Below are 72,089 nucleotides of genomic sequence, written 5' to 3' on the forward strand. Positions count from 1 at the left end.
TTCTGCTTTTGATGCATATTCGAAATATATAAAAAGGGCTTCATAATTTTGAAAGAAATTCTGACTTCTGACAATTATTGGCGAAGATACATCCGTTTGAATTTGGGAAAAGAAACTTAAAACGTCAATTTCTCGAAATGACTTCGAGACTACATATTTTCAGCTTTTGATGCAGAATCAAAATATATAAAAAGGGCTTCATAATGTTGAAAGAAATTCTAACTTCTGACAATTATTGGCGAAGATACATCCGATTGAATTTGGAAACAGAAACTTAAAACGTCAATTTCTCGAAATGACTTCGAGACTACATATTTTCAGCTTTTGATGCAGAATCAAAATATATAAAAAGGGCTTCATAATGTTGAAAGAAATTCTAACTTCTGACAATTATTGGCGAAGATATATCCGTTTGAATTTGGAAACAGAGACTTAAAACGTCGATTTCTCGAAATGACTTCGAGACTACATATTTTCAGCTTTTGATGCAGAATCAAAATATATAAAAAGGGCTTCATAATGTTGAAAGAAACTCTAACTTCTGACAATTATTGGCTAAGATACATCCGTTTGAATTTGGAAACAGAAACTTAAAACGTCAATTTCTCGAAATGACTTCGCGACTACATATTTTCAGCTTTTGATGCAGAGTCAAAATATATAAAAAGGGCTTCATAATGTTGAAAGAAATTCTGACTTCTAACAATTATTGGCGAAGATACATCCGTTTGAATTTGGGAAAATAAACTTAAAACGCCAATATCTCGAAATGAAATCAAAATATATAAAAAGGGGTTCATAATGTTGAAAGAAATTCTAACTTCTGACAACTATTGGCGAAGATACATCCGTTTGAATTTGGAAACAGAAACTTAAAACGTCAATTTCTCGAAATGACTTCGAGACTACATATTTTCAGCTTTTGATGCAGGGTCAAAATATATAAAAAGGGCTTCATAATGTTGAAAGAAATTCTAATTTCTGACAATTATTGGCGAAGATACATCCGATTGAATTTGGAAACAGAAACTTAAAACGTCAATTTCGCGAAATTACTTCGAGACTACATATTTTCAGCTTTTGATGCAGAGTCAAAATATATAAAAAGGGCTTCATAATGTTGAAAGAAATTCTGACTTCTGACAATTATTGGCGAAGATACATCCGTTTGAATTTGGGAAAATAAACTTAAAACGCCAATATCTCGAAAGGACTTCGAGATCTCATATTTTCAGCTTTTGATGCACAATCAAACTATATAAAAAGGGGTTCATAATGTTGCAAGAAATTCTAACTTCTGACAATTATTGGCGAAGATACATCCGTTTGAATTTGGAAACAGAAACTTAAAACGTCAATTTCTCGAAATGACTTCGAGACTACATATTTTTCAGCTTTTGATGCAGGGTCAAAATATATAAAAAGGGCTTCATAATGTTGAAAGAATACTAACTTCTGACAATTATTGGCGAAGATACATCCGTTTGAATTGGAAACAGAAACTTAAAACGTCAATTTCTCGAAATGACTTCAAGACTACATATTTTCAGCTTTTGATGCAGAATCAAAATATATAAAAAGGGCTTCATAATGTTAAAAGAAATTCTAACTTCTGACAATTATTGGCGAAGATACATCCGTTTGAATTTGGAAACAGAAACTTAAAACGTCAATTTCTCGAAATGACTTCGAGACTACATATTTTCAGCTTTTGATGCAGGGTCAAAATATATAAAAAGGGCTTCATAATGTTGAAAGAATTTCTAACTTCTGACAATTATTGGCGAAGATACATCCGTTTGAATTTGGAAACAGAAACTTAAAACGTCAATTTCGCGAAATGACTTCGAGACTACATATTTTCAGCTTTTGATGCAGGGTCAAAATATATAAAAAGGGCTTCATAATGTTGAAAGAAATTCTAACTTCTGACAATTATTGGCGAAGATACATCCGTTTGAATTTGGAAACAGAAACTTAAAACGTCGATTTCTTGAAATGACTTCGAGACTACATATTTTCAGTTTTTGATGCAGAATCAAAATATATAAAAAGGGGTTCATAATGTGGCAAGAAATTCTAACTTCTGACAATTATTGGCGAAGATACATCCGTTTGAATTTGGAAACAGAAACTTAAAACGTCAATTTCTCGAAATGACTTCGAGACTACATATTTTCAGCTTTTGATGCAGAATCAAAATATATAAAAAGGGCTTCATAATGTTGAAAGAAATTCTAACTTCTGACAATTATTGGCGAAGATACATCCGTTTGAATTTGGAAACAGAAACTTAAAACGTCAATTTCTCGAAATGACTTCGAGACTACATATTTTCAGCTTTTGATGCAGGGTCAAAATATATAAAAAGGGCTTCATAATGTTGAAAGAATTTCTAACTTCTGACAATTATTGGCGAAGATACATCCGTTTGAATTTGGAAACAGAAACTTAAAACGTCAATTTCGCGAAATGACTTCGAGACTACATATTTTCAGCTTTTGATGCAGAATCAAAATATATAAAAAGGGCTTCATAATGTTAAAAGAAATTCTAACTTCTGACAATTATTGGCGAAGATACATCCGTTTGAATTTGGAAACAGAAACTTAAAACGTCAATTTCGCGAAATGACTTCGAGACTACATATTTTCAGTTTTTGATGCAGAATCAAAATATATAAAAAGGGGTTCATAATGTGGCAAGAAATTCTAACTTCTGACAATTATTGGCGAAGATACATCCGTTTGAATTTGGAAACAGAAACTTAAAACGTCAATTTCTCGAAATGACTTCGAGACTACATATTTTCAGCTTTTGATGCAGAATCAAAATATATAAAAAGGGCTTCATAATGTTGAAAGAAATTCTAACTTCTGACAATTATTGGCGAAGATACATCCGTTTGAATTTGGAAACAGAAACTTAAAACTGTTAGATCGACGATTAGCAGGAACCAGACTTTATTGATTTAATGACGCGACGCATTCGGCAGTCAAAAACGGAGTGTGTACAGAAGTATTGAGAGATTAATTTTTTAGTATATGCGAATAAACGGACAATGCAAAACTTAGGATAAGCTAAACGAGGGTTGCCAGATTGTTACATTGCAATCATTTGAATCTTATTTGCAACACGCCCTCTCAAAGTAACAATTCTGTTAACCTTAAATACTAGTGACGCCCAACGAAGAGATGCAACCATGATGCTTGGCACTGCTTAGACCCTTCGTTAGTACATCTGCTGGCATTTGCTCCGTCTGCATGTAGCCAACCTGGATGTCGCCACTCTGGTGCTTCTGCTGGATGAAATGGTGGCGCACATCGATGTGTTTTGTGCGTGGATGAAAACCAAAGCCTTTAACCAATTTTTGAGCGCTTTGGTTGTCGTTAAGGAGCAAAACCGAATCACATCTTCTGCCAATCCCGTTGAGTATGGCCTTCAAGTATAAGGCCTCCTTTGTTGCTTCGCTCATTGCCAAGTATTCGGACTCTGTGCTTGACAAAGCGACGGTGCGTTGTTTTCGTGCCTCCCAACTTATAGCAGCACCTGCTAATATAAACGCCTGTCCAGAATATGACCGTCTGTCGGTCAAATTTGCGCCCCAGTCAGCATCGACGACTCCGTACAGATCTTCGCCTGTTCGCTTGAATAACAGGCCGAGTTTTTTGGTACCGCTTAGGTACCGAAGGATGCGCTTCGCCGTCTTCCAGTGTTCAGCGTTATAACATGAGTTAAACTGACTCATGAAATTTACGGCGTACGCTATATCTGGACGGGCTTCATCGGCTGCTTCTGTTCGCTTCAAAGTACATTTCGCTTCTATGTGTGTTAATGCCGACTTGCATTCAGTCATCCCGAATCTTTTCAATATAGCGTCGATGTACTTTTCCTGTGCAAGGAATATGCAATGCTCTTTCAGATCCTGCATGAATTCTATGCCCAGACAGGTTGTCACTGTCCGAGATTTTTCATCTCAAATGCGTCTCCGAGGATTTCTTTGGTCTGATGCAACCAATCCGGATGATTTGATGCCAATAGCAAATCGTCTACGTAAATGGATACTAGGAGAATCTTCTTCCCCTGCCGTTTGACGGACAAACATGGATCCTGCTTCGTGGGCTCTAATCCAACTTCTTGTAGCTTCGTCGTGAGTCTACAATACCAACGCAAACCAGACTGGCGTAATCCGTATAACGCCTTCTTCAACAAACACACAGGGCTTCTCATTGATGACAGCGACGCACGCCATTCCGCTGTTGTCTTCATGTACTCTGTTCGAAGTGAATCATGCTTTGTTCCAATTGATTTGCCCGATTCCAACTTTTCCATGAAATCATTGAAGCTCTCTGGCACCTCCATATAAACGCTCTCTTCGAGCTCGCCGTTTAGGTAGGCTGTGACCACGTCCATTTGATGTATCTCCATATCAAGTTCCGCTGCCATGGCCACCAAAAGTCGGACTGATGTGAATCGTGCTACAGGTGAATATGTTTCATGAAAATCCTCTCCAGGCCTTTGTGCATATCCTTTAGCGACCAATCGAACTTTCTTTTTTCCTGAAACGGTACCATTGTCTTTTGTCCGAAACACCATTTTGCAACCTATAATCTTTCGATCCTTAGGGCGTTCCACTATCTCCCATGTTCCGTTGTGTACCTGTGCCAGAAACTCATCTTCAATTGCTCTTGTCCAACTGACGCTGTCCTTGTGGCTTTTCTCCTCTTTCAGTGTAGTTGGATCATCTGTCGCAGCCATGTATGCAATTTCGCATTCCTCGAATGTGTCGCTTGAGCTGCTCTGCTCGTCGTTGCTGGTCACCTGAGCTTGTGGTTGATATATTTTCCGTGGCCTACCACGCTGGCCTGTCCTTTCGATCTTGGGACGCCCTCTGCCACGCTGCTGCTCAACTAGCTTCTGCTTGGGTCGCTCAACTGAACTGTTATCGTCGCTGGTAGACTCATCACAAGGTTTACTCGTGATATTGATGTCGAAACCTCCGTTTGAGTTTCAATCACGTTTGTAGAACTCAGCGTACTCACTTTTAAAACCTGGGACATTCAAGAACTTGACATCTTTGCTTATTATTACCTTACGCTTCTCAGGTAAATATAATCGATATGCCTTCGATGTATTTGAGTAGCCGACCAGTATGCATTCTTCCGATCTTGATTCAAATTTACCCTTATTTGAACCCTTTATTAATGTATATGCCTTCGTACCAAATATACGTAAATGCGACACTGTAGGAATTTTCTTCGTCCAGTAAGTATAGGGAATCTCGCCGGATAGGCCCCGCGTTACACATCTGTTTCTGATGTAACATGCTGCATTTACTGCTTCTGCCCAAAAGGATGGCGGCACACCGGATTGCTTCATCATACAGCGTGCCATCTCGACCAGGGTACGATTCTTTCTCTCAGCTAAGCCATTCTGCTGTGGCGTGTGTGGTGTTGTTATGCGTCTCTGGATTCCGTTCACCTTCATATACTTGTCGAACTCTTTGTTGCAATACTCAGTCCCATTATCTGACTGAAGTATTTTTATCTTCTTTCCCGTGAAGTTTTCTGCTGTAGCTTTATACTTTAAAAGCTTCAAATAGCTCTGATTTCTGTTTAAGAAAGTGAACTTCACAATAGCGCGAATAGTCATCTATAAAAGTAGCGAAGTATTTACATCCTCCCAGGGATTGCGTTCTCATTGGGCCGCATACATCGCTGTGAACTATTTCCAATAGTTCCGTCGTACGTTTTTCGTTACCACTTTTATAAATGCTTGCAGTTTGCTTTTCGCTTATGCAGATTTCGCATTTCGACATTTTTCCATTCTGGCACATTGTCATGCCGTAGGCTTTACCACTTTTAGCCATATTTTTCAAATCGCTTTCATTCAGATGTCCCATTCTATAATGCCATAAATCAAGGTCGTTTTGACCACCATATATTGCACTATTCACTTGATGCTCTCCGCCATTCAAGTAATACAAGTTACCGTATCTTTGCGCACGTAGCCAAACTTCGTTATTTTTCATAACAAGTGCTTCATTTTTCCGAAAATGAACTTCAAAACCATTGTCTGTGATTTTGGAAACCGACATCAAATTTTGACGCAAATCCGATACGTAGAAAACATCTTTCAACGTTAAGTCAACACGCTGTTGTTGTTTCTTAACTGCGATTTTAGCATTACCAATGCCACTAATCCGTGTGGTCTTATTGTTGGCCAAATGTAAAATCTTTTCGACTTTTGCAATATCGGTGAACATGCTCTTATTTGAACTCATGTGTGCCGTGCAACCACTATCGAGGCACCACAGGCCATTTTTCTCATCGGCAGAAAAGGCCATCTCTAACGCGTTTAGCGAAAGTTCCCCGTTTTCTGCTGTACCCGCACTGTTTTGTTCTTTCGTATTGTGTTTCATATTCTTCTTTGGGTTGCTTCGACAATTTCGCGCGAAATGTCCAACCTTGCCGCAGCTGAAACATTTTCTGTCTTCACGCTGCACTTTATCGCTTTTTCTTTCTTTGCTATTTCTTTCTACATCTTTCCGATGATTAGCGAACATTGCGTTTTGTTCTTCGCGATTCTCTTTATTTTCACGCGCTTCTGACTCTTCAAGAATTTTAACGCGAAGCACATCGGGATGGGGCAAGTCATCTCGTGCTTCCATCGCACATCTGAACATTTCATAAGAGTCAGGCAAACTATATAGCAATAAGATTACTAACAAATAATTTCCAATCGCGACACCTATTTCTTTCAATTTTTTCACTGCGTCGAAAAATTCATTTACATGCTGGCGCGCACTAGCGCCCTCGTTCATTCGCGACAATGCCACTCGTTTCAGCAGGCTTGCTTTTCGCACAGGCCCCTTTGATTGAAATGTCTCCTGCAATTTCAACCAGTATTCTTTTGCCGAATTACAATCTTCAATTATAGCCAATTCCGATGGGCTAATCGATAATAATATGTCCGCGCGCGCCTTTTCATCGTATGTTTTCCATACTGCTTGATCTGTCACATTTTCTGGGCAAATTTTCGCTCCATCAACATATTGCCATAGTTCGTTTTTCACTAATATAGCACGCACCTGCAGTTTCCACGTGCCATAGTTCTCCGCACACAGTGGCTCAATTTTAATAAATGCACCAGCCATTTTTCACAGCTACACTATTTATTATCAACGTTTTCTTATTTGTTTATCACTGGGCCCATAACCTGTTAGATCGACGATTAGCAGGAACCAGACTTTATTGATTTAATGACGCGACGCATTCGGCAGTCAAAAACGGAGTGTGTACAGAAGTATTGAGAGATTAATTTTTTAGTATATGCGAATAAACGGACAATGCAAAACTTAGGATAAGCTAAACGAGGGTTGCCAGATTGTTACATTGCAATCATTTGAATCTTATTTGCAACACGCCCTCTCAAAGTAACAATTCTGTTAACCTTAAATACTAGTGACGCCCAACGAAGAGATGCAACCATGATGCTTGGCACTGCTTAGACCCTTCGTTAGTACATCTGCTGGCATTTGCTCCGTCTGCATGTAGCCAACCTGGATGTCGCCACTCTGGTGCTTCTGCTGGATGAAATGGTGGCGCACATCGATGTGTTTTGTGCGTGGATGAAAACCAAAGCCTTTAACCAATTTTTGAGCGCTTTGGTTGTCGTTAAGGAGCAAAACCGAATCACATCTTCTGCCAATCCCGTTGAGTATGGCCTTCAAGTATAAGGCCTCCTTTGTTGCTTCGCTCATTGCCAAGTATTCGGACTCTGTGCTTGACAAAGCGACGGTGCGTTGTTTTCGTGCCTCCCAACTTATAGCAGCACCTGCTAATATAAACGCCTGTCCAGAATATGACCGTCTGTCGGTCAAATTTGCGCCCCAGTCAGCATCGACGACTCCGTACAGATCTTCGCCTGTTCGCTTGAATAACAGGCCGAGTTTTTTGGTACCGCTTAGGTACCGAAGGATGCGCTTCGCCGTCTTCCAGTGTTCAGCGTTATAACATGAGTTAAACTGACTCATGAAATTTACGGCGTACGCTATATCTGGACGGGCTTCATCGGCTGCTTCTGTTCGCTTCAAAGTACATTTCGCTTCTATGTGTGTTAATGCCGACTTGCATTCAGTCATCCCGAATCTTTTCAATATAGCGTCGATGTACTTTTCCTGTGCAAGGAATATGCAATGCTCTTTCAGATCCTGCTTGAATTCTATGCCCAGACAGGTTGTCACTGGGCCGAGATTTTTCATCTCAAATGCGTCTCCGAGGATTTCTTTAGTCTGAGCAAACCAATCCGGATGATTTGACGCCAACAGCAAATCATCTACGTAAATGGATACCAGGAGAATCTTCTTCCCCTGCCGTTTGACGAACAAACATGGATCCTGCTTCGTGGGCTCTAATCCAACTTCTTGTAGCTTCGTCGTGAGTTTACCATACCAACGCAAACCAGACTGGCGTAATCCGAATAACGCCTTCTTCAACAAACACACAGGGCTTCTCATTGATGACAGTGACGCACGCCATTCCGCTGTTGTCTTTATGTACTCTGTTCGAAGTGAAACATGCTTCGTTCCAATTGATTTGCCCGATTCCAACTTTTCCATGAAATCATTGAAGCTGTCTGGCACCTCCATATAAACGCTCTCTTCGAGCTCGCCGTTTAGGTAGGCTGTGACCACGTCCATTTGATGTATCTCCATATCAAGTTCCGCTGCCATGGCCACCAAAAGTCGGACTGATGTGAATCGTGCTACAGGTGAATATGTTTCATGAAAATCCTCTCCAGGCCTTTGTGCATATCCTTTAGCGACCAATCGAACTTTCTTTTTTCCTGAAACGGTACCATTGTCTTTTGTCCGAAACACCATTTTGCAACCTATAATCTTTCGATCCTTAGGGCGTTCCACTATCTCCCATGTTCCGTTGTGTACCTGTGCCAGAAACTCATCTTCAATTGCTCTTGTCCAACTGACGCTGTCCTTGTGGCTTTTCTCCTCTTTCAGTGTAGTTGGATCATCTGTCGCAGCCATGCATGCAATTTCGCATTCCTCGAATGTGTCGCTTGAGCTGCTCTGCTCGTCGTTGCTGGTCACCTGAGCTTGTGGTTGATATATTTTCCGTGGCCTTCCACGCTGGCCTGTCCTTTCGATCTTGGGACGCCCTTCTGCTTCTGCTTGGTCGCTTCTGCTTGGGTCGCTCAACTGAACTGTTATCGTCGCTGGTAGACTCATCACAAGGTTTACTCGTGATATTGATGTCGAAACCTCCGTTTGAGTTTCAATCACGTTCGTAGAACTCAGCGTACTCACTTTTAAAACCTGGGACATTCAAGAACTTGACATCTTTGCTTATTATTACCTTACGCTTCTCAGGTAAATATAATCGATATGCCTTCGATGTATCTGAGTAGCCGACCAGTATGCATTCTTCCGATCTTGATTCAAATTTACCCTTATTTGAACCCTTTATTAATGTATATGCCTTCGTACCAAATATACGTAAATGCGACACTGTAGGAATTTTCTTCGTCCAGTAAGTATAGGGAATCTCGCCGGATAGGCCCCGCGTTACACATCTGTTTCTGATGTAACATGCTGCATTTACTGCTTCTGCCCAAAAGGATGGCGGCACACCGGATTGCTTCATCATACAGCGTGCCATCTCGACCAGGGTACGATTCTTTCTCTCAGCTAAGCCATTCTGCTGTGGCGTGTGTGGTGTTGTTATGCGTCTCTGGATTCCGTTCACCTTCATATACTTGTCGAACTCTTTGTTGCAATACTCAGTCCCATTATCTGACTGAAGTATTTTTATCTTCTTTCCCGTGAAGTTTTCTGCTGTAGCTTTATACTTTAAAAGCTTCAAATAGCTCTGATTTCTGTTTAAGAAAGTGAACTTCACAATAGCGCGAATAGTCATCTATAAAAGTAGCGAAGTATTTACATCCTCCCAGGGATTGCGTTCTCATTGGGCCGCATACATCGCTGTGAACTATTTCCAATAGTTCCGTCGTACGTTTTTCGTTACCACTTTTATAAATGCTTGCAGTTTGCTTTTCGCTTATGCAGATTTCGCATTTCGACATTTTTCCATTCTGGCACATTGTCATGCCGTAGGCTTTACCACTTTTAGCCATATTTTTCAAATCGCTTTCATTCAGATGTCCCATTCTATAATGCCATAAATCAAGGTCGTTTTGACCACCATATATTGCACTATTCACTTGATGCTCTCCGCCATTCAAGTAATACAAGTTACCGTATCTTTGCGCACGTAGCCAAACTTCGTTATTTTTCATAACAAGTGTTTCATTTTTCCGAAAATGAACTTCAAAACCATTGTCTGTGATTTTGGAAACCGACATCAAATTTTGACGCAAATCCGATACGTAGAAAACATCTTTCAACGTTAAGTCAACTCGCTGTTGTTGTTTCTTAACTGCGATTTTAGCATTACCAATGCCACTAATCCGTGTGGTCTTATTGTTGGCCAAATGTAAAGTCTTTTCGACTTTTGCAATATCGGTGAACATGCTCTTATTTGAACTCATGTGTGCCGTGCAACCACTATCGAGGCACCACAGGCCATTTTTCTCATCGGCAGAAAAGGCCATCTCTAACGCGTTTAGCGAAAGTTCCCCGTTTTCTGCTGTACCCGCACTGTTCTGTTCTTTCGTATTGTGTTTCATATTCTTCTTTGGGTTGCTTCGACAATTTCGCGCGAAATGTCCAACCTTGCCGCAGCTGAAACATTTTCTGTCTTCACGCTGCACTTTATCGCTTTTTCTTTCTTTGCTATTTCTTTCTACATCTTTCCGATGATTAGCGAACATTGCGTTTTGTTCTTCGCGATTCTCTTTATTTTCACGCGCTTCTGACTCTTCAAGAATTTTAACGCGAAGCACATCGGGATGGGGCAAGTCATCTAGTGCTTCCATCGCACATCTGAACATTTCATAAGAGTCAGGCAAACTATATAGCAATAAGATTACTAACAAATCATTTCCAATCGCGACACCTATTTCTTTCAATTTTTTCACTGCGTCGAAAAATTCATTTACATGCTGGCGCGCACTAGCGCCCTCGTTCATTCGCGACAATGCCACTCGTTTCAGCAGGCTTGCTTTTCGCACAGGCCCCTTTGATTGAAATGTCTCCTGCAATTTCAACCAGTATTCTTTTGCCGAATTACAATCTTCAATTATAGCCAATTCCGATGGGCTAATCGATAATAATATGTCCGCGCGCGCCTTTTCATCGTATGTTTTCCATACTGCTTGATCTGTCACATTTTCTGGGCAAATTTTCGCTCCATCAACATATTGCCATAGTTCGTTTTTCACTAATATAGCACGCACCTGCAGTTTCCACGTGCCATAGTTCTCCGCACACAGTGGCTCAATTTTAATAAATGCACCAGCCATTTTTCACAGCTACACTATTTATTATCAACGTTTTCTTATTTGTTTATCACTGGGCCCATAACCTGTTAGATCGACGATTAGCAGGAACCAGACTTTATTGATTTAATGACGCGACGCATTCGGCAGTCAAAAACGGAGTGTGTACAGAAGTATTGAGAGATTAATTTTTTAGTATATGCGAATAAACGGACAATGCAAAACTTAGGATAAGCTAAACGAGGGTTGCCAGATTGTTACATTGCAATCATTTGAGTCTTATTTGCAACACGCCCTCTCAAAGTAACAATTCTGTTAACCTTAAATACTAGTGACGCACAACGAAGAGATGCAACCATGATGCTTGGCACTGCTTAGACCCTTCGTTAGTACATCTGCTGGCATTTGCTCCGTCTGCATGTAGCCAACCTGGATGTCGCCACTCTGGTGCTTCTGCTGGATGAAAACCAAAGCCTTTAACCAATTTTTGAGCGCTTTGGTTGTCGTTTAGGAGCAGAACCGAATCACATCTTCTGCCAATCCTGTTGAGTATGGCCTTCAAGTATAAGGCCTCCTTTGTTGCTTCGCGCATTGCCAAGTATTCGGACTCTGTGCTTGACAAAGCGACGGTGCGTTGTTTTCGTGCCTCCCACTTATAGCAGCACCTGCTAATATAAACACCAGTCCAGAATATGACCGTCTGTCGGTCAAATTTGCGCCCCAGTCAGCATCGACGACTCCGTACAGATCTTCGCCTGTTTGCTTGAATAACAGGCCGAGTTGTTTGGTACCGCTTAGGCACCGAAGGATGCGCTTCGCCGACTTCCAGGGTTCAGCGTTATATCATGAGTTAAACTGACTCATGAAATTTACGGCGTACGCAATATCTGGACGGGTTGCAACTGAAAGAGACATAAGAGAGCCAATTAAGTTCTGATAGGGGTACTTCCTCATTTCGGCTTCATCGGCTGCTTCTGTTCGCTTCAAAGTACATTTCGCTTCTATGGTGTTAATGCCGGCTTGCATTCAGTCATCCCGAATCTTTTCAATATAGCGTCGATGTACTTTTCCTGTGCAAGGAATATGCGATGCTCATTCGGATTCGGCTTGAATTCTATGCCCAGACAGGTTGTCACTGGGCCGAGATTTTTCATCTCAAATGCGTCTCCAAGGATTTCTTTAGTCTGATGCAATGAATCCGGATGATTTGACGTCAACAGCAAATCATCTACGTAAATGGATACTAGGAGAATCTTCTTCCCCTGCCGTTTGACGAACAAAAATGGATCTTGCTTCGTGGGCTCTAATCCAACTTCTTGTAGCTTCGTCGTGAGTCTACAATACCAACGCATGCCAGACTGCCGTAATCCGTATAACGCCTTCTTCAACAAACATATAGGGCTTCTCATTGATGACAGCGCCGCACGCCATTCCGCTGTTGTCTTCATGTACTCTGCTCGAAGTGAATCATGCTTCGTTCCAATTGATTTGCCCGATTCCAATTTTTCCATGAAATCCTTTAAGCTCTCTAGCACCTCCATATAAACGCTCTCTTGGGTGGTGTTGTAAGGCGTCTCTGGATTCCGTTCACCTTCATGTACTTGTCGAACCCTTTGTTGCAGTACTCAGTCCCGTTATCTGACTGAAGTACTTTTATCTTCTTTCCCGTGAAGTTTTCTGCTGTAGCTTTATATACTTTAAAAGCTTCAAATAACTCTGATTTCTGTTTAAGAAAGTAAGCTTCATAATAGTGCGAATAGTCATCTATAAATGTAGTGAAGTATTTACATCCTCCCAGGGATGGCGATCTCATTGGGCCGCATACATCGCTGTGAACTATTTCCAATAGTTCTGTCGTACGTTTTTCGTTTCCACTTTTATAAATGCTTGCAGTTTGCTTTTCGCTTATGCAGATTTCGCATTTCGACATTTTTCCATTCTGGCACATTGTCATGCCGTAGGCTTTACCACTTTTAGCCATATTTTTCAAATCGCTTTCATTCAGATGTCCCATTCTATAATGCCATAAATCAAGGTCGTTTTGACCACCATATATTGCACTATTCACTTGATGCTCTCCGCCATTCAAGTAATACAAGTTACCGTATCTTTGCGCACGTAGCCAAACTTCGTTATTTTTCATAACAAGTGCTTCATTTTTCCGAAAATGAACTTCAAAACCATTGTCTGTGATTTTGGAAACCGACATCAAATTTTGACGCAAATCCGATACGTAGAAAACATCTTTCAACGTTAAGTCAACACGCTGTTGTTGTTTCTTAACTGCGATTTTAGCATTACCAATGCCACTAATCCGTGTGGTCTTATTGTTGGCCAAATGTAAAATCTTTTCGACTTTTGCAATATCGGTGAACATGCTCTTATTTGAACTCATGTGTGCCGTGCAACCACTATCGAGGCACCACAGGCCATTTTTCTCATCGGCAGAAAAGGCCATCTCTAACGCGTTTAGCGAAAGTTCCCCGTTTTCTGCTGTACCCGCACTGTTTTGTTCTTTCGTATTGTGTTTCATATTCTTCTTTGGGTTGCTTCGACAATTTCGCGCGAAATGTCCAACCTTGCCGCAGCTGAAACATTTTCTGTCTTCACGCTGCACTTTATCGCTTTTTCTTTCTTTGCTATTTCTTTCTACATCTTTCCGATGATTAGCGAACATTGCGTTTTGTTCTTCGCGATTCTCTTTATTTTCACGCGCTTCTGACTCTTCAAGAATTTTAACGCGAAGCACATCGGGATGGGGCAAGTCATCTCGTGCTTCCATCGCACATCTGAACATTTCATAAGAGTCAGGCAAACTATATAGCAATAAGATTACTAACAAATAATTTCCAATCGCGACACCTATTTCTTTCAATTTTTTCACTGCGTCGAAAAATTCATTTACATGCTGGCGCGCACTAGCGCCCTCGTTCATTCGCGACAATGCCACTCGTTTCAGCAGGCTTGCTTTTCGCACAGGCCCCTTTGATTGAAATGTCTCCTGCAATTTCAACCAGTATTCTTTTGCCGAATTACAATCTTCAATTATAGCCAATTCCGATGGGCTAATCGATAATAATATGTCCGCGCGCGCCTTTTCATCGTATGTTTTCCATACTGCTTGATCTGTCACATTTTCTGGGCAAATTTTCGCTCCATCAACATATTGCCATAGTTCGTTTTTCACTAATATAGGACGCACCTGCAGTTTCCACGTGCCATAGTTCTCCGCACACAGTGGCTCAATTTTAATAAATGCACCAGCCATTTTTCACAGCTACACTATTTATTATCAACGTTTTCTTATTTGTTTATCACTGGGCCCATAACCTGTTAGATCGACGATTAGCAGGAACCAGACTTTATTGATTTAATGACGCGACGCATTCGGCAGTCAAAAACGGAGTGTGTACAGAAGTATTGAGAGATTAATTTTTTAGTATATGCGAATAAACGGACAATGCAAAACTTAGGATAAGCTAAACGAGGGTTGCCAGATTGTTACATTGCAATCATTTGAATCTTATTTGCAACACGCCCTCTCAAAGTAACAATTCTGTTAACCTTAAATACTAGTGACGCCCAACGAAGAGATGCAACCATGATGCTTGGCACTGCTTAGACCCTTCGTTAGTACATCTGCCGGCATTTGCTCCGTCTGCATGTAGCCAACCTGGATGTCACCACTCTGGTGCTTCTGCTGGATGAAATGGTGGCGCACATCGATGTATTTTGTGCTTGGATGAAAACCAAAGCCTTTAACCAATTTTTGAGCGCTTTGGTTGTCGCTTAAGAGCAGAACCGAATCACATCTTCTGCCAATCCTGTTGAGTATGGCCTTCGAGTATAAGGCCTCCTTTGTTGCTTCGCTCATTGCCAAGTATTCGGACTCAATGCTTGACAAAGCGACGGTGCGTTGTTTTCGTGCCTCCCAACTTATAGCAGCACCTGCTAATATAAACGCCTGTCCAGAATATGACCGTCTGTCGGTCAAATTTGCGCCCCAGTCAGCATCGACGACTCCGTACAGATCTTCGCCTGTTCGCTTGAATAACAGGCCGAGTTTTTTGGTACCGCTTAGGTACCGAAGGATGCGCTTCGCCGTCTTCCAGTGTTCAGCGTTATAACATGAGTTAAACTGACTCATGAAATTTACGGCGTACGTAATATCTGGACGGGTTGTAACTGAAAGAAACATAAGAGATCCAATTTAGTTCTGATAGGGGTACTTCCTCATTTCGGCTTCATCGGCTGCTTCTGTTCGCTTCAAAGTACATTTCGCTTGTATGGGTGTTAATGCCGATTTGCATTCAGTCATCCCGTATCTTTTCAATATAGCGTCGATGTACTTTTCCTGTGCAAGGAATATGCAATGCTCTTTCAGATCCTGCTTGAATTCTATGCCCAGACAGGTTGTCACTGGGCCGAGATTTTTCATCTCAAATGCGTCTCCGAGGATTTCTTTAGTCTGAGCAAACCAATCCGGATGATTTGACGCCAACAGCAAATCATCTACGTAAATGGATACCAGGAGAATCTTCTTCCCCTGCCGTTTGACGAACAAACATGGATCCTGCTTCGTGGGCTCTAATCCAACTTCTTGTAGCTTCGTCGTGAGTTTACCATACCAACGCAAACCAGACTGGCGTAATCCGAATAACGCCTTCTTCAACAAACACACAGGGCTTCTCATTGATGACAGTGACGCACGCCATTCCGCTGTTGTCTTTATGTACTCTGTTCGAAGTGAAACATGCTTCGTTCCAATTGATTTGCCCGATTCCAACTTTTCCATGAAATCATTGAAGCTGTCTGGCACCTCCATATAAACGCTCTCTTCGAGCTCGCCGTTTAGGTAGGCTGTGACCACGTCCATTTGATGTATCTCCATATCAAGTTCCGCTGCCATGGCCACCAAAAGTCGGACTGATGTGAATCGTGCTACAGGTGAATATGTTTCATGAAAATCCTCTCCAGGCCTTTGTGCATATCCTTTAGCGACCAATCGAACTTTCTTTTTTCCTGAAACGGTACCATTGTCTTTTGTCCGAAACACCATTTTGCAACCTATAATCTTTCGATCCTTAGGGCGTTCCACTATCTCCCATGTTCCGTTGTGTACCTGTGCCAGAAACTCATCTTCAATTGCTCTTGTCCAACTGACGCTGTCCTTGTGGCTTTTCTCCTCTTTCAGTGTAGTTGGATCATCTGTCGCAGCCATGTATGCAATTTCGCATTCCTCGAATGTGTCGCTTGAGCTGCTCTGCTCGTCGTTGCTGGTCACCTGAGCTTGTGGTTGATATATTTTCCGTGGCCTACCACGCTGGCCTGTCCTTTCGATCTTGGGACGCCCTCTGCCACGCTGCTGCTCAACTAGCTTCTGCTTGGGTCGCTCAACTGAACTGTTATCGTCGCTGGTAGACTCATCACAAGGTTTACTCGTGATATTGATGTCGAAACCTCCGTTTGAGTTTCAATCACGTTCGTAGAACTCAGCGTACTCACTTTTAAAACCTGGGACATTCAAGAACTTGACATCTTTGCTTATTATTACCTTACGCTTCTCAGGTAAATATAATCGATATGCCTTCGATGTATTTGAGTAGCCGACCAGTATGCATTCTTCCGATCTTGATTCAAATTTACCCTTATTTGAACCCTTTATTAATGTATATGCCTTCGTACCAAATATACGTAAATGCGACACTGTAGGAATTTTCTTCGTCCAGTAAGTATAGGGAATCTCGCCGGATAGGCCCCGCGTTACACATCTGTTTCTGATGTAACATGCTGCATTTACTGCTTCTGCCCAAAAGGATGGCGGCACACCGGATTGCTTCATCATACAGCGTGCCATCTCGACCAGGGTACGATTCTTTCTCTCAGCTAAGCCATTCTGCTGTGGCGTGTGTGGTGTTGTTATGCGTCTCTGGATTCCGTTCACCTTCATATACTTGTCGAACTCTTTGTTGCAATACTCAGTCCCATTATCTGACTGAAGTATTTTTATCTTCTTTCCCGTGAAGTTTTCTGCTGTAGCTTTATACTTTAAAAGCTTCAAATAGCACTGATTTCTGTTTAAGAAAGTGAACTTCACAATAGCGCGAATAGTCATCTATAAAAGTAGCGAAGTATTTACATCCTCCCAGGGATTGCGTTCTCATTGGGCCGCATACATCGCTATGAACTATTTCCAATAGTTCCATCGTACGTTTTTCGTTACCTCTTTTATAAATGCTTGCAGTTTGCTTTTCGCTTATGCAGATTTCGCATTTCGACATTTTTCCATTCTGGCACATTGTCATGCCGTAGGCTTTACCACTTTTAGCCATATTTTTCAAATCGCTTTCATTCAGATGTCCCATTCTATAATGCCATAAATCAAGGTCGTTTTGACCACCATATATTGCACTATTCACTTGATGCTCTCCGCCATTCAAGTAATACAAGTTACCGTATCTTTGCGCACGTAGCCAAACTTCGTTATTTTTCATAACAAGTGCTTCATTTTTCCGAAAATGAACTTCAAAACCATTGTCTGTGATTTTGGAAACCGACATCAAATTTTGACGCAAATCCGATACGTAGAAAACATCTTTCAACGTTAAGTCAACACGCTGTTGTTGTTTCTTAACTGCGATTTTAGCATTACCAATGCCACTAATCCGTGTGGTCTTATTGTTGGCCAAATGTAAAATCTTTTCGACTTTTGCAATATCGGTGAACATGCTCTTATTTGAACTCATGTGTGCCGTGCAACCACTATCGAGGCACCACAGGCCATTTTTCTCATCGGCAGAAAAGGCCATCTCTAACGCGTTTAGCGAAAGATCCCCGTTTTCTGCTGTACCCGCACTGTTTTGTTCTTTCGTATTGTGTTTCATATTCTTTTTGGGTTGCTTCGACAATTTCGCGCGAAATGTCCAACCTTGCCGCAGCTGAAACATTTTCTGTCTTCACGCTGCACTTTATCGCTTTTTCTTTCTTTGCTATTTCTTTCTACATCTTTCCGATGATTAGCGAACATTGCGTTTTGTTCTTCGCGATTCTCTTTATTTTCACGCGCTTCTGACTCTTCAAGAATTTTAACGCGAAGCACATCGGGATGGGACAAGTCATCTCGTGCTTCCATCGCACATCTGAACATTTCATAAGAGTCAGGCAAACTATATAGCAATAAGATTACTAACAAATCATTTCCAATCGCGACACCTATTTCTTTCAATTTTTTCACTGCGTCGAAAAATTCATTTACATGCTGGCGCGCACTAGCGCCCTCGTTCATTCGCGACAATGCCACTCGTTTCAGCAGGCTTGCTTTTCGCACAGGCCCCTTTGATTGAAATGTCTCCTGCAATTTCAACCAGTATTCTTTTGCCGAATTACAATCTTCAATTATAGCCAATTCCGATGGGCTAATCGATAATAATATGTCCGCGCGCGCCTTTTCATCGTATGTTTTCCATACTGCTTGATCTGTCACATTTTCTGGGCAAATTTTCGCTCCATCAACATATTGCCATAGTTCGTTTTTCACTAATATAGCACGCACCTGCAGTTTCCACGTGCCATAGTTCTCCGCACACAGTGGCTCAATTTTAATAAATGCACCAGCCATTTTTCACAGCTACACTATTTATTATCAACGTTTTCTTATTTGTTTATCACTGGGCCCATAACCTGTTAGATCGACGATTAGCAGGAACCAGACTTTATTGATTTAATGACGCGACGCATTCGGCAGTCAAAAACGGAGTGTGTACAGAAGTATTGAGAGATTAATTTTTTAGTATATGCGAATAAACGGACAATGCAAAACTTAGGATAAGCTAAACGAGGGTTGCCAGATTGTTACATTGCAATCATTTGAATCTTATTTGCAACACGCCCTCTCAAAGTAACAATTCTGTTAACCTTAAATACTAGTGACGCCCAACGAAGAGATGCAACCATGATGCTTGGCACTGCTTAGACCCTTCGTTAGTACATCTGCTGGCATTTGCTCCGTCTGCATGTAGCCAACCTGGATGTCGCCACTCTGGTGCTTCTGCTGGATGAAATGGTGGCGCACATCGATGTGTTTTGTGCGTGGATGAAAACCAAAGCCTTTAACCAATTTTTGAGCGCTTTGGTTGTCGTTAAGGAGCAAAACTGAATCACATCTTCTGCCAATCCCGTTGAGTATGGCCTTCAAGTATAAAGCCTCCTTTGTTGCTTCGCTCATTGCCAAGTATTCGGACTCTGTGCTTGACAAAGCGACGGTGCGTTGTTTTCGTGCCTCCCAACTTATAGCAGCACCTGCTAATATAAACGCCTGTCCAGAATATGACCGTCTGTCGGTCAAATTTGCGCCTCAGTCAGCATCGACGACTCCGTACAGATCTTCGCCTGTTCGCTTGAATAACAGGCCGAGTTTTTTGGTACCGCTTAGGTACCGAAGGATGCGCTTCGCCGTCTTCCAGTGTTCAGCGTTATAACATGAGTTAAACTGACTCATGAAATTTACGGCGTACGCTATATCTGGACGGGTTGTAACTGAAAGAAACATAAGAGAGCCAATTAAGTTCTGATAGGGGTACTTCCTCATTTCGGCTTCATCGGCTGCTTCTGTTCGCTTCAAAGTACATTTCGCTTCTATGTGTGTTAATGCCGACTTGCATTCAGTCATCCCGAATCTTTTCAATATAGCGTCGATGTACTTTTCCTGTGCAAGGAATATGCAATGCTCTTTCATATCCTGCTTGAATTCTATGCCCAGACAGGTTGTCACTGGGCCGAGATTTTTCATCTCAAATGCGTCTCCGAGGATTTCTTTGGTCTGATGCAACCAATCCGGATGATTTGATGCCAATAGCAAATCGTCTACGTAAATGGATACTAGGAGAATCTTCTTCCCCTGCCGTTTGACGGACAAACATGGATCCTGCTTCGTGGGCTCTAATCCAACTTCTTGTAGCTTCGTCGTGAGTCTACAATACCAACGCAAACCAGACTGGCGTAATCCGTATAACGCCTTCTTCAACAAACACACAGGGCTTCTCATTGATGACAGCGACGCACGCCATTCCGCTGTTGTCTTCATGTACTCTGTTCGAAGTGAATCATGCTTTGTTCCAATTGATTTGCCCGATTCCAACTTTTCCATGAAATCATTGAAGCTCTCTGGCACCTCCATATAAACGCTCTCTTCGAGCTCGCCGTTTAGGTAGGCTGTGACCACGTCCATTTGATGTATCTCCATATCAAGTTCCGCTGCCATGGCCACCAAAAGTCGGACTGATGTGAATCGTGCTACAGGTGAATATGTTTCATGAAAATCCTCTCCAGGCCTTTGTGCATATCCTTTAGCGACCAATCGAACTTTCTTTTTTCCTGAAACGGTACCATTGTCTTTTGTCCGAAACACCATTTTGCAACCTATAATCTTTCGATCCTTAGGGCGTTCCACTATCTCCCATGTTCCGTTGTGTACCTGTGCCAGAAACTCATCTTCAATTGCTCTTGTCCAACTGACGCTGTCCTTGTGGCTTTTCTCCTCTTTCAGTGTAGTTGGATCATCTGTCGCAGCCATGTATGCAATTTCGCATTCCTCGAATGTGTCGCTTGAGCTGCTCTGCTCGTCGTTGCTGGTCACCTGAGCTTGTGGTTGATATATTTTCCGTGGCCTACCACGCTGGCCTGTCCTTTCGATCTTGGGACGCCCTCTGCCACGCTGCTGCTCAACTAGCTTCTGCTTGGGTCGCTCAACTGAACTGTTATCGTCGCTGGTAGACTCATCACAAGGTTTACTCGTGATATTGATGTCGAAACCTCCGTTTGAGTTTCAATCACGTTCGTAGAACTCAGCGTACTCACTTTTAAAACCTGGGACATTCAAGAACTTGACATCTTTGCTTATTATTACCTTACGCTTCTCAGGTAAATATAATCGATATGCCTTCGATGTATTTGAGTAGCCGACCAGTATGCATTCTTCCGATCTTGATTCAAATTTACCCTTATTTGAACCCTTTATTAATGTATATGCCTTCGTACCAAATATACGTAAATGCGACACTGTAGGAATTTTCTTCGTCCAGTAAGTATAGGGAATCTCGCCGGATAGGCCCCGCGTTACACATCTGTTTCTGATGTAACATGCTGCATTTACTGCTTCTGCCCAAAAGGATGGCGGCACACCGGATTGCTTCATCATACAGCGTGCCATCTCGACCAGGGTACGATTCTTTCTCTCAGCTAAGCCATTCTGCTGTGGCGTGTGTGGTGTTGTTATGCGTCTCTGGATTCCGTTCACCTTCATATACTTGTCGAACTCTTTGTTGCAATACTCAGTCCCATTATCTGACTGAAGTATTTTTATCTTCTTTCCCGTGAAGTTTTCTGCTGTAGCTTTATACTTTAAAAGCTTCAAATAGCTCTGATTTCTGTTTAAGAAAGTGAACTTCACAATAGCGCGAATAGTCATCTATAAAAGTAGCGAAGTATTTACATCCTCCCAGGGATTGCGTTCTCATTGGGCCGCATACATCGCTATGAACTATTTCCAATAGTTCCATCGTACGTTTTTCGTTACCTCTTTTATAAATGCTTGCAGTTTGCTTTTCGCTTATGCAGATTTCGCATTTCGACATTTTTCCATTCTGGCACATTGTCATGCCGTAGGCTTTACCACTTTTAGCCATATTTTTCAAATCGCTTTCATTCAGATGTCCCATTCTATAATGCCATAAATCAAGGTCGTTTTGACCACCATATATTGCACTATTCACTTGATGCTCTCCGCCATTCAAGTAATACAAGTTACCGTATCTTTGCGCACGTAGCCAAACTTCGTTATTTTTCATAACAAGTGCTTCATTTTTCCGAAAATGAACTTCAAAACCATTGTCTGTGATTTTGGAAACCGACATCAAATTTTGACGCAAATCCGATACGTAGAAAACATCTTTCAACGTTAAGTCAACACGCTGTTGTTGTTTTCTTAACTGCGATTTTAGCATTACCAATGCCACTAATCCGTGTGGTCTTATTGTTGGCCAAATGTAAAATCTTTTCGACTTTTGCAATATCGGTGAACATGCTCTTATTTGAACTCATGTGTGCCGTGCAACCACTATCGAGGCACCACAGGCCATTTTTCTCATCGGCAGAAAAGGCCATCTCTAACGCGTTTAGCGAAAGTTCCCCGTTTTCTGCTGTACCCGCACTGTTTTGTTCTTTCGTATTGTGTTTCATATTCTTCTTTGGGTTGCTTCGACAATTTCGCGCGAAATGTCCAACCTTGCCGCAGCTGAAACATTTTCTGTCTTCACGCTGCACTTTATCGCTTTTTCTTTCTTTGCTATTTCTTTCTACATCTTTCCGATGATTAGCGAACATTGCGTTTTGTTCTTCGCGATTCTCTTTATTTTCACGCGCTTCTGACTCTTCAAGAATTTTAACGCGAAGCACATCGGGATGGGGCAAGTCATCTCGTGCTTCCATCGCACATCTGAACATTTCATAAGAGTCAGGCAAACTATATAGCAATAAGATTACTAACAAATAATTTCCAATCGCGACACCTATTTCTTTCAATTTTTTCACTGCGTCGAAAAATTCATTTACATGCTGGCGCGCACTAGCGCCCTCGTTCATTCGCGACAATGCCACTCGTTTCAGCAGGCTTGCTTTTCGCACAGGCCCCTTTGATTGAAATGTCTCCTGCAATTTCAACCAGTATTCTTTTGCCGAATTACAATCTTCAATTATAGCCAATTCCGATGGGCTAATCGATAATAATATGTCCGCGCGCGCCTTTTCATCGTATGTTTTCCATACTGCTTGATCTGTCACATTTTCTGGGCAAATTTTCGCTCCATCAACATATTGCCATAGTTCGTTTTTCACTAATATAGCACGCACCTGCAGTTTCCACGTGCCATAGTTCTCCGCACACAGTGGCTCAATTTTAATAAATGCACCAGCCATTTTTCACAGCTACACTATTTATTATCAACGTTTTCTTATTTGTTTATCACTGGGCCCATAACCTGTTAGATCGACGATTAGCAGGAACCAGACTTTATTGATTTAATGACGCGACGCATTCGGCAGTCAAAAACGGAGTGTGTACAGAAGTATTGAGAGATTAATTTTTTAGTATATGCGAATCCTTTGTTGCTTCGCTCATTGCCAAGTATTCGGACTCTGTGCTTGACAAAGCGACGGTGCGTTGTTTTCGTGCCTCCCAACTTATAGCAGCACCTGCTAATATAAACGCCTGTCCAGAATATGACCGTCTGTCGGTCAAATTTGCGCCTCAGTCAGCATCGACGACTCCGTACAGATCTTCGCCTGTTCGCTTGAATAACAGGCCGAGTTTTTTGGTACCGCTTAGGTACCGAAGGATGCGCTTCGCCGTCTTCCAGTGTTCAGCGTTATAACATGAGTTAAACTGACTCATGAAATTTACGGCGTACGCTATATCTGGACGGGTTGTAACTGAAAGAAACATAAGAGAGCCAATTAAGTTCTGATAGGGGTACTTCCTCATTTCGGCTTCATCGGCTGCTTCTGTTCGCTTCAAAGTACATTTCGCTTCTATGTGTGTTAATGCCGACTTGCATTCAGTCATCCCGAATCTTTTCAATATAGCGTCGATGTACTTTTCCTGTGCAAGGAATATGCAATGCTCTTTCATATCCTGCTTGAATTCTATGCCCAGACAGGTTGTCACTGGGCCGAGATTTTTCATCTCAAATGCGTCTCCGAGGATTTCTTTGGTCTGATGCAACCAATCCGGATGATTTGATGCCAATAGCAAATCGTCTACGTAAATGGATACTAGGAGAATCTTCTTCCCCTGCCGTTTGACGGACAAACATGGATCCTGCTTCGTGGGCTCTAATCCAACTTCTTGTAGCTTCGTCGTGAGTCTACAATACCAACGCAAACCAGACTGGCGTAATCCGTATAACGCCTTCTTCAACAAACACACAGGGCTTCTCATTGATGACAGCGACGCACGCCATTCCGCTGTTGTCTTCATGTACTCTGTTCGAAGTGAATCATGCTTTGTTCCAATTGATTTGCCCGATTCCAACTTTTCCATGAAATCATTGAAGCTCTCTGGCACCTCCATATAAACGCTCTCTTCGAGCTCGCCGTTTAGGTAGGCTGTGACCACGTCCATTTGATGTATCTCCATATCAAGTTCCGCTGCCATGGCCACCAAAAGTCGGACTGATGTGAATCGTGCTACAGGTGAATATGTTTCATGAAAATCCTCTCCAGGCCTTTGTGCATATCCTTTAGCGACCAATCGAACTTTCTTTTTTCCTGAAACGGTACCATTGTCTTTTGTCCGAAACACCATTTTGCAACCTATAATCTTTCGATCCTTAGGGCGTTCCACTATCTCCCATGTTCCGTTGTGTACCTGTGCCAGAAACTCATCTTCAATTGCTCTTGTCCAACTGACGCTGTCCTTGTGGCTTTTCTCCTCTTTCAGTGTAGTTGGATCATCTGTCGCAGCCATGTATGCAATTTCGCATTCCTCGAATGTGTCGCTTGAGCTGCTCTGCTCGTCGTTGCTGGTCACCTGAGCTTGTGGTTGATATATTTTCCGTGGCCTACCACGCTGGCCTGTCCTTTCGATCTTGGGACGCCCTCTGCCACGCTGCTGCTCAACTAGCTTCTGCTTGGGTCGCTCAACTGAACTGTTATCGTCGCTGGTAGACTCATCACAAGGTTTACTCGTGATATTGATGTCGAAACCTCCGTTTGAGTTTCAATCACGTTCGTAGAACTCAGCGTACTCACTTTTAAAACCTGGGACATTCAAGAACTTGACATCTTTGCTTATTATTACCTTACGCTTCTCAGGTAAATATAATCGATATGCCTTCGATGTATTTGAGTAGCCGACCAGTATGCATTCTTCCGATCTTGATTCAAATTTACCCTTATTTGAACCCTTTATTAATGTATATGCCTTCGTACCAAATATACGTAAATGCGACACTGTAGGAATTTTCTTCGTCCAGTAAGTATAGGGAATCTCGCCGGATAGGCCCCGCGTTACACATCTGTTTCTGCCCAAAAGGATGGCGGCACACCGGATTGTTTCATCATACAGCGTGCCATCTCGACCAGGGTACGATTCTTTCTCTCAGCTAAGCCATTCTGCTGTGGCGTGTGTGGTGTTGTTATGCGTCTCTGGATTCCGTTCACCTTCATATACTTGTCGAACTCTTTGTTGCAATACTCAGTCCCATTATCTGACTGAAGTATTTTTATCTTCTTTCCCGTGAAGTTTTCTGCTGTAGCTTTATACTTTAAAAGCTTCAAATAGCTCTGATTTCTGTTTAAGAAAGTGAACTTCACAATAGCGCGAATAGTCATCTATAAAAGTAGCGAAGTATTTACATCCTCCCAGGGATTGCGTTCTCATTGGGCCGCATACATCGCTATGAACTATTTCCAATAGTTCCGTCGTACGTTTTTCGTTACCTCTTTTATAAATGCTTGCAGTTTGCTTTTCGCTTATGCAGATTTCGCATTTCGACATTTTTCCATTCTGGCACATTGTCATGCCGTAGGCTTTACCACTTTTAGCCATATTTTTCAAATCGCTTTCATTCAGATGTCCCATTCTATAATGCCATAAATCAAGGTCGTTTTGACCACCATATATTGCACTATTCACTTGATGCTCTCCGCCATTCAAGTAATACAAGTTACCGTATCTTTGCGCACGTAGCCAAACTTCGTTATTTTTCATAACAAGTGCTTCATTTTTCCGAAAATGAACTTCAAAACCATTGTCTGTGATTTTGGAAACCGACATCAAATTTTGACGCAAATCCGATACGTAGAAAACATCTTTCAACGTTAAGTCAACACGCTGTTGTTGTTTCTTAACTGCGATTTTAGCATTACCAATGCCACTAATCCGTGTGGTCTTATTGTTGGCCAAATGTAAAATCTTTTCGACTTTTGCAATATCGGTGAACATGCTCTTATTTGAACTCATGTGTGCCGTGCAACCACTATCGAGGCACCACAGGCCATTTTTCTCATCGGCAGAAAAGGCCATCTCTAACGCGTTTAGCGAAAGATCCCCGTTTTCTGCTGTACCCGCACTGTTTTGTTCTTTCGTATTGTGTTTCATATTCTTCTTTGGGTTGCTTCGACAATTTCGCGCGAAATGTCCAACCTTGCCGCAGCTGAAACATTTTCTGTCTTCACGCTGCACTTTATCGCTTTTTCTTTCTTTGCTATTTCTTTCTACATCTTTCCGATGATTAGCGAACATTGCGTTTTGTTCTTCGCGATTCTCTTTATTTTCACGCGCTTCTGACTCTTCAAGAATTTTAACGCGAAGCACATCGGGATGGGACAAGTCATCTCGTGCTTCCATCGCACATCTGAACATTTCATAAGAGTCAGGCAAACTATATAGCAATAAGATTACTAACAAATCATTTCCAATCGCGACACCTATTTCTTTCAATTTTTTCACTGCGTCGAAAAATTCATTTACATGCTGGCGCGCACTAGCGCCCTCGTTCATTCGCGACAATGCCACTCGTTTCAGCAGGCTTGCTTTTCGCACAGGCCCCTTTGATTGAAATGTCTCCTGCAATTTCAACCAGTATTCTTTTGCCGAATTACAATCTTCAATTATAGCCAATTCCGATGGGCTAATCGATAATAATATGTCCGCGCGCGCCTTTTCATCGTATGTTTTCCATACTGCTTGATCTGTCACATTTTCTGGGCAAATTTTCGCTCCATCAACATATTGCCATAGTTCGTTTTTCACTAATATAGCACGCACCTGCAGTTTCCACGTGCCATAGTTCTCCGCACACAGTGGCTCAATTTTAATAAATGCACCAGCCATTTTTCACAGCTACACTATTTATTATCAACGTTTTCTTATTTGTTTATCACTGGGCCCATAACCTGTTAGATCGACGATTAGCAGGAACCAGACTTTATTGATTTAATGACGCGACGCATTCGGCAGTCAAAAACGGAGTGTGTACAGAAGTATTGAGAGATTAATTTTTTAGTATATGCGAATAAACGGACAATGCAAAACTTAGGATAAGCTAAACGAGGGTTGCCAGATTGTTACATTGCAATCATTTGAATCTTATTTGCAACACGCCCTCTCAAAGTAACAATTCTGTTAACCTTAAATACTAGTGACGCCCAACGAAGAGATGCAACCATGATGCTTGGCACTGCTTAGACCCTTCGTTAGTACATCTGCTGGCATTTGCTCCGTCTGCATGTAGCCAACCTGGATGTCGCCATTCTAGTGCTTCTGCTGGATGAAATGGTGGCGCACATCGATGTGTTTTGTGCGTGGATGAAAACCAAAGCCTTTAACCAATTTTTGAGCGCTTCGGTTGTCGTTTGGGAGCAGAACCGAATCACATCTTCTGCCAATCCCGTTGAGTATGGCCTTCAAGTATAAAGCCTCCTTTGTTGCTTCGCTCATTGCCAAGTATTCGGACTCTGTGCTTGACAAAGCGACGGTGCGTTGTTTTCGTGCCTCCCAACTTATCGCAGCACCTGCTAATATAAACGCCTGTCCAGAATATGACCGTCTGTCGACTCCGTACAGATCTTCGCCTCTTCGCTTGAATAACAGGCCGAGTTGATTGGTACCGCTTAGGTACCGAAGGATACGCTTCGTCGTCTTCCAGTGTTCAGCGTTATAACATGAGTTAAACTGACTCATGAAATTTACGGCGTACGCAATATCTGGACGGGCTTCATCGGCTGCTTCTGTTCGCTTAAAAGTACACTTCGCTTCTATGGGTGTTAATGCCGGCTTGCATTCAGTCATCCCGAATCTTTTTAATATAGCGTCGATGTACTTTTCCTGTGCAAGGAATATGCGAGGCCTTTTTAGATCCTGCTTGAATTCTATGCCTAGACAGGTTGTCACTGGGCCGAGATTTTTCATCTCAAATGCGTCTCCAAGGATTTCTTTGGTATGATGCATCCAATCCGGATGATTTGACGTCAACAGCAAATCATGTACGTAAATGAATACTAAGAGAATCTTCTTCCCCTGCCGTTTGACGAACAAAAATGGATCCTGCTTCGCTGTTGTCTTCATGTACTCTGCTCGAGGTGAATCATGCTTCGTTCCAATTAATTTGCCCGATTCTAACTTTTTCATGTAATCATTGAAATTTTGTGGCACCTCCATATAAACGCTCTCTTCGAATTCGCCGTATAGGTAGGCTGTGACCACGTCCACTTCATCTATCTCCATATCAAGTTCCCCTGCCATGGCCATCAAAATTCGGACTGATGTGAATCGTGCTACAGGTGAATACGTCTCATGAAAATCCTCTCCAGGCCTTTGTGCATATCCTTTAGTAACCAATCGAACTTTCTTTTTCCTGAAACGGTACCATTGTCTTTTGTCCGAAACACCATTTTGCAACCTATAATCTTTCGATCCTTGGGCGTTCCACTATCTCCCATGTTCCGTTGTGTATCTGTGCCAGAAACTCATCTTCAATTGCCCTTGTAGCTTTTCGCCTCTTTCAGTGTAGTTGGATCATCTGTCGCAGTCATGGATGCAATTTCGCATTCCTCGAATGTCTCGCTTGAACTGCTCTGATCATCGTTGCTGATCACCTATGCTGGTGGTTGATATATTTTCCGTGGCCTACCACGCTGGCCTGCCCTCTAGATCTTGGGACGCTCTCTGCCATTCTGCTGCTCAACTAGCTTCTGCTTGAGTCGCTCAACTGAACTGTTATCGTCGCTGGTAGACCCATCACAAGGTTTACTAGTGATATTGATGTAGAAACCTCAGTTTGAGTTTTGATCACGTTCGTAGAACTCAGCGTACTCACTTTTAAAACCTGGGACATTCAAGAACTTGACATCTTTGCTTACTATTACCTTACGCTTCTCAGGTAAATATAATCGATATGCCTTCGATGTATTTGAGTAGCCGACCAGTATGCATTCTTCCGATCTTGATTCAAATTTACCCTTATTTGAACCCTTTATTAATGTATATGCCTTCGTACCAAATATACGTAAATGCGACACTGTAGGAATTTTCTTCGTCCAGTAAGTATGGGGAATCTCGCCGGATAGGCCCCGCGTTACACATCTGTTTCTGCCCAAAAGGATGGCGGCACACCGGATTGCTTCATCATACAGCGTGCCATCTCGACCAGGGTACGATTCTTTCTCTCAGCTAAGCCATTCTGCTGTGGCGTGTGTGGTGTTGTTAGGCGTCTCTGGATTCCGTTCACCTTCATATACTTGTCGAACTCTTTGTTGCAATACTCAGTCCCATTATCTGACTGAAGTATTTTTATCTTCTTTCCCGTGAAGTTTTCTGCTGTAGCTTTATATACTTTAAAAGCTTCAAATAACTCTGATTTCTGTTTAAGAAAGTGAACTTCACAATAGCGCGAATAGTCATCTATAAAAGTAGCGAAGTATTTACATCCTCCCAGGGATTGCGTTCTCATTGGGCCGCATACATCGCTATGAACTATTTCCAATAGTTCCGTCGTACGTTTTTCGTTACCACTTTTATAAATGCTTGCAGTTTGCTTTTCGCTTATGCAGATTTCGCATTTCGACATTTTTCCATTCTGGCACATTGTCATGCCGTAGGCTTTACCACTTTTAGCCATATTTTTCAAATCGCTTTCATTCAGATGTCCCATTCTATAATGCCATAAATCAAGGTCGTTTTGACCACCATATATTGCACTATTCACTTGATGCTCTCCGCCATTCAAGTAATACAAGTTACCGTATCTTTGCGCACGTAGCCAAACTTCGTTATTTTTCATAACAAGTGCTTCATTTTTCCGAAAATGAACTTCAAAACCATTGTCTGTGATTTTGGAAACCGACATCAAATTTTGACGCAAATCCGATACGTAGAAAACATCTTTCAACGTTAAGTCAACACGCTGTTGTTGTTTCTTAACTGCGATTTTAGCATTACCAATGCCACTAATCCGTGTGGTCTTATTGTTGGCCAAATGTAAAATCTTTTCGACTTTTGCAATATCGGTGAACATGCTCTTATTTGAACTCATGTGTGCCGTGCAACCACTATCGAGGCACCACAGGCCATTTTTCTCATCGGCAGAAAAGGCCATCTCTAACGCGTTTAGCGAAAGTTCCCCGTTTTCTGCTGTACCCGCACTGTTTTGTTCTTTCGTATTGTGTTTCATATTCTTCTTTGGGTTGCTTCGACAATTTCGCGCGAAATGTCCAACCTTGCCGCAGCTGAAACATTTTCTGTCTTCACGCTGCACTTTATCGCTTTTTCTTTCTTTGCTATTTCTTTCTACATCTTTCCGATGATTAGCGAACATTGCGTTTTGTTCTTCGCGATTCTCTTTATTTTCACGCGCTTCTGACTCTTCAAGAATTTTAACGCGAAGCACATCGGGATGGGGCAAGTCATCTCGTGCTTCCATCGCACATCTGAACATTTCATAAGAGTCAGGCAAACTATATAGCAATAAGATTACTAACAAATAATTTCCAATCGCGACACCTATTTCTTTCAATTTTTTCACTGCGTCGAAAAATTCATTTACATGCTGGCGCGCACTAGCGCCCTCGTTCATTCGCGACAATGCCACTCGTTTCAGCAGGCTTGCTTTTCGCACAGGCCCCTTTGATTGAAATGTCTCCTGCAATTTCAACCAGTATTCTTTTGCCGAATTACAATCTTCAATTATAGCCAATTCCGATGGGCTAATCGATAATAATATGTCCGCGCGCGCCTTTTCATCGTATGTTTTCCATACTGCTTGATCTGTCACATTTTCTGGGCAAATTTTCGCTCCATCAACATATTGCCATAGTTCGTTTTTCACTAATATAGCACGCACCTGCAGTTTCCACGTGCCATAGTTCTCCGCACACAGTGGCTCAATTTTAATAAATGCACCAGCCATTTTTCACAGCTACACTATTTATTATCAACGTTTTCTTATTTGTTTATCACTGGGCCCATAACCTGTTAGATCGACGATTAGCAGGAACCAGACTTTATTGATTTAATGACGCGACGCATTCGGCAGTCAAAAACGGAGTGTGTACAGAAGTATTGAGAGATTAATTTTTTAGTATATGCGAATAAACGGACAATGCAAAACTTAGGATAAGCTAAACGAGGGTTGCCAGATTGTTACATTGCAATCATTTGAATCTTATTTGCAACACGCCCTCTCAAAGTAACAATTCTGTTAACCTTAAATACTAGTGACGCCCAACGAAGAGATGCAACCATGATGCTTGGCACTGCTTAGACCCTTCGTTAGTACATCTGCTGGCATTTGCTCCGTCTGCATGTAGCCAACCTGGATGTCGCCACTCTGGTGCTTCTGCTGGATGAAATGGTGGCGCACATCGATGTGTTTTGTGCGTGGATGAAAACCAAAGCCTTTAACCAATTTTTGAGCGCTTTGGTTGTCGTTAAGGAGCAAAACTGAATCACATCTTCTGCCAATCCCGTTGAGTATGGCCTTCAAGTATAAAGCCTCCTTTGTTGCTTCGCTCATTGCCGAGTATTCGGACTCTGTGCTTGACAAAGCGACGGTGCGTTGTTTTCGTGCCTCCCAACTTATAGCAGCACCTGCTAATATAAACGCCTGTCCAGAATATGACCGTCTGTCGGTCAAATTTGCGCCTCAGTCAGCATCGACGACTCCGTACAGATCTTCGCCTGTTCGCTTGAATAACAGGCCGAGTTTTTTGGTACCGCTTAGGTACCGAAGGATGCGCTTCGCCGTCTTCCAGTGTTCAGCGTTATAACATGAGTTAAACTGACTCATGAAATTTACGGCGTACGCTATATCTGGACGGGTTGTAACTGAAAGAAACATAAGAGAGCCGATTAATAGGGGTACTTCCTCATTTCGGCTTCATCGGCTGCTTCTGTTCGCTTCAAAGTACATTTCGCTTCTATGGTGTTAATGCCGGCTTGCATTCAGTCATCCCGAATCTTTTCAATATAGCGTCGATGTACTTTTCGTGTGCAAGGAATATGCGATGCTCACTCAGATCCTGCTTGAATTCTATGCCCAGACAGATGGTCACTGGGCCATGATATTTCATCTCAAATGCGTCTCCAAGGATTTCTTTGGTCTGATGCAATGAATCCGGATGATTTGTTGTCAACAGCAAATCATCTACGTAAATGGATACTAGGAGAATCTTCTTCCTCCCCTGCCGTTTGACGAACAAACATGGATCCTGCTTCGTGAGCTCTAATTCAACTTCTTGTAGCTTCGTCGTGAGTCTACAATACCAACGCAAGCCAGACTGCCGTAATACATATAACGCATTCTTCAACAAACATACAGGGCTTCTCATTGATGACAGCGCCGCACGCCATTCCGCTGTTGTCTTCATATACTCTGCTCGAAGTGAATCATGCTTCGTTCCAATTGATTTTCCGATTCCAACTTTTCCATGAAATCATTGAAGCTCTCTAGCACCTCCATATAAACGCTCTCTTCGAGCTCGCCGTTTATGTAGGCTGTGACCACGTCCATTTTATGTATCTCCATATCAAGTTCCGCTGCCATGGCCACCAAAAGTCGGACTGATGTGAATCGTGCTACAGGTGAATACGTTTCATCAAAATCCTCTCCAGGCCTTTGTGAATATCCTTTAGCGACCAATCGAACTTTCTTTTTTCCTGAAACGGTACCATTGTCTTTTGTCCGAAACACCATTTTGCAACCTTTAATCTTTCGATCCTTAGGGCGTTCCACTATCTCCCATGTTCCGTTGTGTACCTGTGCCAGAAACTCATCTTCAATTGCTCTTGTCCAACTGACGCTGTCCTTGTGGCTTTTCTCCTCTTTCAGTGTAGTTGGATCATCTGTCGCAGCCATGTATGCAATTTCGCATTCCTCGAATGTGTCGCTTGAGCTGCTCTGCTCGTCGTTGCTGGTCACCTGAGCTTGTGGTTGATATATTTTCCGTGGCCTACCACGCTGGCCTGTCCTTTCGATCTTGGGACGCCCTCTGCCACGCTGCTGCTCAACTAGCCTCTGCTTGGGTCGCTCAACTGAACTGTTATCGTCGCTGGTAGACTCATCACAAGGTTTACTCGTGATATTGATGTCGAAACCTCCGTTTGAGTTTCAATCACGTTCGTAGAACTCAGCGTACTCACTTTTAAAACCTGGGACATTCAAGAACTTGACATTTTTGCTTATTATTACCTTACGCTTCTCAGGTAAATATAATCGATATGCCTTCGATGTATTTGAGTAGCCGACCAGTATGCATTCTTCCGATCTTGATTCAAATTTACCCTTATTTGAACCCTTTATTAATGTATATGCCTTCGTACCAAATATACGTAAATGCGACACTGTAGGAATTTTCTTCGTCCAGTAAGTATAGGGAATCTCGCCGGATAGGCCCCGCGTTACACATCTGTTTCTGATGTAACATGCTGCATTTACTGCTTCTGCCCAAAAGGATGGCGGCACACCGGATTGCTTCATCATACAGCGTGCCATCTCGACCAGGTTACGATTCTTTCTCTCAGTTAAGCCATTCTGCTGTGGCGTGTGTGGTGTTGTAAGGCGTCTCTGGATTCCGTTCAACTTCATATACTTGTCGAACTCTTTGTTGCAATCCTCAGTCCCGTTATCTGACTGAAATACTTTTATATTCTCCCGTGAAGTTTTCTGCTGTGCTAAATTTCGTTATTTTCATAAGAAGTGCTTCATTTTTCCGAAAATGAACTTTAATACTGTGGTATTGTCTGTGATTTTGGAAACCGACATCAAATTTTGGTGCAAATCCGATACGTAGAAAACATCTTTCAACGTTAAGTCAACTCGTTGCTGTTGTTTCTTAACTGCGACTTTATCATTGCCAATGCCACTAATCCGTGTGGTCTTATTGTTGGCCAAATGTAAAGTCTTTTCGACTTTTGCAATATCGGTGAACATGCTCATATTTGAACTCACGTGTGCCGTGCAACCACTATCAAGGCACCACAAGCCATTTTTCTCATCGGCAGAAAGAGCCATCTCTAGCACGTTTAGCGAAAGTTCCCGTTTTCTGCTGTACCCGCATTGTTCTGTTCATTCGTATTGCGTTTCATATTCTTCTTTGGATTGCTTCGACAATTTCACGCGAAATGTCCAACCTTGCCGCAGCTGAAACATTTTCTGTCTTCACGCTGCACTTTATCGCTTTTTCTTTCTTTGCTATTTCTTTCTACATCTTTCCGACGATTAGCGAACATTGCGTTTTGTTATTCGCGATTCTCTTTATTTTCACGCGCTTCTGACTTTTCAAGAATTTTGATGCGAAGCACATCGTTATGGGGCAAGTCATCTCGTGCTTCAGACAAACTATATAGCAATAAGATTACTAACAAATCATTTCCAATCGCGACACCTATTTCTTTCAATTTTTTCACTGCGTCGAAAAATTCATTTACATGCTGGGGCGCACTAGCGCCCTCGATCATTCGCGACAATGCCACTCGTTTCAGCAGGCTTGCTTTTCGCACTGGCCCCTTTGATTGAAATGTCTCCTGCAATTTCAACCAGTATTCTTTTGCCGAATTACAATCTTCAATTATAGTCAATTCCGATGTGCTAATTGATAATAATATGTCCGCGCGCGCCTTCTCATCGTATGTTTTCCATACTGCTCGATCTGCCACATTTTCTGGGCAAATTCCATCGACATATTGCCATAGTTCGTTTTTCACTAATATAGTACGCATCTGCAGTTTCCACGTGTCATAGTTCTCCGCACACAGTGGCTCAATTTTAATAAATGCACCAGCCATTTTTCACAGCTACACTATTTATTGTCAACGTTTTCTTATTTATTTATCACTGGGCCCATAACCTGTTAGATCGACGATTAGCAGGAACCAGACTTTATTGATTTAATGACGCGACGCATTCGGCAGTCAAAAACGGAGTGAGTACATAACTATTGTGAAATTAATATTTGAGTACATGCGAACGAACGGACAATGCAAAACTTAGGATAAGCTAAACGAGGGTTGCCAGATTGTTACATTGCAATCATTTGAATCTTATTTGCAACACGCCCTCTCAAAGTAACAATTCTGTTAACCTTAAATACTAGTGACGCCCAACGAAGAGATGCAACCATGATGCTTGGCACTGCTTAGACCCTTCGTTAGTACATCTGCTGGCATTTGCTCCGTCTGCATGTAGCCAACCTGGATGTCGCCACTCTGGTGCTTCTGCTGGATGAAATGGTGGCGCACATCGATGTGTTTTGTGCGTGGATGAAAACCAAAGCCTTTAACCAATTTTTGAGCGCTTTGGTTGTCGTTAAGGAGCAAAACTGAATCACATCTTCTGCCAATCCCGTTGAGTATGGCCTTCAAGTATAAGGCCTCCTTTGTTGCTTCGCTCATTGCCAAGTATTCGGACTCTGTGCTTGACAAAGCGACGGTGCGTTGTTTTCGTGCCTCCCAACTTATAGCAGCACCTGCTAATATAAACGCCTGTCCAGAATATGACCGTCTGTCGGTCAAATTTGCGCCCCAGTCAGCATCGACGACTCCGTACAGATCTTCGCCTGTTCGCTTGAATAACAGGCCGAGTTTTTTGGTACCGCTTAGGTACCGAAGGATGCGCTTCGCCGTCTTCCAGTGTTCAGCGTTATAACATGAGTTAAACTGACTCATGAAATTTACGGCGTACGCTATATCTGGACGGGTTGTAACTGAAAGAAACATAAGAGAGCCAATTAAGTTCTGATAGGGGTACTTCCTCATTTCGGCTTCATCGGCTGCTTCTGTTCGCTTCAAAGTACATTTCGCTTCTATGGGTGTTAATGCCGACTTGCATTCAGTCATCCCGAATCTTTTCAATATAGCGTCGATGTACTTTTCCTGTGCAAGGAATATGCAATGCTCTTTCAGATCCTGCTTGAATTCTATGCCCAGACAGGTTGTCACTGGGCCGAGATTTTTCATCTCAAATGCGTCTCCGAGGATTTCTTTGGTCTGATGCAACCAATCCGGATGATTTGATGCCAATAGCAAATCGTCTACGTAAATGGATACTAGGAGAATCTTCTTCCCCTGCCGTTTGACGAACAAACATGGATCCTGCTTCGTGGGCTCTAATCCAACTTCTTGTAGCTTCGTCGTGAGTCTACAATACCAACGCAAACCAGACTGGCGTAATCCGTATAACGCCTTCTTCAACAAACACACAGGGCTTCTCATTGATGACAGCGACGCACGCCATTCCGCTGTTGTCTTCATGTACTCTGTTCGAAGTGAATCATGCTTTGTTCCAATTGATTTGCCCGATTCCAACTTTTCCATGAAATCATTGAAGCTCTCTGGCACCTCCATATAAACGCTCTCTTCGAGCTCGCCGTTTAGGTAGGCTGTGACCACGTCCATTTGATGTATCTCCATATCAAGTTCCGCTGCCATGGCCACCAAAAGTCGGACTGATGTGAATCGTGCTACAGGTGAATATGTTTCATGAAAATCCTCTCCAGGCCTTTGTGCATATCCTTTAGCGACCAATCGAACTTTCTTTTTTCCTGAAACGGTACCATTGTCTTTTGTCCGAAACACCATTTTGCAACCTATAATCTTTCGATCCTTAGGGCGTTCCACTATCTCCCATGTTCCGTTGTGTACCTGTGCCAGAAACTCATCTTCAATTGCTCTTGTCCAACTGACGCTGTCCTTGTGGCTTTTCGCCTCTTTCAGTGTAGTTGGATCATCTGTCGCAGCCATGTATGCAATTTCGCATTCCTCGAATGTCTCGCTTGAGCTGCTCTGCTCGTCGTTGCTGATCACCTGAGCTTGTGGTTGATATATTTTCCGTGGCCTACCACGCTGGCCTGTCCTCTCGATCTCTGCCACGCTGCTGCTCAACTAGCTTCTGCTTGTGTCGCTCAACTGAACTGTTATCGTCGCTGGTAGACTCATCACAAGGTTTACTCGTGATATTGATGTCGAAACCTCCCTTTGAGTTTCAATCACGTTCGTAGAACTCAGCGTACTCACTTTTAAAACCTGGGACATTCAAGAACTTGACATCTTTGCTTACTATTACCTTATGCTTCTCAGGTAAATATAATCGATATGCCTTTGATGTATTTGAGTAGCCGATCAGTATGCATTCTTCCGATCCATATGCCTTCGTACCAAGTATATGTAAATGCGACACTGTAGGAATTTTCTTCGTCCAGTTAGTGTGGGGAATCTCGCCGGATAGACTCCGCGTTACACATCTGTTTCTGCCCAAAAGAATGGCGGCACACCGGATTGCTTCATCATACAGCGTGCCATCTCGACCAGGGTACGATTCTTTCTCTCAGCTAAGCCATTCTGCTGTGGCATATGTGGTGTTGTAAGGCGTCTCTGGATTCCGTTCACCTTCATATACTTGTCGAACTCTTTGTTGCAATACTCAGTCCCGTTATCTGACTGAAATACTTTTATCTTCTTTCCCGTGAAGTTTTCTGCTGAAGCTTAATTTATTATACTTTAAAAGCTTCAAATAACTCTGATTTCTGTTTAAGAAAGTGAACTTCATAATAGCTCGAATAGTCATCTATAAAAGTAGCGAAGTATTAACATCCTCCCAGGGATTGCGTTCTCATTGGGCCGCATACATCGCTATGAACTATTTCCAATAGTTCCGTCGTACGTTTTTCGTTACCTCTTTTATAAATGCTTGCAGTTTGCTTTTCGCTTATGCAGATTTCGCATTTCGACATTTTTCCATTCTGGCACATTGTCATGCCGTAGGCTTTACCACTTTTAGCCATATTTTTCAAATCGCTTTCATTCAGATGTCCCATTCTATAATGCCATAAATCAAGGTCGTTTTGACCACCATATATTGCACTATTCACTTGATGCTCTCCGCCATTCAAGTAATACAAGTTACCGTATCTTTGCGCACGTAGCCAAACTTCGTTATTTTTCATAACAAGTGCTTCATTTTTCCGAAAATGAACTTCAAAACCATTGTCTGTGATTTTGGAAACCGACATCAAATTTTGACGCAAATCCGATACGTAGAAAACATCTTTCAACGTTAAGTCAACACGCTGTTGTTGTTTCTTAACTGCGATTTTAGCATTACCAATGCCACTAATCCGTGTGGTCTTATTGTTGGCCAAATGTAAAATCTTTTCGACTTTTGCAATATTGGTGAACATGCTCTTATTTGAACTCATGTGTGCCGTGCAACCACTATCGAGGCACCACAGGCCATTTTTCTCATCGGCAGAAAAGGCCATCTCTAACGCGTTTAGCGAAAGTTCCCCGTTTTCTGCTGTACCCGCACTGTTTTGTTCTTTCGTATTGTGTTTCATATTCTTCTTTGGGTTGCTTCGACAATTTCGCGCGAAATGTCCAACCTTGCCGCAGCTGAAACATTTTCTGTCTTCACGCTGCACTTTATCGCTTTTTCTTTCTTTGCTATTTCTTTCTACATCTTTCCGATGATTAGCGAACATTGCGTTTTGTTCTTCGCGATTCTCTTTATTTTCACGCGCTTCTGACTCTTCAAGAATTTTAACGCGAAGCACATCGGGATGAGGCAAGTCATCTCGTGCTTCCATCGCACATCTGAACATTTCATAAGAGTCAGGCAAACTATATAGCAATAAGATTACTAACAAATCATTTCCAATCGCGACACCTATTTCTTTCAATTTTTTCACTGCGTCGAAAAATTCATTTACATGCTGGCGCGCACTAGCGCCCTCGTTCATTCGCGACAATGCCACTCGTTTCAGCAGGCTTGCTTTTCGCACAGGCCCCTTTGATTGAAATGTCTCCTGCAATTTCAACCAGTATTCTTTTGCCGAAGTACAATCTTCAATTATAGCCAATTCCGATGGGCTAATCGATAATAATATGTCCGCGCGCGCCTTTTCATCGTATGTTTTCTATACTGCTTGATCTGTCACATTTTCTGGGCAAATTTTCGCTCCATCAACATATTGCCATAGTTCGTTTTTCACTAATATAGCACGCACCTGCAGTTTCCACGTGTCATAGTTCTCCGCACACAGTGGCTCAATTTTAATAAATGCACCAGCCATTTTTCACAGCTACACTATTTATTATCAACGTTTTCTTATTTGTTTATCACTGGGCCCATAACCTGTTAGATCGACGATTAGCAGGAACCAGACTTTATTGATTTAATGACGCGACGCATTCGGCAGTCAAAAACGGAGTGTGTACAGAAGTATTGAGAGATTAATTTTTTAGTATATGCGAATAAACGGACAATGCAAAACTTAGGATAAGCTAAACGAGGGTTGCCAGATTGTTACATTGCAATCATTTGAATCTTATTTGCAACAAAAACGTCGATTTCTCGAAATGACTTCGAGACTACATATTTTCAGCTTTTGATGCAGAATCAAAATATATAAAAAGGGCTTCATAATGTTGAAAGAAATTCTAACTTCTGACAATTATTGGCGAAGATACATCCGTTTGAATTTGGAAACAGAAATTTAAAACGTCAATTTCTCGAAATGACTTCGAGACTACATATTTTCAGCTTTTGATGCAGGGTTAAAATATATAAAAAGGGCTTCATAATGTTGAAAGAAATTCTGACTTCTGACAATTATTGGCAAAGATACATCCGTTTAAATTTGGAAACAGAAACTTAAAACGTCAATTTCTCGAAATGACTTCGAGACTACATATTTTCAGCTTTTGATGCAGAGTCAAAATATATAAAAAGGACTTCATAATGTTGAAAGAAATTCTAACTGCTGACAATTATTGGCGAAGATACATCCGTTTGAATTTGGCAACCGAAACTTAAAACGTCAATTTCTCGAAATGACTTCGGGACTACATATTTTCAGCTTTTGATGCAGAGTCAAAATATATAAAAAGGGCTTCATAATGTTGAAAGAAATTCTGACTTCTGCCAATTATTGGCGAAGATACATCCGCTTGAATTTGGAAACCGAAACTTAAAACGTCAGTTTCGCGAAATGACTTCGAGACTACATATTTCAGCTTTGATGCAGATTCAAAATATATAAAAAGGTCTTCATAATGTTGAAAGAAATTCTGACTTCTGCCAATTATTGGCGAAGATACATCCGCTTGAATTTGGAAACAGAAACTTAAAACGTCAAATTCTCGAAATGACTTCGAGACTACATATTTTTAGCTTTTGATGCAGATTCAAAATATATAAAAAGGTCTTCATAATGTTGAAAGAAATTCTAACTTCTGACAATTATTGGCGAAGATACACCCGTTTGAATTTGGAAATAGAAACTTAAAACGTCAATTTCTCGAAATGACTTCGAGACTACATATTTTCAGCTTTTGATGCAGGGTCAAAATATATAAAAAGGGCTTCATAATGTTGAAAGAAATTCTGACTTCTGACAATTATTGGCGAAGATACATCCGTTTAAATTTGGAAACAGAAACTTAAAACGTCAATTTCTCGAAATGACTTCGAGACTACATATTTTCAGCTTTTGATGCAGAGTCAAAATATATAAAAAGGACTTCATAATGTTGAAAGAAATTCTAACTGCTGACAATTATTGGCGAAGATACATCCGTTTGAATTTGGCAACCGAAACTTAAAACGTCAATTTCTCGAAATGACTTCGGGACTACATATTTTCAGCTTTTGATGCAGAGTCAAAATATATAAAAAGGGCTTCATAATGTTGAAAGAAATTCTGACTTCTGCCAATTATTGGCGAAGATACATCCGCTTGAATTTGGAAACCGAAACTTAAAACGTCAGTTTCGCGAAATGACTTCGAGACTACATATTTTCAGCTTTTGATGCAGAATCAAAATATATAAAAAGGGCTTCATAATGTTGAAAGAAATTCTGACTTCTGCCAATTATTGGCGAAGATACATCCGCTTGAATTTGGAAACAGAAACTTAAAACGTCAAATTCTCGAAATGACTTCGAGACTACATATTTTTAGCTTTTGATGCAGAGTCAAAATATATAAAAAGGTCTTCATAATGTTGAAAGAAATTCTAACTTCTGACAATTATTGGCGAAGATACACCCGTTTGAATTTGGAAATAGAAACTTAAAACGTCAATTTCTCGAAATGACTTCGAGACTACATATTTTCAGCTCTTGATGCAGAGTCAAAATATATAAAAAGGACTTCATAATGTTGAAAGAAATTCTAACTGCTGACAATTATTGGCGAAGATACATCCGTTTGAATTTGGCAACCGAAACTTAAAACGTCAATTTCTCGAAATGACTTCGGGACTACATATTTTCAGCTTTTGATGCAGAGTCAAAATATATAAAAAGGGCTTCATAATGTTGAAAGAAATTCTAACTTCTGACAATTATTGGCGAAGATACATCCGTTTGAATTTGGAAACCGAAACTTAAAACGTCAGTTTCTCGAAATGACTTCGAGACTACATATTTTCAGCTTTTGATGCAGGGTTAAAATATATAAAAAGGGCTTCATAATGTTGAAAGAAATTCTGACTTCTGCCAATTATTGGCGAAGATACATCCGCTTGAATTTGGAAACAGAAACTTAAAACGTCAAATTCTCGAAATGACTTCGAGACTACATATTTTTAGCTTTTGATGCAGAATCAAAATATATAAAAAGGTCTTCATAATGTTGAAAGAAATTCTAACTTCTGACAATTATTGGCGAAGATACACCCGTTTGAATTTGGAAATAGAAACTTAAAACGTCAATTTCTCGAAATGACTTCGAGACTACATATTTTCAGCTTTTGATGCAGAGTCAAAATATATAAAAAGGGCTTCATAATGTTGAAAGAAATTCTGACTTCTGACAATTATTGGCGAAGATACATCCGTTTAAATTTGGAAACAGAAACTTAAAACGTCAATTTCTCGAAATGACTTCGAGACTACATATTTTCAGCTTTTGATGCAGAGTCAAAATATATAAAAAGGACTTCATAATGTTGAAAGAAATTCTAACTTCTGACAATTATTGGCGAAGATACATCCGTTTGAATTTGGCAACAGAAACTTAAAACGTCAATTTCTCGAAATGACTTCGAGACTACATATTTTCAGCTTTTGATGCAGAGTCAAAATATATAAAAAGGGCTTCATAATGTTGAAAGAAATTCTAACTTCTGCCAATTATTGGCGAAGATACATCCGTTTGAATTTGGAAACAGAAACTTAAAACGTCAAATTCTCGAAATGACTTCGAGACTACATATTTTTAGCTTTTGATGCAGAATCAAAATATATAAAAAGGTCTTCATAATGTTGAAAGAAATTCTAACTTCTGACAATTATTGGCGAAGATACACCCGTTTGAATTTGGAAATAGAAACTTAAAACGTCAATTTCGCGAAATGACTTCGAGACTACATATTTTCAGCTTTTGATGCAGAATCAAAATATATAAAAAGGGCTTCATAATGTTGAAAGAAATTCTAACTTCTGACAATAATTGGCGAAGATACATCCATTTGAATTTGGAAACAGAAACTTAAAACGTCAATTTCTCGAAATGACTTCGCGACTACATATTTTCAGCTTTTGATGCAGAATCAAAATATATAAAAAGGGCTTCATAATGTTGAAAGAAATTCTAACTTCTGACAATTATTGGCGAAGATACATCCGCTTGAATTTGGAAACCGAAACTTAAAACGTCAATTTCTCGAAATGACTTCGCGACTACATATTTTCAGCTTTTGATGCAGAGTCAAAATATATTAAAAGGGCTTCATAATGTTGAAAGAAATTCTAACTTCTGACAATTATTGGCGAAGATACATCCGTTTGAATTTGGAAATAGAAACTTAAAACGTCAATTTCTCGAAATGACTTCGAGACTACATATTTTCAGCTTTTGATGCAGAATCAAAATATATAAAAAGGGCTTCATAATGTTGAAAGAAATTCTAACTTCTGACAATTATTGGCGAAGGTACATCCATTTGAATTTGGAAACAGAAACTTAAAACGTCAATTTCTCGAAATGACTTCGAGACTTCATATTTTCAGCTTTTGATGCAGAATCAAAATATATAAAAAGGGCTTCATAATGTTGAAAGAAATTCTAACTTCTGACAATTATTGGCGAAGATACATCCGTCTGAATTTGGAAACAGAAACTTAAAACGTCAATTTCTCGAAATGACTTCGAGACTACATATTTTCAGCTTTTGATGCAGAGTCAAAATATATAAAAAGGGCTTCATAATGTTGAAAGAAATTCTAACTTCTGACAATTATTGGCGAAGATACATCCGTTTGAATTTGGAAACAGAAACTTAAAACGTCAATTTCACGAAATGACTTCGCGACTACATATTTGATGCAGACTCAAAATATATAAAAAGGGCTTCATAATGTTGAAAGAAATTCTAACTTCTGACAATTATTGGCGAAGATACATCCGTTTGAATTTGGGAAAAGAAACTTAAAACGCCAATATCTCGAAATGACTTCGCGACTACATATTTTCAGCTTTTGATGCAGAATCAAAATATATTAAAAGGGCTTCATAATGTTGAAAGAAATTCTAACTTCTGACAATTATTGGCGAAGATACATCCATTTGAATTTGGAAACAGAAACTTAAAACGTCAATTTCTCGAAATGACTTCGCGACTACATATTTTCAGCTTTTGATGCAGAATCAAAATATATAAAAAGGGCTTCATAATGTTGAAAGAAATTCTGACTTCTGCCAATTATTGGCAGAATTTGAATTTGGAAACAGAAACTTAAAACGTCAATTTCTCGAAATGACCTCGCGACTACATATTTGATGCAAAGTCAAAATATATAAAAAGGGCTTCATAATGTTGAAAGAAATTCTGACTTCTGACAATTATTGGCGAAGATACATTCGTTTGAATTTGGAAACAGAAATTTAAAACGTCAATTTCTCGAAATGACTTTGAGACTACATATTTTCAGCTTTTGATGCAGAATCAAAATATATAAAAAGGGCTTCATAATGTTGAAAGAAATTCTTACTTCTGACAATTATTGGCGAAGATACATCCGTTTGAATTTGGAAACCGAAACTTAAAACGTCAATTTCTCGAAATGACTTCGCGACTACATATTTGATGCAGACTCAAAATATATAAAAAGGGCTTCATAACGTTGAAAGAAATTCTAACTTCTGACAATTATTGGCAAAGATATATCCGTTTGAATTTGGCAACAGAAACTTAAAACGTCAATTTCTCGAAATGACTTTGAGACTACATATTTTCAGCTTTTGATGCAGAGTCAAAATATATAAAAAGGGCTTCATAATGTTAAAAGAAATTCTAACTTCTGACAATTATTGGCGAAGATACATCCGTTTGAATTTGGAAATAGAAACTTAAAACGTCAATTTCGCGAAATAACTTCGAGACTACATATTTTCAGCTTTTGATGCAGAATCAAAATATATGAAAAGGGCTTCATAATGTTGAAAGAAATTCTAACTTCTGACAATTATTGGCGAAGATACATCCATTTGAATTTGGAAACAGAAACTTAAAACGTCAATTACTCGAAATGACTTCGAGACTACATATTTTCAGCTTTTGATGCAGAATCAAAATACATAAAAAGGGCTTCATAATGTTGAAAGAAATTCTAACTTCTGACAATTATTGGCGAAGATACATCCGTTTGAATTTGGAAACAGAAACTTTAAACGTCAATTTCTCGAAATGACTTCGCGACTACATATTTGATGCAGACTCAAAATATATAAAAAGGGCTTCATAACGTTTAAAGAAATTCTAACTTCTGACAATTATTGGCGAAGATAAATCCGTTTGAATTTGGGAAAATAAACTTAAAACGCCAATATCTCGAAATGACTTCGCGACTACATATTTTCAGCTTTTGATGCAGAATCAAAATATATGAAAAAGGCTTCATAATGTTGAAAGAAATTCTAACTTCTGACAATTATTGGCGAAGATACATCCATTTGAATTTGGAAACAGAAACTTAAAACGTCAATTTCTCGAAATGACTTCGCGACTACATATTTTCAGCTTTTGATGCAGAATCAAAATATATGAAAAGGGCTTCATAATGTTGAAAGAAATTCTGACTTCTGCCAATTATTGGCAGAATATGAATTTGGAAACCGAAACTTAAAACGTCAATTTCTCGAAATGACTTCGCGACTACATATTTGATGCAAAGTCAAAATATATAAAAAGGGCTTCATAATGTTGAAAGAAATTCTGACTTCTGACAATTATTGGCGAAGATACATCCGTTTGAATTTGGGAAAATAAACTTAAAACGTCAATTTCTCGAAATGACTTTGAGACTACATATTTTCAGCTTTTGATGCAGAATCAAAATATATAAAAAGGGCTTCAAAATGTTGAAAGAAATTCTAACTTCTGACAATTATTGGCGAAGATACATCCGTTTGAATTTGGAAACCGAAACTTAAAACGTCAATTTCTCGAAATGACTTCGCGACTACATATTTGATGCAGACTCAAAATATATAAAAAGGGCTTCATAACGTTGAAAGAAATTCTAACTTCTGACAATTATTGGCGAAGATACATCCGTTTGAATTTGGCAACAGAAACTTAAAACGTCAATTTCTCGAAATGACTTCGAGACTACATATTTTCAGCTTTTGATGCAGAGTCAAAATATATAAAAAGGGCTTCATAATGTTGAAAGAAATTCTAACTTCTGACAATTATTGGCGAAGATACATCCGTTTGAATTTGGAAATAGAAACTTAAAACGTCAATTTCGCGTAATGACTTCGAGACTACATATTTTCAGCTTTTGATGCAGAATCAAAATATATGAAAAGGGCTTCATAATGTTGAAAGAAATTCTAACTTCTGACAATTATTGGCGAAGATACATCCGTTTGAATTTGGAAACAGAAACTTAAAACGTCAATTTCTCGAAATGACTTCGAGACTACATATTTTCAGCTTTTGATGCAGAATCAAAATATATAAAAAGGGCTTCATAATGTTGAAAGAAATTCTAACTTCTGACAATTATTGGCGAAGATACATCCGTTTGAATTTGGAAACAGAAACTTTAAACGTCAATTTCTCGAAATGACTTCGAGACTACATATTTTCAGCTTTTGATGCAGAATCAAAATATATAAAAAGGGCTTCATAATGTTGAAAGAAATTCTAACTTCTGACAATTATTGGCGAATATACATCCGTTTGAATTTGGAAACAGAAACTTAAAACGTCAATTTCTCGAAATGACTTCGAGACTACATATTTTCAGATTTTGATGCAGAATCAAAATATATAAAAAGGGCTTCATAATGTTGAAAGAAATTCTAACTGCTGACAATTATTGGCGAAGATACATCCGTTTGAATTTGGAAACCGAAACTTAAAACGTCAATTTCTCGAAATGACTTCGCGACTACGAATTTGATGCAGAGTCAAAATATATAAAAAGGGCTTCATAACCTTGAAAGAAATTCTAACTTCTGACAATTATTGGCGAAGATACATCCGTTTGAATTTGGAAACAGAAACTTAAAACGTCAATTTCTCGAAATGACTTTGAGACTACATATTTTCAGCTTTTGATGCAGAGTCAAAATATATAAAAAGGGCTTCATAATGTTGAAAGAAATTCTAACTTCTGACAATTATTGGCGAAGATACATCCGTTTGAATTTGGAAACAGAAACTTAAAACGTCAATTTCTCGAAATGACTTCGCGACTAAATATTTTCAGCTTTTGATGCAGAGTCAAAATATATAAAAAGGGCTTCATAATGTTGAAAGAAATTCTAACTTCTGACAATTATTGGCGAAGATACATCCGTTTGAATTTGGAAACAGAAACTTAAAACGTCAATTTCTCGAAATGACTTCAAGACTACATATTTTCAGCTTTTGATGCAGAGTCAAAATATATAAAAAGGGCTTCATAATGTTGAAAGAAATTCTAACTTCTGACAATTATTGGCGAAGATACATCCGTTTGAATTTGGAAACAGAAACTTAAAACGTCAATTTCTCGAAATGACTTCGAGACTACATATTTTCAGCTTTTGATGCAGAATCAAAATATATAAAAAGGGCTTCATAATGTTGAAAGAAATTCTAACTTCTGACAATTATTGGCGAAGATACATCCGTTTGAATTTGGAAACAGAAACTTAAAACGTCAATTTCTCGAAATGACTTCAAGACTACATATTTTCAGCTTTTGATGCATAGTCAAAATATATAAAAAGGGCTTCATAATGTTGAAAGAAATTCTAACTGCTGACAATTATTGGTGAAGATACATCCGCTTGAATTTGGAAACCGAAACTTAAATCCTCAATTTCTCGAAATGACTTTGCGACTACATATTTGATGCAGACTCAAAATATATAAAAGGGGCTTCATAAAGTGTAAAGAAATTCTAACTTCTGACAATTATTGGCGAAGATACATCCGTTTGAATTTGGGAAAATAAACTTAAAACGTCAATTTCTCGAAATGACTTCGAGACTACATATTTTCAGCTTTTGATGCAGAATCAAAATATATAAAAAGGGCTTCATAATGTTGAAAGAAATTCTAACTTCTGACAATTATTGGCGAAGATACATCCGTTTGAATTTGGAAATAGAAACTTAAAACGTCAATTTCTCGAAATGACTTCGAGACTACATATTTTCAGCTTTTGATGCATAGTCAAAATATATAAAAAGGGCTTCATAATGTTGAAAGAAATTCTAACTTCTGACAATTATTGGTGAAGATACATCCGTTTGAATTTGGAACCCGAAACTTAAAACCTCAATTTCTCGAAATGACTTCGCGACTACATATTTGATGCAGACTCAAAATATATAAAAGGGGCTTCATAAAGTTGAAAGAAATTCTAACTTCTGACAATTATTGGCGAAGATACATCCGTTTGAATTTGGAAACAGAAACTTAAAACGTCAATTTCTCGAAATGACTTCGAGACTACATATTTTCAGCTTTTGATGCAGAGTCAAAATATATAAAAAGGGCTTCATAATGTTGAAAGAAATTCTAACTTCTGACAATTATTGGCGAAGATACATCCGTTTGAATTTGGAAACAGAAACTTAAAACGTCAATTTCTCGAAATGACTTCAAGACTACATATTTTCAGCTTTTGATGCATAGTCAAAATATATAAAACGGGCTTCATAATGTTGAAAGAAATTCTAACTGCTGACAATTATTGGTGAAGATACATCCGCTTGAATTTGGAAACCGAAACTTAAAACCTCAATTTCTCGAAATGACTTCGCGACTACATATTTCAGCTTTTGATGCAGAATCAAAATATATGAAAAAGGCTTCATAATGTTGAAAGAAATTCTGACTTCTGCCAATTATTGGCAGAATTTGAATTTGGAAACCGAAACTTAAAACGTCAATTTCTCGAAATGACTTCGCGACTACATATTTGATGCAGAGTCAAAATATATAAAAAGGGCTTCATAACGTTGAAAGAAATTCTAACTTCTGACAATTATTGGCGAAGATACATCCGTTTGAATTTGGAAACAGAAACTTAAAACGTCAATTTCTCGAAATGACTTTGAGACTACATATTTTCAGCTTTTGATGCAGAGTCAAAATATATAAAAAGGGCTTCATAATGTTGAAAGAAATTCTAACTTCTGACAATATTGGCGAAGATACATCCGGTGAATTTGAAACCGAAACTTAAAACGTCAATTTCTCGAAATGACTTCGCGACTACATATTTCAGCTTTTGATGCAGAGTCAAAATATATAAAAAGGGCTTCATAATGTTGAAAGAAATTCTGACTTCTGACAATTATTGGCGAAGATACATCCGTTTGAATTTGGCAACCGAAACTTAAAACGTCAATTTCTCGAAATGACTTCGAGACTACATATTTTCAGCTTTTGATGCAGAATCAAAATATATAAAAGGGGCCTCATAATGTTGAAAGAAATTCTAACTGCTGACAATTATTGGCGAAGATACATCCGTTTGAATTTGGAAACCGAAACTTAAAACGTCAATTTCTCGAAATGACTTCGCGACTACATATTTGATGCAGACTCAAAATATATAAAAAGGGCTTCATAATGTTGAAAGAAATTCTAACTTCTGACAATTATTGGCGAAGATACATCCTTTTGAATTTGGAAACAGAAACTTAAAACGTCAATTTCTCGAAATGACTTCGAGACTACATATTTTCAGCTTTTGATGCAGAATCAAAATATATGAAAAGGGCTTCATGATGTTGAAAGAAATTCTAACTGCTGACAATTATTGGTGAAGATACATCCGCTTGAATTTGGAAACCGAAACTTAAAACCTCAATTTCTCGAAATGACTTCGCGACTACATATTTTCAGCTTTTGATGCAGAATCAAAATATATGAAAAGGGCTTCATAATGTTGAAAGAAATTCTGACTTCTGCCAATTATTGGCAGAATTTGAATTTGGAAACCGAAACTTAAAACGTCAATTTCTCGAAATGACTTCGCGACTACATATTTGATGCAGAGTCAAAATATATAAAAAGGGCTTCATAACGTTGAAAGAAATTCTAACTTCTGACAATTATTGGCGAAGATACATCCGTTTGAATTTGGAAACAGAAACTTAAAACGTCAATTTCTCGAAATGACTTTGAGACTACATATTTTCAGCTTTTGATGCAGAGTCAAAATATATAAAAAGGGCTTCATAATGTTGAAAGAAATTCTAACTTCTGACAATTATTGGCGAAGATACATCCGTTTGAATTTGACAACAGAAACTTAAAACGTCAATTTCTCGAAATGACTTCGCGACTACATATTTTCAGCTTTTGATGCATAGTCAAAATATATAAAAAGGGCTTCATAATGTTGAAAGAAATTCTAACTTCTGACAATTATTGGCGAAGATACATCCGTTTGAATTTGGCAACCGAAACTTAAAACGTCAATTTCTCGAAATGACTTCGCGACTACATATTTTCAGCTTTTGATGCAAAATCAAAATATATAAAAGGGGCTTCATAATGTTGAAAGAAATTCTAACTTCTGACAATTATTGGCGAAGATACATCCGTTTGAATTTGGAAACCGAAACTTAAAACGTCAATTTCTCGAAATGACTTCGTGACTACATATTTGATGCAGACTCAAAATATATAAAAAGGGCTTCATAACGTTGAAAGAAATTCTAACTTCTGACAATTATTGGCGAAGATACATCCGTTTGAATTTGGAAACAGAAACTTAAAACGTCAATTTCTCGAAATGACTTTGAGACTACATATTTTCAGCTTTTGATGCAGAGTCAAAATATATAAAAAGGGCTTCATAATGTTGAAAGAAATTCTAACTTCTGACAATTATTGGCGAAGATACATCCGTTTGAATTTGGAAACAGAAACTTAAACCGTCAATTTCTCGAAATGACTTCGAGACTACATATTTTCAGCTTTTGATGCAGAGTCAAAATATATGAAAAGGGCTTCATAATGTTGAAAGAAATTCGAACTTCTGACAATTATTGGCGAAGATACATCCGTTTGAATTTGGAAACAGAAACTTAAAACGTCAATTTCTCGAAATGACTTCAAGACTACATATTTTCAGCTTTTGAAGCAGAATCAAAATATATAAAAAGGGCTTCATAATGTTGAAAGAAATTCTAACTGCTGACAATTATTGGCGAAGATACATCCGTTTGAATTTGGAAACCGAAACTTAAAACGTCAATTTCTCGAAATGACTTCGCGACTACATATTTTCAGCTGTTGACGCAGAGTCAAAATATATAAAAAGGGCTTCATAATGTTGAAAGAAATTCTAACTTCTGACAATTATTGGCGAAGATACATCCGTTTGAATTTGGAAACAGAAACTTAAAACGTCAATTTCTCGAAATGACTTTGAGACTACATATTTTCAGCTTTTGATGCAGAATCAAAATATATAAAAAGGGCTTCATAATGTTGAAAGAAATTCTAACTTCTGACAATTATTGGCGAAGATACATCCGTTTGAATTTGGAAATAGAAACTTAAAACGTCAATTTCTCGAAATGACTTCGAGACTACATATTTTCAGCTTTTGATGCAGAATCAAAATATATAAAAAGGGCTTCATAATGTTGAAAGAAATTCTCACTTCTGACAATTATTGGCGAAGATACATCCGTTTGAATTTGGAAACAGAGACTTAAAACGTCGATTTCTCGAAATGACTTCGAGACTACATATTTTCAGCTTTTGATGCAGAATCAAAATATATAAAAAGGGCTTCATAATGTTGAAAGAAATTCTAACTGCTGACAATTATTGGCGAAGATACATCCGTTTGAATTTGGGAAAAGAAACTTAAGCCGCCAATATCTCGAAATGACTTCGAGACTACATATTTTCAGCTTTTGATGCAGAATCAAAATATATAAAAAGGGCTTCATAATGTTGAAAGAAATTCTAACTTCTGACAATTATTGGCGAAGATACATCCGTTTGAATTTGGAAATAGAAACTTAAAACGTCAATTTCTCGAAATGAATTTGTGACTACATATTTTCAGCTTTTGAAGCAGAGTCAAAATATATAAAAAGGGCTTCATAATGTTGAAAGAAATTCTAACTTCTGACAATTTTTGGCGAAGATACATCCGTTTGAATATGGAAACAGAAACTTAAAACGTAAATTTCTCGAAATGACTTTGTGACTACATATTTTCCGCTTTTGATGCGGGGTCAAAATATATAAAAAGGGCTTCCACCGAAACTTAAAACGTCAATTTCTCGAAATGACTTCGCGACTACACATTTGATGCAGAGTCAAATTATATAATAAGGGCTTCATAACGTTGAAAGAAATTCTAACTTCTGACGAATTCCGTTTGAATTTGGAAACAGAAACTTAAAACGTCAATTTCTCGAAATGACTTTGAGACTACATATTTTCAGCTTTTGGTGCAGAGTCAAAATATATAAAAAGGGCTTCATAATGTTGAAAGAAATTCTGACTTCTGACAATTATTGGCGAAGATACATCCGTTTGAATTTGGGAAAAGAAACTTAAGCCGTCAATATCTCGAAATGACTTCGCGACTACATATTTTCAGCTTTTGATGCAGAATCAAAATATATGAAAAGGGCTTCATAATGTTGAAAGAAATTCTGACTTCTGCCAATTATTGGCAGAATTTGAATTTGGAAACCGAAACTTAAAACGTCAATTTCTCGAAATGACTTCGCGACTACATATTTGATGCAGAGTCAAAATATATAAAAAGGGCTTCATAACGTTGAAAGAAATTCTAACTTCTGACAATTATTGGCGAAGATACATCCGTTTGAATTTGGAAACAGAAACTTAAAACGTCAATTTCTCGAAATGACTTTGAGACTACATATTTTCAGCTTTTGATGCAGAGTCAAAATATATAAAAAGGGCTTCATAATGTTGAAAGAAATTCTAACTTCTGACAATTATTGGCGAAGATACATCCGTTTGAATTTGACAACAGAAACTTAAAACGTCAATTTCTCGAAATGACTTCGCGACTACATATTTTCAGCTTTTGATGCAGAGTCAAAATATATAAAAAGGGCTTCATAATGTTGAAAGAAATTCTAACTTCTGACAATTATTGGCGAAGATACATCCGTTTGAATTTGGCAACCGAAACTTAAAACGTCAATTTCTCGAAATGACTTCGCGACTACATATTTTCAGCTTTTGATGCAGAATCAAAATATATAAAAGGGGCTTCATAATGTTGAAAGAAATTCTAACTTCTGACAATTATTGGCGAAGATACATCCGGTTGAATTTGGAAACAGAAACTTAAAACGTCAATTTCTCGAAATGACTTCGCGACTACATATTTGATGCAGAGTCAAAATATATAAAAAGGGCTTCATAACGTTGAAAGAAATTCTAACTTCTGACAATTATTGGCGAAGATACATCCGTTTGAATTTGGCAACAGAAACTTAAAACGTCAATTTCTCGAAATGACTTTGAGACTACATATTTTCAGCTTTTGATGCAGAATCAAAATATATGAAAAGGGCTTCATAATGTTGAAAGAAATTCTAACTTCTGACAATTATTGGCGAAGATACATCCGATTGAATTAGGAAACAGAAACTTAAAACGTAAATTTCTCGAAATGACTTCGAGACTACATATTTTCAGCTTTTGATGCAGAATCAAAATATATAAAAAGGGCTTCATAATGTTGAAAGAAATTCTAACTGCTGACAATTATTGGCGAAGATACATCCGGTTGAATTTGGAAACAGAAACTTAAAACGTCAATTTCTCGAAATGACTTCGCGACTACATATTTGATGCAGAGTCAAAATATATAAAAAGGGCTTCATAACGTTGAAAGAAATTCTAACTTCTGACAATTATTGGCGAAGATACATCCATTTGAATTTGGAAACAGAAACTTAAAGCGTCAATTTCTCGAAATGACTTTGAGACTTCATATTTTCAGCTTTTGATGCAGAGTGAAAATATATAAAAAGGGCTTCATAATGTTGAAAGAAATTCTAACTTCTGACAATTATTGGCGAAGATACATCCGTTTGAATTTGACAACAGAAACTTAAAACGTCAATTTCTCGAAATGACTTCGCGACTACATATTTTCAGCTTTTGATGCAGAGTCAAAATATATAAAAAGGGCTTCATAATGTTGAAAGAAATTCTGACTTCTGACAATTATTGGCGAAAGATACATCCGTTTGAATTTGGGAAAAGAAACTTAAACCGCCAATATCTCGAAATGACTTCGAGACTACATATTTTCAGCTTTTGATGCAGAATCAAAATATATTAAAAGGGGTTTATAATGTTGAAAGAAATTCTAACTTCTGACAATTATTGGCGAAGATACATCCGGTTGAATTTGGAAACAGAAACTTAAAACGTCAATTTCTCGAAATGACTTCGAGACTACATATTTTCAGCTTTTGAAGCAGAGTCAAAATATATAAAAAGGGCTTCATAATGTTGAAAGAAATTCTAACTTCTGACAATTATTGGCAAAGATACATCCGTTTGAATCTGGAAACAGAAACTTAAAACGTCAATTTCTCGAAATGACCCCGAGACTACATATTTTCAGCTTTTGATGCAGAATCAAAATATATAAAAAGGGCTTCAACCGAAACTTAAAACGTCAATTTCTCGAAATGACTTCGCGACTACACATTTGATGCAGAGTCAAATTATATAATAAGGGCTTCATAACGTTGAAAGAAATTCTAACTTCTGACGAATTCCGTTTGAATTTGGAAACAGAAACTTAAAACGTCAATTTCTCGAAATGACTTTGAGACTACATATTTTCAGCTTTTGGTGTAGAGTCAAAATATATAAAAAGGGCTTCATAATGTTGAAAGAAATTCTGACTTCTGACAATTATTGGCGAAGATACATCCGTTTGAATTTGGGAAAAGAAACTTAAGCCGTCAATATCTCGAAATGACTTCGCGACTACATATTTTCAGCTTTTGATGCAGAATCAAAATATATGAAAAGGGCTTCATAATGTTGAAAGAAATTCTGACTTCAGCCAATTATTGGCAGAATTTGAATTTGGAAACCGAAACTTAAAACGTCAATTTCTCGAAATGACTTCGCGACTACATATTTGATGCAGAGTCAAAATATATAAAAAGGGCTTCATAACGTTGAAAGAAATTCTAACTTCTGACAATTATTGGCGAAGATACATCCGTTTGAATTTGGAAACAGAAACTTAAAACGTCAAATTCTCGAAATGACTTCGCGACTACATATTTTCAGCTTTTGATGCAGGGTCAAAATATATAAAAAGGGCTTCATAATGTTGAAAGAAATTCTAAACTTCTGACAATTATTGGCGAAGATACATCCGTTTGAATTTGGAAACAGAAACTTAAAACGTCAATTTCTCGAAATGACTTCGCGACTACATATTTTCAGCTTTTGATGCAGAATCAAAACATATAAAAAGGGCTTCATAATGTTGAAAGAAATTCTAACTTCTGACAATTATTGGCGAAGATACATCCGTTTGAATTTGGAAACCGAAACTTAAAACGTCAATTTCTCGAAATGACTTCGTGACTACATATTTGATGCAGTCTCAAAATATATAAAAAGGGCTTCATAACGTTGAAAGAAATTCAAACTTCTGACAATTATTGGCGAAAATACATCCGTTTGAATTTGGCAACAGAAACTTAAAACGTCAATTTCTCGAAATGACTTTGAGACTACATATTTTCAGCTTTTGATGCAGAATCAAAATATATGAAAAGGGCTTCATAATGTTGAAAGAAATTCTAACTTCTGACAATTATTGGCGAAGATACATCCGATTGAATTAGGAAACAGAAACTTAAAACGTAAATTTCTCGAAATGACTTCGAGACTACATATTTTCAGCTTTTGATGCAGAATCAAAATATATAAAAAGGGCTTCATAATGTTGAAAGAAATTCTAACTGCTGACAATTATTGGCGAAGATACATCCGGTTGAATTTGGAAACAGAAACTTAAAACGTCAATTTCTCGAAATGACTTCGCGACTACATATTTGATGCAGAGTCAAAATATATAAAAAGGGCTTCATAATGTTGAAAGAAATTCTAACTTCTGACAATTATTGGCGAAGATACATCCGTTTGAATTTGACAACAGAAACTTAAAACGTCAATTTCTCGAAATGACTTCGCGACTACATATTTTCAGCTTTTGATGCATAGTCAAAATATATAAAAAGGGCTTCATAATGTTGAAAGAAATTCTAACTTCTGACAATTATTGGCGAGGATACATCCGTTTGAATTTGGCAACCGAAACTTAAAACGTCAATTTCTCGAAATGACTTCGCGACTACATATTTTCAGCTTTTGATGCAGAATCAAAATATATAAAAGGGGCTTCATAATTTTGAAAGAAATTCTAACTTCTGACAATTATTGGCGAAGATACATCCGTTTGAATTTGGAAACCGAAACTTAAAACGTCAATTTCTCGAAATGACTTCGTGACTACATATTTGATGCAGACTCAAAATATATAAAAAGGGCTTCATAACGTTGAAAGAAATTCTAACTTCTGACAATTATTGGCGAAGATACATCCGTTTGAATTTGGAAACAGAAACTTAAAACGTCAATTTCTCGAAATGACTTTGAGACTACATATTTTCAGCTTTTGATGCAGAATCAAAATATATGAAAAGGGCTTCATGATGTTGAAAGAAATTCTAACTTCTGACAATTATTGGCGAAGATACATCCGTTTGAATTTGGAAACAGAAACTTAAACCGTCAATTTCTCGAAATGACTTCGAGACTACATATTTTCAGCTTTTGATGCAGAATCAAAATATATAAAAAGGGCTTCATAATGTTGAAAGAAATTCGAACTTCTGACAATTATTGGCGAAGATACATCCGTTTGAATTTGGAAACAGAAACTTAAAACGTCAATTTCTCGAAATGACTTCGAGACTACATATTTTCAGCTTTTGATGCAGAATCAAAATATATAAAAAGGGCTTCATAATGTTGAAAGAAATTCTAACTGCTGACAATTATTGGCGAAGATACATCCGTTTGAATTTGGAAACCGAAACTTAAAACGTCAATTTCTCGAAATGACTTCGCGACTCCATATTTTCAGCTGTTGACGCAGAGTCAAAATATATAAAAAGGGCTTCATAATGTTGAAAGAAATTCTAACTTCTGACAATTATTGGCGAAGATACATCCGTTTGAATTTGGAAACAGAAACTTAAAACGTCAATTTCTCGAAATGACTTTGAGACTACATATTTTCAGCTTTTGATGCAGAGTCAAAATATATAAAAAGGGCTTCATAATGTTGAAAGAAATTCTAACTTCTGACAATTATTGGCGAAGATACATCCGTTTGAATTTGGAAATAGAAACTTAAAACGTCAATTTCGCGAAATGACTTCGAGACTACATATTTACAGCTTTTGATGCAGAGTCAAAATATATAAAAAGGGCTTCATAATGTTGAAAGAAATTCTAACTTCTGACAATTATTGGCGAAGATACATCCGTTTGAATTTGGAAACAGAAACTTAAAACGTCAATTTCTCGAAAAGACTTCGAGACTACATATTTTCAGCTTTTGATGCAGAGTCAAAATATATAAAAAGGGCTTCATAATGTTGAAAGAAATTCTGACTTCTGACAATTATTGGCGAAGATACATCCGTTTGAATTTGGGAAAAGAAACTTAAGCCGCCAATATCTCGAAATGACTTCGAGACTACATATTTTCAGCTTTTGATGCAGAATCAAAATATATTAAAAGGGGTTCATAATGTTGAAAGAAATTCTAACTTCTGACAATTATTGGCGAAGATACATCCGTTTGAATTTGGAAACAGAAACTTAAAACGTCAATTTCTCGAAATGACTTCGTGACTACATATTTTCAGCTTTTGAAGCAGAGTCAAAATATATAAAAAGGGCTTCATAATGTTGAAAGAAATTCTAACTTCTGACAATTATTGGCAAAGATACATCCGTTTGAATTTGGAAACAGAAACTTAAAACGTCAATTTCTCGAAATGACTTCGCGACTACATATTTTCAGCTTTTGATGCAGGGTCAAAATATATAAAAAGGGCTTCAACCGAAACTTAAAACGTCAATTTCTCGAAATGACTTCGCGACTACACATTTGATGCAGAGTCAAATTATATAATAAGGGCTTCATAACGTTGAAAGAAATTCTAACTTCTGACGAATTCCGTTTGAATTTGGAAACAGAAACTTAAAACGTCAATTTCTCGAAATGACTTTGAGACTACATATTTTCAGCTTTTGGTGCAGAGTCAAAATATATAAAAAGGGCTTCATAATGTTGAAAGAAATTCTGACTTCTGACAATTATTGGCGAAGATACATCCGTTTGAATTTGGGAAAAGAAACTTAAGCCGTCAATATCTCGAAATGACTTCGCGACTACATATTTTCAGCTTTTGATGCAGAATCAAAATATATGAAAAGGGCTTCATAATGTTGAAAGAAATTCTGACTTCTGCCAATTATTGGCAGAATTTGAATTTGGAAACCGAAACTTAAAACGTCAATTTCTCGAAATGACTTCGCGACTACATATTTGATGCAGAGTCAAAATATATAAAAAGGGCTTCATAACGTTGAAAGAAATTCTAACTTCTGACAATTATTGGCGAAGATACATCCGTTTGAATTTGGAAACAGAAACTTAAAACGTCAATTTCTCGAAATGACTTTGAGACTACATATTTTCAGCTTTTGATGCAGAGTCAAAATATATAAAAAGGGCTTCATAATGTTGAAAGAAATTCTAACTTCTGACAATTATTGGCGAAGATACATCCGTTTGAATTTGACAACAGAAACTTAAAACCTCAATTTCTCGAAATGACTTTGAGACTACATATTTTCAGCTTTTGATGCAGAATCAAAATATATGAAAAGGGCTTCATAATGTTGAAAGAAATTCTAACTTCTGACAATTATTGGCGAAGATACATCCGATTGAATTAGGAAACAGAAACTTAAAACGTCAATTTCTCGAAATGACTTCGAGACTACATATTTTCAGCTTTTGATGCAGAGTCAAAATATATAAAAAGGGCTTCATAATGTTGAAAGAAATTCGAACTTCTGACAATTATTGGCGAAGATACATCCGTTTGAATTTGGAAACAGAAACTTAAAACGTCAATTTCTCGAAATGACTTCGAGACTACATATTTTCAGCTTTTGATGCAAAATCAAAATATATAAAAAGGGCTTCATAATGTTGAAAGAAATTCTAACTGCTGACAATAATTGGCGAAGATACATCCGTTTGAATTTGGAAACCGAAACTTAAAACGTCAATTTCTCGAAATGACTTCGAGACTACATATTTTCAGCTTTTGAAGCAGAGTCAAAATATATAAAAAGGGCTTCATAATGTTGAAAGAAATTCTAACTTCTGACAATTATTGGCGAAGATACATCCGTTTGAATTTGGAAACAGAGACTTAAAACGTCAATTTCTCGAATTGACTTCAAGACTACATATTTACAGCTTTTGATGCAGAATCAAAATATATAAAAAGGGCTTCATAATGTTGAAAGAAATTCTAACTTCTGACAATTATTGGCGAAGATACATCCGTTTGAATTTGGAAACAGAAACTTAAAACGTCAATTTCTCGAAAAGACTTCGAGACTACATATTTTCAGCTTTTGATGCAGAGTCAAAATATATAAAAAGGGCTTCATAATGTTGAAAGAAATTCTGACTTCTGACAATTATTGGCGAAGATACATCCGTTTGAATTTGGGAAAAGAAACTTAAACCGCCAATATCTCGAAATGACTTCGAGACTACATATTTTCAGCTTTTGATGCAGAATCAAAATATATTAAAAGGGGTTCATAATGTTGAAAGAAATTCTAACTTCTGACAATTATTGGCGAAGATACATCCGTTTGAATTTGGAAACAGAAACTTAAAACGTCAATTTCTCGAAATGACTTCGAGACTACATATTTTCAGCTTTTGAAGCAGAGTCAAAATATATAAAAAGGGCTTCATAATGTTGAAAGAAATTCTAACTTCTGACAATTATTGGCAAAGATACATCCGTTTGAATTTGGAAACAGAAACTTAAAACGTAAATTTCTCGAAATGACTTCGAGACTACATATTTTCCGCTTTTGATGCAGGGTCAAAATATATAAAAAGGGCTTCAACCGAAACTTAAAACGTCAATTTCTCGAAATGACTTCGCGACTACACATTTGATGCAGAGTCAAAATATATAGAAAGGGCTTCATAACGTTGAAAGAAATTCTAACTTCTGACAAATTCCGTTTGAATTTGGAAACAGAAACTTAAAACGTCAATTTCTCGAAATGACTTTGAGACTACATATTTTCAGCTTTTGGTGCAGAGTCAAAATATATAAAAAGGGCTTCATAATGTTGAAAGAAATTCTAACTTCTGACAATTATTGGCGAAGATACATCCATTTGAATTTGGAAACAGAAACTTAAAACGTCAATTTCTCGAAATGACTTCGAGACTACATATTTTCAGCTTTTGATGCAGAGTCAAAATATATTAAAAGGGGTTCATAATGTTGAAAGAAATTCTGACTTCTGACAATTATTGGCGAAGATACATCCGTTTGAATTTGGAAACAGAAACTTAAAACGTCAATTTCTCGAAATGACTTCGCGACTACATATTTTCAGCTTTTGATGCAGAGTCAAAATATATAAAAAGGGCTTCATAATGTTGAAAGAAATTCTGACTTCTGACAATTATTGGCGAAGATACATCCGTTTGAATTTGGGAAAAGAAACTTCAGCCGCCAATATGTCGAAATGACTTCGAGACTACATATTTTCAGCTTTTGATGCAGAATCAAAATATATTAAAAGGGGTTCATAATGTTGAAAGAAATTCTAACTTCTGACAATTATTGGCGAAGATACATCCGTTTGAATTTGGAACCAGAAACTTAAAACGTCAATTTCTCGAAATGACTTCGAGACTACATATTTTCAGCTTTTGAAGCAGAGTCAAAATATATAAAAGGGCTTCAACCGAAACTTAAAACGTCAATTTCTCGAAATGACTTCGCGACTACACATTTGATGCAGAGTCAAAATATATAGAAAGGGCTTCATAATGTTGAAAGAAATTCTAACTTCTGACAAATTCCGTTTGAATTTGGAAACAGAAACTTAAAACGTCAATTTCTCGAAATGACTTTGAGACTACATATTTTCAGCTTTTGATGCAGAATCAAAATATATGATAAGGGCTTCATAATGTTGAAAGAAATTCTAACTTCTGACAATTATTGGCGAAGATACATCCATTTGAATTTGGAAACAGAAACTTAAAACGTCAATTTCGCGAAATGACTTCGAGACTACATATTTACAGCTTTTGATGCAGAATCAAAATATATGATAAGGGCTTCATAATGTTGAAAGAAATTCTAACTTCTGACAATTATTGGCGAAGATACATCCATTTGAATTTGGAAACAGAAACTTAAAACGTCAATTTCTCGAAATGACTTCGAGACTACATATTTTCAGCTTTTGATGCAGAGTCAAAATATATAAAAAGGGCTTCATAATGTTGAAAGAAATTCTAACTTCTGACAATTATTGGCGAAGATACATCCGTTTGAATTTGGAAACAGAAACTTAAAACGTCAATTTCTCGAAATGACTTCGCGACTACATATTTTCAGCTTTTGATGCAGAATCAAAATATATAAAAAGGGCTTCATAATGTTGAAAGAAATTCTAACTTCTGACGATTATTGGCGAAGATACATCCGTTTGAATTTGGAAATAGAAACTTAAAACGTCAATTTCTCGAAATGACTTCAAGACTACATATTTTCAGCTTTTGATGCAGAATCAAAATATATAAAAAGGGCTTCATAATGTTGAAAGAAATTCTAACTGCTGACAATTATTGGCGAAGATACATCCGGTTGAATTTGGAAACCGAAACTTAAAACGACAATTTTTCGAAATGACTTCGCGACTACATATTTTCAGCTTTTGATGCAGAGTCAAAATATATAAAAAGGGCTTCATAATGTTGAAAGAAATTCTGACTTCTGACAATTATTGGCGAAGATACATCCGTTTGAATTTGGGAAAAGAAACTTAAGCCGCCAATATCTCGAAATGACTTCGAGACTACATATTTTCAGCTTTTGATGCAGAATCAAAATATATTAAAAGGGGTTCATAATGTTGAAAGAAACTCTACCTTCTGACAATTATTGGCGAAGATACATCCGTTTGAATTTGGAAACAGAAACTTAAAACGTCAATTTCTCGAAATGACTTCGAGACTACATATTTTCAGCTTTTGAAGCAGAGTCAAAATATATAAAAAGGGCTTCATAATGTTGAAAGAAATTCTAACTTCTGACAATTATTGGCAAAGATACATCCGTTTGAATTTGGAAACAGAAACTTAAAACGTCAATTTCTCGAAATGACTTCGAGACTACTATTTTCACTTTTGATGCAGAGTCAAAATATATAAAAAGGGCTTCATAACGTTGAAAGAAATTCTAACTTCTGACAATTTTGATACATCCGTTTGAATTTGGAAACAGAAACTTAAAACGTCAATTTCTCGAAATGACTTTGAGACTACATATTTTCAGCTTTTGGTGCAGAGTCAAAATATATAAAAAGGGCTTCATAACGTTGAAAGAAATTCTGACTTCTGACAATTATTGGCAAAGATACATCCGTTTGAATTTGGAAACAGAAACTTAAAACGTCAATTTCTCGAAATGACTTCGAGACTACATATTTTCCGCTTTTGATGCAGGGTCAAAATATATAAAAAGGGCTTCAACCGAAACTTAAAACGTCAATTTCTCGAAATGACTTCGCGACTACACATTTGATGCAGAGTCAAATTATATAATAAGGGCTTCATAACGTTGAAAGAAATTCTAACTTCTGACAAATTCCGTTTGAATTTGGAAACAGAAACTTAAAACGTCAATTTCTCGAAATGACTTCGAGACTACATATTTTCAGCTTTTGATGCAGAGTCAAAATATATAAAAAGGGCTTCATAATGTTGAAAGAAATTCTAACTTCTGACAATTATTGGCGAAGATACATCCGTTTGAATTTGGGAAGAGAAACTTAAACCGCCAATATCGCGAAATGACTTCGAGACTACATATTTTCAGCTTTTGATGCAGAATCAAAATATATAAAAAGGGGTTCATAATGTTGAAAGAAATTCTAACTTCTGACAATTATTGGCGAAGATACATCCGGTTGAATTTGGAAACCGAAACTTAAAACGTCAATTTCTCGAAATGACTTCGCGACTACATATTTTCAGCTTTTGATGCAGAGTCAAAATATATAAAAAGGGCTTCATAATGTTGAAAGAAATTCTGACTTCTGACAATTATTGGCGAAGATACATCCGTTTGAATTTGGGAAAAGAAACTTCAGCCGCCAATATGTCGAAATGACTTCGAGACTACATATTTTCAGCTTTTGATGCAGAATCAAAATATATTAAAAGGGGTTCATAATGTTGAAAGAAATTCTAACTTCTGACAATTATTGGCGAAGATACATCCGTTTGAATTTGGAAACAGAAACTTAAAACGTCAATTTCTCGAAATGACTTCGAGACTACATATTTTCAGCTTTTGAAGCAGAGTCAAAATATATAAAAAGGGCTTCATAATGTTGAAAGAAATTCTAACTTCTGACAATTATTGGCGAAGATACATCCGTTTGAATTTGGAAACAGAAACTTAAAACGTCAATTTCTCGAAATGACTTCGCGACTACATATTTTCAGCTTTTGATGCAGGGTCAAAATATATAAAAAGGGCTTCAACCGAAACTTAAAACGTCAATTTCTCGAAATGACTTCGCGACTACACATTTGATGCAGAGTCAAAATATATAGAAAGGGCTTCATAATGTTGAAAGAAATTCTAACTTCTGACAAATTCCGTTTGAATTTGGAAACAGAAACTTAAAACGTCAATTTCTCGAAATGACTTTGAGACTACATATTTTCAGCTTTTGGTGCAGAGTCAAAATATATAAAAAGGGCTTCATAATGTTGAAAAAAATTCTAACTTCTGACAATTATTGGCGAAGATACATCCGTTTGAATTTGGAAATAGAAACTTAAAACGTCAATTTCGCGAAATGACTTCGAGACTACATATTTACAGCTTTTGATGCAGAATCAAAATATATGATAAGGGCTTCATAATGTTGAAAGAAATTCTAACTTCTGACAATTATTGGCGAAGATACATCCATTTGAATTTGGAAACAGAAACTTAAAACGTCAATTTCTCGAAATGACTTCGAGACTACATATTTTCAGCTTTTGATGCAGAGTCAAAATATATAAAAAGGGCTTCATAATGTTGAAAGAAATTCTAACTTCTGACAATTATTGGCGAAGATACATCCGTTTGAATTTGGAAACAGAAACTTAAAACGTCAATTTCTCGAAATGACTTCGCGACTACATATTTTCAGCTTTTGATGCAGAATCAAAATATATAAAAAGGGCTTCATAATGTTGAAAGAAATTCTAACTTCTGACGATTATTGGCGAAGATACATCCGTTTGAATTTGGAAATAGAAACTTAAAACGTCAATTTCTCGAAATGACTTCAAGACTACATATTTTCAGCTTTTGATGCAGAATCAAAATATATAAAAAGGGCTTCATAATGTTGAAAGAAATTCTAACTGCTGACAATTATTGGCGAAGATACATCCGGTTGAATTTGGAAACCGAAACTTAAAACGACAATTTTTCGAAATGACTTCGCGACTACATATTTTCAGCTTTTGATGCAGAGTCAAAATATATAAAAAGGGCTTCATAATGTTGAAAGAAATTCTGACTTCTGACAATTATTGGCGAAGATACATCCGTTTGAATTTGGGAAAAGAAACTTAAGCCGCCAATATCTCGAAATGACTTCGAGACTACATATTTTCAGCTTTTGATGCAGAATCAAAATATATTAAAAAGGGGTTCATAATGTTGAAAGAAACTCTACCTTCTGACAATTATTGGCGAAGATACATCCGTTTGAATTTGGAAACAGAAACTTAAAACGTCAATTTCTCGAAATGACTTCGAGACTACATATTTTCAGCTTTTGAAGCAGAGTCAAAATATATAAAAAGGGCTTCATAATGTTGAAAGAAATTCTAACTTCTGACAATTATTGGCAAAGATACATCCGTTTGAATTTGGAAACAGAAACTTAAAACGTCAATTTCTCGAAATGACTTCGCGACTACACATTTGATGCAGAGTCAAAATATATAGAAAGGGCTTCATAACGTTGAAAGAAATTCTAACTTCTGACAAATTCCGTTTGAATTTGGAAACAGAAACTTAAAACGTCAATTTCTCGAAATGACTTCGAGACTAACATATTTTCAGCTTTTGATGCAGAATCAAAATATATAAAAAGGGCTTCATAATGTTGAAAGAAATTCTAACTTCTGACAATTATTGGCGAAGATACATCCGTTTGAATTTGGGAAAATAAACTTAAAACGCCAATATCTCGAAATGACTTCGCGACTACATATTTTCAGCTTTTGATGCAGAGTCAAAATATATTAAAAAGGGCTTCATATGGTTGAAAGAATTTCTAACTACTGACAATTATTGGCGAAGATACATCCATTTGAATTTGGAAACCGAAACTTAAAACGTCAATTTCTCGAAATGACTTCGCGACTACATATTTTCAGCTTTTGATGCAGAATCAAAATATATAAAAAGGGCTTCATAATGTTGAAAGAAATTCTGACTTCTGCCAATTATTGGGAGAATTTGAATTCGGAAACCGAAACTTAAAACGTCAATTTCTCGAAATGACTTCGCGACTACATATTTGATGCACAGTCAAAATATATAAAAAGGGCTTCATAATGTTGAAAGAAATTCTAACTTCTGACAATTATTGGCGAAGATACATCCGTTTGAATTTGGGAAAATAAACTTAAAACGCCAATATCTCGAAATGACTTCGCGACTACATATTTTCAGCTTTTGATGCAGAATCAAAATATATTAAAAGGGGTTCATAATGTTGAAAGAAACTCTACCTTCTGACAATTATTGGCGAAGATACATCCGTTTGAATTTGGAAACAGAAACTTAAAACGTCAATTTCTCGAAATGACTTCGAGACTACATATTTTCAGCTTTTGAAGCAGAGTCAAAATATATAAAAAGGGCTTCATAATGTTGAAAGAAATTCTAACTGCTGACAATTATTGGCGAAGATACATCTGGTTGAATTTGGAAACCGAAACTTAAAACGTCAATTTCTCGAAATGACTTCGCGACTACATATTTTCAGCTTTTGATGCAGGGTCAAAATATATAAAAAGGGCTTCAACCGAAACTTAAAACGTCAATTTCTCGAAATGACTTCGCGACTACACATTTGATGCAGAGTCAAAATATATAGAAAGGGCTTCATAACGTTGAAAGAAATTCTAACTTCTGACAAATTCCGTTTGAATTTGGAAACAGAAACTTAAAACGTCAATTTCTCGAAATGACTTTGAGACTACATATTTTCAGCTTTTGGTGCAGAGTCAAAATATATAAAAAGGGCTTCATAATGTTGAAAAAAATTCTAACTTCTGACAATTATTGGCGAAGATACATCCGTTTGAATTTGGAAATAGAAACTTAAAACGTCAATTTCGCGAAATGACTTCGAGACTACATATTTACAGCTTTTGATGCAGAATCAAAATATATGATAAGGGCTTCATAATGTTGAAAGAAATTCTAACTTCTGACAATTATTGGCGAAGATACATCCATTTGAATTTGGAAACAGAAACTTAAAACGTCAATTTCTCGAAATGACTTCGAGACTACATATTTTCAGCTTTTGATGCAGAGTCAAAATATATAAAATGGGCTTCATAATGTTGAAAGAAATTCTGACTTCTGACAATTATTGGCGAAGATACATCCGTTTGAATTTGGAAACAGAAACTTAAAACGTCAATTTCTCGAAATGACTTCGCGACTACATATTTTCAGCTTTTGATGCAGAATCAAAATATACAAAAAGGGCTTCATAATGTTGAAAGAAATTCTAACTTCTGACGATTATTGGCGAAGATACATCCGTTTGAATTTGGAAATAGAAACTTAAAACGTCAATTTCTCGAAATGACTTCAAGACTACATATTTTCAGCTTTTGATGCAGAATCAAAATATATAAAAAGGACTTCATAATGTTGAAAGAAATTCTAACTGCTGACAATTATTGGCGAAGATACATCCGGTTGAATTTGGAAACCGAAACTTAAAACGTCAATTTCTCGAAATGACTTCGCGACTACATATTTTCAGCTTTTGATGCAGAGTCAAAATATATAAAAAGGGCTTCATAATGTTGAAAGAAATTCTGACTTCTGACAATTATTGGCGAAGATACATCCGTTTGAATTTGGGAAAAGAAACTTAAGCCGCCAATATCTCGAAATGACTTCGAGACTACATATTTTCAGCTTTTGATGTAGAATCAAAATATATTAAAAGGGGTTCATAATGTTGAAAGAAACTCTAACTTCTGACAATTATAGGCGAAGATACATCCGTTTGAATTTGGAAACAGAAACTTAAAACGTCAATTTCTCGAAATGACTTCGAGACTACACATTTGATGCAGAGTCAAAATATATAAAAAGGGCTTCATAACGTTGAAAGAAATTCTAACTTCTGACAAATTCCGTTTGAATTTGGAAACAGAAACTTGAAACGTCAATTTCTCGAAATGACTTTGAGACTACATATTTTCAGCTTTTGATGCAGAATCAAAATATATAAAAAGGGCTTCATAATGTTGAAAGAAATTCTAACTTCTGACAATTATTGGCGAAGATACATCCGTTTGAATTTGGAAACCGAAACTTAAAACGTCAATTTCTCGAAATGACTTCGCGACTACATATTTGATGCAGACTCAAAATATATAAAAAGGGCTTCATAACGTTGAATGAAATTCTAACTTCTGACAATTATTGGCGAAGATACATCCGTTTGAATTTGGGAAAATAAACTTAAAACGCCAATATCTCGAAATGACTTCGAGACTACATATTTTCAGCTTTTGATGTAGAATCAAAATATATTAAAAGGGGTTCATAATGTTGAAAGAAACTCTAACTTCTGACAATTATAGGCGAAGATACATCCGTTTGAATTTGGAAACAGAAACTTAAAACGTCAATTTCTCGAAATGACTTCGAGACTACATATTTTCAGCTTTTGAAGCAGAGTCAAAATATATAAAAAGGGCTTCATAATGTTGAAAGAAATTCTAACTTCTGACAATTATTGGCAAAGATACATCCGTTTGAATTTGGAAACAGAAACTTAAAACGTCAATTTCTCGAAATGACTTCGAGACTACACATTTGATGCAGAGTCAAAATATATAAAAAGGGCTTCATAAATGTTGAAAGAAATTCTAACTACTGACAATTATTGGCGAAGATACATCCATTTGAATTTGGAAACAGAAACTTAAAACGTCAATTTCTCGAAATGACTTCGCGACTACATATTTTCAGCTTTTGATGCAGAATCAAAATATATAAAAAGGGCTTCATAATGTTGAAAGAAATTCTGACTTCTGCCAATTATTGGCAGAATTTGAATTCGGAAACCGAAACTTAAAACGTCAATTTCTCGAAATGACTTCGCGACTACATATTTGATGCAAAGTCAAAATATATAAAAAGGGCTTCATAATGTTGAAAGAAATTCTAACTTCTGACAATTATTGGCGAAGATACATCCATTTGAATTTGGAAACAGAAACTTAAAACGTCAATTTCTCGAAATGACTTTGAGACTACATATTTTCAGCTTTTGATGCAGAGTCAAAATATATAAAAAGGGCTTCATAATGTTGAAAGAAATTCTAACTTCTGACAATTATTGGCAAAGATACATCCGTTTGAATTTGGAAACAGAAACTTAAAACGTCAATTTCTCGAAATGACTTCGAGACTACACATTTGATGCAGAGTCAAAATATATAAAAAGGGCTTCATAACGTTGAATGAAATTCTAACTTCTGACAATTATTGGCGAAGATACATCCGTTTGAATTTGGGAAAATAAACTTAAAACGCCAATATCTCGAAATGACTTCGAGACTACATATTTTCAGCTTTTGATGCAGAATCAAAATATATTAAAAGGGGTTCATAATGTTGAAAGAAACTCTAACTTCTGACAATTATTGGCGAAGATACATCCATTTGAATTTGGAAACAGAAACTTAAAACGTCAATTTCTCGAAATGACTTCGCGACTACATATTTTCAGCTTTTGATGCAGAATCAAAATATATAAAAAGGGCTTCATAATGTTGAAAGAAATTCTGACTTCTGCCAATTATTGGCAGAATTTGAATTCGGAAACCGAAACTTAAAACGTCAATTTCTCGAAATGACTTCGCGACTACATATTTGATGCAGAATCAAAATATATAAAAAGGGCTTCATAATGTTGAAAGAAATTCTGACTTCTGCCAATTATTGGCAGAATTTGAATTCGGAAACCGAAACTTAAAACGTCAATTTCTCGAAATGACTTCGAGACTACATATTTTCAGCTTTTGATGCAGAATCAAAATATATTAAAAGGGGTTCATAATGTTGAAAGAAACTCTAACTTCTGACAATTATTGGCGAAGATACATCCGTTTGAATTTGGAAACAGAAACTTAAAACGTCAATTTCTCGAAATGACTTCGAGACTACATATTTTCAGCTTTTGAAGCAGAGTCAAAATATATAAAAAGGGCTTCATAACGTTGAAAGAAATTCTAACTTCTGACAAATTCCGTTTGAATTTGGAAACAGAAACTTAAAACGTAAATTTCTCGAAATGACTTTGAGACTACATATTTTCAGCTTTTGATGCAGAATCAAAATATATTAAAAGGGGTTCATAATGTTGAAAGAAACTCTAACTTCTGACAATTATTGGTGAAGATACATCCGTTTGAATTTGGAAACAGAAACTTAAAACGTCAATTTCTCGAAATGACTTCGCGACTACATATTTTCAGCTTTTGATGCAGAGTCAAAATATATTAAAAGGGGTTCATAATGTTGAAAGAAATTCTGACTTCTGACAATTATTGGCGAAGATACATCCATTTGAATTTGGGAAAAGAAACTTAAAACGTCAATTTCTCGAAATGACTTCGCGACTACATATTTTCAGCTTTTGATGCAGAATCAAAATATATAAAAAGGGCTTCATAATGTTGAAAGAAACTCTAACTTCTGACAATTATTGGCGAAGATACATCCGTTTGAATTTGGAAACAGAAACTTAAAACGTCAATTTCTCGAAATGACTTCGAGACTACATATTTTCAGCTTTTGATGCAGAATCAAAATATATAAAAAGGGCTTCATAATGTTGAAAGAAATTCTGACTTCTGACAATTATTGGCGAAGATACATCCGTTTGAATTTGGGAAAAGAAACTTAAGCCGCCAATATCTCGAAATGACTTCGAGACTACATATTTTCAGCTTTTGATGCAGAATCAAAATATATTAAAAGGGGTTCATAATGTTGAAAGAAATTCTAACTTCTGACAATTATTGGCGAAGATACATCCGTTTGAATTTGGAAACAGAAACTTAAAACGTCAATTTCTCGAAATGACTTCGAGACTACATATTTTCAGCTTTTGAAGCAGAGTCAAAATATATAAAAAGGGCTTCATAACGTTGAAAGAAATTCTAACTTCTGACAAATTCCGTTTGAATTTGGAAACAGAAACTTAAAACGTCAATTTCTCGAAATGACTTTGAGACTACATATTTTCAGCTTTTGGTGCAGAGTCAAAATATATAAAAAGGGCTTCATAACGTTGAAAGAAATTCTAACTTCTGACAATTATTGGCGAAGATACATCCGTTTGAATTTGGGAAAATAAACTTAAAACGCCAATATCTCGAAATGACTTCGCGACTACATATTTTCAGCTTTTGATGCAGAGTCAAAATATATGAAAGGGGCTTCATAATGTTGAAAGAAATTCTAACTTCTGACAATTATTGGCGAAGATACATCCATTTGAATTTGGAAACAGAAACTTAAAACGTCAATTTCTCGAAATGACTTCGCGACTACATATTTTCAGCTTTTGATGCAGAATCAAAATATATAAAAAGGGCTTCATAATGTTGAAAGAAATTCTGACTTCTGCCAATTATTGGCAGAATTTGAATTCGGAAACCGAAACTTAAAACGTCAATTTCTCGAAATGACTTCGCGACTACATATTTGATGCAAAGTCAAAATATATAAAAAGGGCTTCATAATGTTGAAAGAAATTCTGACTTCTGACAATTATTGGCGAAGATACATCCGTTTGAATTTGGAAACAGAAACTTAAAACGTCAATTTCTCGAAATGACTTTGAGACTACATATTTTCAGCTTTTGATGCAGAATCAAAATATATAAAAAGGGCTTCATAATGTTGAAAGAAATTCTAACTTCTGACAATTATTGGCGAAGATACATCCGTTTGAATTTGGAAACCGAAACTTAAAACGTCAATTTCTCGAAATGACTTCGCGACTACATATTTGATGCAGACTCAAAATATATAAAAAGGGCTTCATAACGTTGAATGAAATTCTAACTTCTGACAATTATTGGCGAAGATACATCCGTTTGAATTTGGGAAAATAAACTTAAAACGCCAATATCTCGAAATGACTTCGAGACTACATATTTTCAGCTTTTGATGCAGAATCAAAATATATGAAAAAGGCTTCATAATTTTGAAAGAAATTCTAACTACTGACAATTATTGGCGAAGATACATCCGTTTGAATTTGGGAAAAAAAACTTAAAACGCCAATATCTCGAAATGACTTCGAGACTACATATTTTCAGCTTTTGATGCAGAGTCAAAATATATAAAAAGGGGTTCATAATGTTGCAAGAAATTCTAACTTCTGACAATTATTGGCG

Source organism: Drosophila grimshawi, unplaced genomic scaffold (genome assembly GCF_018153295.1).
Source record: "Drosophila grimshawi isolate 15287-2541.00 unplaced genomic scaffold, ASM1815329v1 contig_1378, whole genome shotgun sequence".
NCBI lineage: Eukaryota > Metazoa > Arthropoda > Insecta > Diptera > Drosophilidae > Drosophila > Drosophila grimshawi.